This window comes from Mustela lutreola, chromosome 12 (assembly GCF_030435805.1).
Source record: "Mustela lutreola isolate mMusLut2 chromosome 12, mMusLut2.pri, whole genome shotgun sequence".
In the NCBI taxonomy this organism is placed as follows: Eukaryota; Metazoa; Chordata; class Mammalia; order Carnivora; family Mustelidae; genus Mustela; species Mustela lutreola.
The window spans coordinates 6,196,006-6,261,674 of NC_081301.1; the positions used below are offsets into that span (position 1 = coordinate 6,196,006).

The window sequence follows — 65,669 nt, forward strand, 5'->3', positions numbered from 1 at the left end:
GAACCTTAATTTTCTCTTTAAAGACTCTCTGTCCGCAGAGAGTCACATTCTGAGCTGCTGGGGGTTACGACTTCGCCATATGGATTGGGGGGGTACCCAGTGCTGTCCGTGATGCCTCTTTTGGTCTGGGTTCCCTGGAAGCAGGCTAAAGGAAGGGCCTGGGAGTTGGTTTGCAAGTGTATTCCCAGGAGCAAGAGTGAGGGGTGGGGGAGGCAGGGAGTGCGGCAGGAAGGTGCAGATACAAACGTACATGATTGAGCTCGCCATTATGGAGTCTAGGTGGCCGGTCCCCCGGGACTATCTGAGATTCTTTACGAAGTATGTCTTGGGACCATGTGCCTGAAGAAGAGAGGGGGAGGCTTTTACCCCGTGGCTCTGTCCCCCCCCCCCCCCCCCATCAAGGGTTGGCCCCTAGAGTGTTGTAGCTGGGTGGCTGCTGAGTGGGTTCCTGGGCCAGGGAAGGGTGTCTCAGTTTGCCACAAGGGGTGTCCAGAAAGCCCCAGGGTGGATTAAGGGGTTTGAAGTCATGCAGGAGATGTTCTCTCTGCCCATTGTGGCACTCAGCTCAGACCCTGTCCTCCACGGGGTCCAGGCCGTCAGAGTCCCCTTCAAGTTGCTGGCTACCTGCAGACCCCCAAAGACGTTATGCAGACAATTTGCTGCATCTGGAGTCGCTTGCCCACGCCTGAACAGTGACTCCCTTCTTTGCCTGATGAACTCTGGGACAAGGACCCCAGAGCGGGGAGATGGAGTCACCGGCTCCGAGTGCCTGGAGATCTGCCCTGTTCCGGGCTTCCTGGTTTCCCCGCTTCCCTCTCACTCCCCCAGCCAAGGTAACCAGGACCTTTGATTCTTCAACCCAAAGCTGCAGGAGGAGAAGCTCTATTCCAACGGGGGCGGGGCAGCACTGGAAGGAACCGAGGGGGGCAATCCTGCGACCACAGCTGGTTCCTGGCACCATTCACCCCCTGTCGGTTCTGTGCCCAGCACCCCAAAACACTAGGGCACAGAGAGCCCAAGGAGCCTGCCTCGGCCACCACGGGGGCCTGAGTCCAGCCTTGACTCCCAATCCAGTGCTCCTCCCAACACACTCCAAGAGAAAACGTGGGGGTCATGGGGAGAGGAGGGGGCTGGGACAGGCGGACACCTAATGCCCACTCCCCTCCAGAGGGCCTCACATACAGCTGGTGCGAACTAAGTACGCGCTGGTTGACTGAGCTGAATGTCTGGGTGTCTGGGTGGGTGAGTGGGGGGACAGCCGACAAACTGGAGAGCCCGTACTGTTCCGAGTCCCAGCCAGCCAGCCCCACGCACCCCTCCTTGCTTGCTAGCAATCTCCCTTTCAATTCTGCGGAGTCACTGCTCTCAACTCCTTGCCGGGTCTGTGTGCCAGGAATTTGGAGGGAAGAAAGACTGACAGAGCCTCGGAGCCTCAAGCCGCCTGACCTCGTTGAAGATGAGAAAAGCAAGGCAGAGGGAGAGCCCTGCCGCACCCCCACTCCCCCAGCAGCCTTGGGTCCCCACCCCTGCCTGGCTCACCTACCCCTGTGGGCAAGAAGCCTTAGGACTTCTCTTGTCAGATTTTGATAACCTGTTTACCTTTGCCCGGCAGGCCGTGGGGGCAGGGGGTGGGTGGGGGGAGGATGTGGTCTGCAGATGGGGTTCCCTGAGCCCCAACCAGTCATTCTGAATCCTTCCGAAGAAGTTGTAGGTGTGCTAACGCGACCAGTGAAACTCCAGGGACAGGGCTCTGGAGCATTTCCTGACCTAGACTATGGGCTGCTCCCTGCACTACCACTCCCTCCCCTCCAGGAGTCTCTCTTCTCTCCCCTCCAGGGTCTGGAGACCGGGCCCAGTAGCCCACTTCTGTCCCCCACACATAAATGGCATAGGGCAGACCCCTACCCCTCTCTGAGCCTCCATAGCGCAGCTGTGACGGGTCAGCGACCCGAGTCCCTTCTGACCCCGACCGTCCTCGACTCCTTGGCCATCAGAACTCTGATCTTCCCTTCTCCCTCGGTGGGCAGCCCCTTTCTCTCTGGCCCCCCTCCGGCCTGCACTCTGGCTTCTCTCCGGCCCCCCTCCGAGGCCCCCCTCTGATTCCCCCGCTCACATATCCTGCTTTCTCCCTCCTCTTTCTCTCCCTCCTCCTGACCACCCTCCTCAGAGAATGCCAAGTCTGCAGGTTTCCCGCGACCTTGAGCAGCCAGCAGGTTGAGAGCAGAGCCGGGAGCTCAGAGCTTTGCAAAGGGGCCTCTCCCGCGGGAGCACTGCGCGCGCACTCCTCTCCCATCCCCTATCCTACCTGCCCTGCTCTATTTCTCCCCCACGGCATTTCCCAGCTTCTCACTGTTCCCTTAATCAGGTGTTTATCGGCCATCCCCTCATGAGAACGTCAGTATCACGGGGGCAGGGATTTTGGTCTGTCCCCAACGCCTACAACAGACCCGGCGCACAGTAGGTGTTCAGTGGGTAACGGATGCCGATCTCCTCCCCACTGGCTAGCCCCTGAGAGCCACCATTTACGGAGCGCCTTCTGGGGAGCCACCTCGCTGTCTCTGATCCACAGCTCTGTGTGCCCAGGACTCTGTCGGGCCCCTCTGGGAAGATGGGGAAACTGAGGCTCAGAGAAGAAGGGCCCAAAGGGAAGGACGAGTCCAAGGTCACCGTGGTAAGCGCGGGGGATGGATTCGAACCCACCCGTCCAGACCTCGGCGCCTGCGCGCTCAGACCTTCCTCTGAGCAGCGCGGGTTGGCATCGCCCCCCTGCTGGGGACGGCGGGGGGGGGGGGACCGAGGGGGCGGGGCAAGTCCTGCTCCGAGGCCTTCGGCCACGCCCCTACGCGTAGAGTGGAGAAACTGAGGCACACCCCCCCCCTCCACACCCCACCCACCTCCGGCTTCCTCTGATTCCCTGGAAGCCAAGGTACCAAACCCAAGTTGACAGTGAACGGGCCCACGCCCCCCTCCCTGGACCCTCCCCTACTCCCCCTCGCCCCGCCCCTCCCAGCCCCGGCCCGAGGCGGAGCTTAGCCCGCGCCCACCGGGAGCCGGGGAGGGAGAGAAAAATGAGTTTTCCTGCCGCCCGGTGGCGGTGTCAATTGATCGGGCGCGGGCGGGGGCCGCGCGCCGGGCTGGGGGCCTCGCTCGCAGCTGCCGGCGCACAATTATCGGGAAAAAACTGGGGCGGCTGCTGCGGTGAAATTAGTTATCGATCCCTCGGCGGGGCCGCGGGGCCGCGCTCTGCGCTGACGGCTGCACGCCCGGGCCGGGCCCGCTGGGCGGGGGCGGGGGGCGGCCCTCTCCCTTCTCTCCTGCCCCCCTAGCCCCCCACGACGGCCCTCCCCCCTCCCCCCGCCGCCCTGCTCTCCTCTCCCATTCATCCCGCCGCTGTATCGACTCACGCCGGTCCGCGCGGACAGGCGCCCCCTCCCACCGCCAGCGCCCCCCACCCCCATCACCCGACCACCCCGACCACGGGCCCTGCTCCGGGGGAACCCGCGAGCTGCCTCTGAGGAAGGATGGACGCGGGGGTGGGGGGTGTGGATGGGGCGGGGTGGCTCCTGCCGAGAGAGGGCAGCAGGTGCCTAGGGTGGGAGCCAGTTCTGCCCCTAGAAGACGGGCTTTGGGGCCCTGACCTCTCTGAGCCTCATCTATAAACCAAGGGAGGTTCCCACATCTTGCTTATCACGAGGGTACAGTGAGAGGGTTCAAGAGAAGTGCCTGTGCTTGGCCGCTTCCTGGGAGCGCGTTGGGGATTTATTTCGCCCTTATACCGCAAAGCCTCTAGGAGCTGTGTCATACCCCCATTTTATGGATGAGAAAACTAAGCTCAGAGAGGGGCGACGCTTTATCTATGGTCACACAGTGAGCTAGTGGCCCCAGGACTCTACAAAGCCAGCTCTCAGACGGGAGACTTCTCAGTGGTCTTCTCAGTGGGCTGCTGACATACCCCAGAGCCTGTGCTGGGGGTGTAGTCAACTCAGAACTAGGCTTGTGGGGGTGAGGAGGTTCTGAGTGTTAATCCTGACCCTCCACTCACCAGCGTGTGACCTTGGGCAAGGCCGGTCTCCGTCCCTCCCCAGGCCTCCTGCAAAGAGAGGCTTAGACCTTGTGCCCCCAAGGCTCCTTCGGGCTCACCCACCTTGCCTCTGCTACCTGTCCCCCTGCCTGCCTGCCATTGTCTCTTTCACCCCTCCACCTCTTGTGTGCCAGGAACTGTGCTGGACACAGTGGGCACCGCTGAAAGCATGACAGCCCCTGTCCCTGCTCTCTTGGAGCAAGATAGGTACTGAGCAAGTCATGACACAGCCACATATGGATACCTGGAGTCCAAAAGGCACTTGGTGGTCAGTCTGGGGAAGACCAGTGCGCTACTGGGCAGGGAAGAGGGTGAGGTTGGCAGGATCAGACCAGGGAGGGCTGTAGACCTACAAAGGAGGTGGGTTCCCAGTGAAGGGCTTAGAGCAGGGGAATGCCAGGGTCAAGTTCAGCCCCACAACTGGAAGCCTGACATTCAAAAATCCTGCATGGGAGTCCCGTTTCTGTTCTTGGTCTGTCTAAGCCTGTTTCCTCATCCGTAAGATGATAGTAATGATCTCCATTGCTGAAGGAGCTATGGGGTTTGGAGTGGGTTAGCCCTGTGATCGAGTGTTGCTTTCAAGCTGTGGGACCTTGAGCCGTATCAATAAGGGGCTCAAGGGAAGGATTGGGGCAGTATAGAAATTCGAGAGCTCTGTGCCCCCTTCCTTCTGGCTTTTCTGGCTCCCAAAATGGAGAGGTGGGCTCAAGATCTGGAGCAAGGTCTCCCGTCCAAGGGGAGGTGGTGGCCCCTCGGCTGGCCGGAGGGTGGGGGCTGGCTGGCAGTTCCCACCACTCATCCGTGTGGGACCCTGCTGGGACCCTGACTGATGGGAGGAGCTGAGGGTGAGGTGGCCTGGGGCAGAGGGGTCCTGAGTTGGGTGTTAGGACTGGGAGACTTGGTCAGGTCGCTGATCTTTCTGTGCCTCAGTGTCCCTTTGCTGGCTACAAGGAAAGACAAAGCTACAGAGAGACATGCTGGCCTGTGGCAACTGGGATTGCTTTAAGTCAAAACCAACTCTCATTGGCTTCTAGGGAGTGGGATATGTTCTATTTCTTGATTTGGATGCTGGCTATACAAGTGGGTTCACTTTGTAGATTCGTACAGCGGATCACCTAGGGTGTGCTTCCGTGAGTCCCAGGAGAATCAAGTCCTCACCCTGTGACCTGCCTATGGGTTCAGAGGGCACGCGGTTTGTATGTACTGGTGAGGGCCCTAGGGCCAGCTTCCCCGGGGCCTGAAGAGCACCCACTGCAGGTTCTTAGGTTCCCAGGACACCTCATGCTAGAGGGACCACCGAGAGAGGACAAACAGTAATGCCTAAGCATCCAAACCATCTTCCCCCGAGCCAGGTAAGAAAACTGAGGCTCAGGGGCACCTGGGTGGCTCAGTTAAGCATTTGCCTTCGGCTCAGTTCCTCTCCCGGGGTCCTGGGGATCAACCCCTGCATCAGGCTCCCTGCTCAGCAGGAAACATGCTTCTCCCTCTCCCTCTGCCCCTCCCTCCTCTCCCTCTCTCAAATAAATAAATAAAATCTTAAAAAAAAAAAAAAAAAAAAGAAAGAAAGAAAGAAAAAAGAAAAGAAAAGAAAACTGAGGCACAGAGAAAGCAGCAACCTCACCAGGTCCCCCAGTCCTTAGAGGCAAGATTTGAAAGGAGACCTGCCTCCCCCAGCCTCAAGGCCACGTGTTCTCTCTGTCTGCTCTCCCTCCTGCCCTATGTTTTGCCCCTCAGACAGCACCTGACTACATCAGTCCGTGTGTGGGTGAGTGGGTGAGTGTGAGTGGAAAGGAAGGGGGGAGGGGGGAGGAAGGTGAAATCGAGGAGTGACCTGGCCTTGAATACCCCCTCTCCTGCAGGCTCCTGGAAGCCTTGGCCAGTGTAGTGTGCAAATGTGCATGTGTGTGTGTGTGTCCGCAGGAATGTGGGAAAGGGCCTCATGGGAGGCTTTCATAGGCAGGCAGGAATGTAGGGAGACACGTGTATATCTGTGTATGTGTGTGAGTGTGTACTGCATCCGTGGGCATGACCATGCATGTGTGCACGGGTTGCCGAGTCTGCGTGCACATATGTGTAAGCGTGAGTACCTCCAAATACGCACGAATAACTGTGTTCCAGCCCCCAGGCACGTATGCGCTTCTGTGTGTGCACGCCTTCACACGTGTTCATATGTGCGCCTTGCATATTTGTTTCCGCACACATCTCTGTGTGGGGGAACTCTTTGTGAATGCTTAGACGCACTGGAACGGAGGCTTCCGTGGGTGGCTGGAGTGGCATGGGTGTGTGTGACATGGTGGTGTGTGCCTGTGTGTCTGATACAGGTCGGCATGCCCGGTGCATCGTGCGCGTTGGCATACAAGGTGGGCAGGTGCCTGTGCTGTGCCTATGCACCTTTGTGGCTTGTTCCCTCTGTGCTTGCGTACGATCGTGTGTAATTCCTCTGCATGCACACGTGCCCAGGAAGCTGCTGCCTGGTACATGGGCGAGGCTGCTCGCGCTGGCGGGCCTGGGTCTGTGTTTGCCTCTGCGCTCATTCTGAGCACACACCGGGGTCATCCCACACTCACCAAGGAGCCCAGCACACCGCCGGAGGAGGCGGGTGCTTTTTGATGTTACAGTAGAGCTGAAGAGGAGAGAGAGCAGGGCTGGCCTTGGCTGCTCCTTGCTGGGTAGAGGACACTGGAGAAGGAGGCAGAAGCCAGCCAGGACTGCCCAGCTGCCCTCTGCTCCTCCCTCAGGTTGGGCTGCGTAATGGAGCCTGTGAACTCCATGACCAGCAGGTGCCCACTTCCTCCCTCCCTCTCCCTCTGCAGCTCACCCTGATCCCTAACCTAAGTCTGTGATGTCCCTCCACCCACCACAGCTTGCCTCCCTGTGCGCACACACCTACCAGCCCGCCCCAGCTCGCTCAGCCCTTTTGTGGATCCTGCACGTTTGTCCCCTGGGGTCGCTACTCACCCTGGGTACAAGTCCTCATTCTCAGAAGACGTTGGGGCCTCCCAGGGGCCTCCTCTCCCTGCTTGGAGTATCCCTCCTCCAGGACACCATGAGGACCCCCTGGCCAACATGCTGGCCTTTCCTTTCCACTCTCCTGTCTTTCCCAGGAACTGCCACTTGTCCTGGCACTGTGGTCCACTCCGACCTGGCCACTGCTTGCATGTGAAGTTGGAAACTCAGTTATCCCCGCCTGCACCCCACCTCCTGCCCAGCTAGCCCTCTCTCTCCTGAGAAGTGCCTTCCGCTTGCCACCCTCTTCCAGACCCCTCTGTCCTACAGGTCACACCCCTCTCTGGGACTCCTCCTGTCTGTCACTTCCTGTGCAATATGGTGGGACAGTCCTGCCTTGGGCCAGCCCAGGACCTGGAGGAACCCAAGCCAGCCTCACCGCCCTTCACGTGTAGGTGATGGCATTGCTATGTTAGACCAATGTAGCATGGTGACCAATGCACCCAGACTCCACACGCCTTCGGTTTCCCTGTGCTCTCTCTGTGTGTCCCATCTGCCCAGCTGACTCTCCTGGCTTTGCCTCTTGATGACCTGGGGGTGTGTCCTGGGCTCTGCCTCTGACCCCCAGCCCTCCCTGGCGGTGTCCCCCTTGGCCATGGCCTCCCAGACTTCCATCTCCACTTTGCCTTCTCAACGCCAGACCCATTGTGTCTGCTGCCACTGAGTACCCACAGCCCACACGGGGCCTTCCCACCCAGGGAAGGAAGCTGGGGCATCACCCTTGCCCCATTCTTCCTCCTTACCCTCCACATCCATCCCGTCAATTACCAAGTGTCTGTGCTTGGGGTTCATTGAGCTTCTTGGATATATGTTTTATTAAGTTTGGGAAAATTTCAGCCACTCTTTTGTCCCATATGTTTTCTGTTCTCTTTCTCCCTTCCTCTGGAACTCTAGTTACCCATATATCAGGCTATTTGGAAAAGTTCTACAGCTCGCTGGTGCTCTTTCCATTAAAAATAATTTTTTTTTCTGCTTCATTTTGGATCATTTTCTTTTACTGCTATGTCTTCTAGCTCACTAATCTTTCCTTCTGTCTTGTCTAATCTGTCATGCATCCCATTCCGTGTACCTTTCTTTTTCAAAAAAAATTTTTAAAAATTTATTTATGACAGAGAGAGATAGCGAGAGAGGGAACACAAGCACGGGGGAGCTGGAGAGGGAGAAGCAGTTTCCCTGCTGAGCAGGGAGCCCGACATGGGGCTCGATCCCAGGATGCCAGGATCATGACCTGAGCCAAAAGCAGACGCCCAACAACTGAGCCACTCAGGTGCCCCATATGTATCTTTTATCTCTGACATTGTAAGTTTCAACTCTTCAAGGTCAATTTTTTTTTTAAAGTCTTCATGTCTCTACTTAACGTTTTGAAAATATAGAATACAGTTATAAAAACTTTTAGAATCGGCCTCTGCTAACTCTAACATCCTGTCAGTTTTGGGTCAGTTTCCACTTGATCAATTTCTTTTCTTTATGGGTCATGTTTTCCACCTTCTTTGTATGTCGTGATTCTCTCTCCCTTTCTTCTTTCCCTCCTTCCTTCCCTTCCTTCCTCTCTTTTTCTTCCTTTCTTTCTAAAGATTTTTATTTATTTATTTGACAGAGAGAGATCACAAGTAGGCAGAGAGGCAGGCAGAGAGAGGGCGAAGCAGGCTCCCTGCTGAGCAGAGAGCCCAATGCGGGGCTCGATCCCAGGACCCTGAGATCATGACCTGAGCTGAAGGCAGAAGCTTAACCCACTGAGCCACCCAGATGCCCCTTCTTCCTTTCTTTCTAACAGGCCTTTAATTCCTTTTATTTTTCTTGTATAAAACATGTGGTGACCACAGCTGGAGGCTGGATCCCCTGCACAGAGACTCTGGCATGCGCCTTTACAAGATGGTCAGTGAATCCCTGATAGGGAGACTTGGTGAACACAGTCTCTTTCCAGAGATTGGTGTGAGACAGCTGTAGGTCTTGGGAATGGCATCAAAAGTGGCCTTGGTGTAATTGCCCTGGGTGGCAGTGCAGTCCCTGGCTGAGGGGTAACTGTCCTCAATACCTGTCATCATCAGTAGCTTCTTGGGCACAGAGGCTGAGACAATGCCAGTGCCTCTAATGTTGGAGATGAGGCACACCAACACAGACCCACAGCGACTGGTCACCTTACATGGGACAGTGTGGGGTTTGCCAATCTTCTTCTGCCAGTATTCTTGCTGCACAAGATGGTGGAAAGCTTGGCCAGGAAGATGACCCCACAGGTGGCAGTGGCTACCTCCTTGCAGCACTTAATACCCAGGCCAATGTGTTCATTATAATCTCTAATGGCAACAAATGCCTTGAACACAGTCTGCTGGCCAGCACGTGTCTGCTTCTGCACCAACATAGTCTTCAAAACCTCATCCTTAAAGGATTCCCCCAGGAAAAACTCAGTGATCTCAGATTCCATGATGGTCAGGGAGAGGAGCTAGATCTCCAGAGACTTGATCTTTGTGACCTTGAGCCGGTGACCCAGCTTGGTGTTGGGGATCCACTCCTTGTCCTCAGCCGTGCCTCTGAGAGATCTGTGACCTTTCTGACCATGGCCTTGACTTTGGCCCTGGATATCACTGCTAAAGCCTCCATGGAAGCCACTGGCCTCCCATTCTGGGGTACCTGGGTCCTCCACACCCTCCTGGAGCACCAGCATCACCTGCCATTTGGTGTTTTCTCAGAGAAGGTGGTGTCTGGTAATTTTCTATTGGATACCAGACATCATAAATTTTGCATCTTTTCTATTCTTATAAATCTTCTTGAGCTTTGTTCTAGGAATCAGTTAGATTACTTGGGAACTAACACATCTTTCTGGGTCTCACTTTATGACTTGTTGGGTGGGTTTTAGCAACGCTCAGTCTGCGGCTGATTCTCCACCTTTGAGGCAAGACCCTCCTGAGTGCTCCACCCCCTACCCTGTGAATTGTGACTTTTCCAGTCTGGCTGGTGGGAACAGGCCTGTTCTTCCATCCTTTTAGATGGTTCCTTCTCAAAAGCCACTAGCTCATGTATTTTTCTTCTGAATTTTTTGGTTGTTTCAAGTGTGACAGTAAACCTGGCCTATTATTCCATCTTGGCCCAAAGTGATGGTCAGTCAACAAGTGTGGCAATTCACTTCCTAATCATTCTTGAATCTGTTGACTTCTCTGCCAGCCCCTGTCATGGCTCCAGACCCCATTACCTCCCACCTGGGGTGACACCCATAGTCACCCAGGGCTAGGTCTCTGCTCCCTTAAAATCCTTTTCCATGCAGCATAGTCTGAGCTGATCAATCTATCTTTCTTTCTTCCTTCCTTTCTTTTAAAAAGTATTTTATTTATTTATTTGACACAGAGAGACACAGCGAGAGAGGAAACAGAGCAAGGCGAGTGGAAGAGGGAGAAGCAGACTTCCCACTGAGAGAGAGCCTGATGCAGGACTCAATCCAAGGATCCTGTGATTATTATGATCTGAGCCAAAGGCAGATGCTTAGCAACTGAGCCACCAGGTGCCCCTGGAGCTGATCTTTCTCGATTTTAGTCTGACCGTGACCTGCCCCAGCTTCTAACCTGTTTGCTCCTCCTGTCTTTGGGTTGATTTCCAGCTCCTGCCTGTGGTTCATCAGGTCTTGGTACGGCCAACCAAACGGAACTGCCTGTATTTTCCCAGGGGGCCACTCTCTCTCTGCTGGGACTTTGCTCATGCCCTTCCTCCTACCAGGGGCTCCTGCCATCTTTCTTCTCTTCTACTTTTCCTCTAGGTCTCCGCATAGGTGACACCTGCCCCAGCAAGCCCTCTCACCTCTCAGGTAGGGGAAGGTGTTTCCGGCCTCTGCAAACCTGTCCCTTAGCACGAATTGCTTTGGACCACTGCTGCCTGGGGTGACTGTGTCCCCCAGGTTGGGCCTCCCTAGGGGTGAGACCTTGGCCCCTCCTGCTGAGCCCTGCCTGACATACCTGCTGAATGAAGGAATAAGTGAAGGAATGAATGGATGAATAGAATAGAAAAATGGCCAGAGAGGGAGGGAGGCCAAGACTATGGCTCAAGAGACTTGTATCTTCTTCCCACTCCTGCCCCAACTTGCTGAATCCAGGCCATCACCGGACCTAACGAAGAGGTCTCCAAGGTCTCATCCGGATCTGTCATGACACCCACATGTGTCCCCAGCATCGTGGAATGAGTTGTAGGCATGCTGAACCTATCCTCCTTGTATGACTGGTGGGGAAACTGAGGCCGAGGGATGGGGAGAGGTGGGGGACAGCTGGACCCTAGAGGACTCAGTGCATCAGAGACAAAGCCCAGCTCAAGATCTACGTGGCAGTTCTCAGTTCTGCCCTTCTGGGCTTTGGCAAAGAGTGTGGAGGAAAAGGACTCCCTGCTCCCTGTGTCCTGGTAGGGGGTGGCCTCATGGGCAGGGTGGGGCTCTCCAGGCTTGGGGCCAAGGACTTCTCTGTGCCTGGCACTTCCCCAGGATTCAGAGCACAACAATAGGGAAGAGGAGAAGGGTCACTCTGAAGCGGTCACATAACCAGACTAGGGGAAGACCTGGGGGGAGGCTCAAGGTCAGCCTGAGGTCAGGCCCTGTCCAACTTAATTATTCATTAACCAGGAAAGTCCAGGCACTGAGTTAATGGGCAGCACAAGGCCGCGGGGGAGGAAATTCCTCCCCGAGGGTGGGCAGCACCTGCAGGAGTAGGGCCTGTAAGGAGCAGTTGGTGGAGGGGCCCTTTATCCATCCATGTGTCCGTCCATCCATCCGGCCGCCACCACCCACCCGTCCTCACATTCACTCGCTTCTCTCTGTGCCCGTCGATGAGCAGAAGGCTGGAGTTCCAGCTGCCGCAAGGACAGAGCAGTGGCCACAAGGATTGCCCAGAGTGGTCAGTGTTGTGGCCAGGGCCTAGGAGAGCAGAGGAGATCCCCTGACTCAGCTCCGTGAAGTGGACTAAGCCTCCTGGAGAGGGTGAGACCGCGAAGGACCGGTCAGATGGCCCCGCAGATCCCCTGTGGCTGGGCCTCACGCAGCAGGTGTGGTGCGCTGTGGGGGGCCTGTCAGCACCTGGGCCCCACCCCGCCCCAACCTCTGTCACAGTCCCCGCTGCCAGGGATGACGCTGACGTCTGAGCCCATCTCTACCCTGGCTGCTTTTCATAGACAGGCTAGGCTGGGGATGTCCTCCAATGGGCTGGCCACCCTGCTGTCCCCCCCACCCCCTCCCAGCGCCTGGCCCAAGGGCAGTCCTCGGGCATCCCATGGACCACGGGATGAGGAGGGGCTGAGGCAGGCCTGAAGTGCAAGCTGAGAGGGGAGAGAAGGGTCCCCTCTTGGGTTCCAGTGGGTGCACCCGGGGGCGGGGGGCGTCCCGTCCAAGGGAAGGAGGCTCCAGGGATGGAGAGGTTCCCGCAGTCATCTGGTGGTCCCGGCCCTGCGCTTGGGGGAGTCATGTGCTAGGACAGATGGCAATGGGGGAGTGTGTGAGGGGGGGGTTCCCCTGTGGGAAGGCAAGAAGGGCGGTGGGAGGCTGAGGAGGGGGTTGGAAGGAGGGGGGCTCTCAGGGTGAGAGGGGAGGGCAGGGAGGAGAGGCCGGAAGAGAGGGGGAAACAGACTGCGCATGGAAGATGGGACATGGTCCCCCGAGGCTGGGACAGCTGCAGGGGGGTGGTGGGAAGGGCAGGGTGTCTCCTGGGAAAGTGGTGGAAGGGACATGCAGGGGGCTCCGTGGTGGGCAGCACCGACCCCGGAGCTCTCTGGGGCCGGGTGCCGCTGCACTGGGGGCCTGTTTGCGTCATCTTGTGTGTAGGTCACCGTGTCACCACTCTCGGGCTTCCCGGTGGCAGGCTCCTCCCAAGGGCCCCTGTCCTCTCCCCAGGGGGGAGGGTGTGTCCGGCTTCCTCCTCCGTTTGCCAGAAGTCTGAAGGAGGAGCGGGGCTGGAGATCACTGAGGCCGATCGGCTCCCCGGTGTTCTTGCTGGAAGGTGGAACCCCAGAGGCCACAGCCTCGGCCCAGCGCCACTGCGCTCTGGGAGCCCCGGGAAAGGCCTGGATGAAGGCGCCTGTTCTTACTGAAATTAAACAAAACCCACACCACACCGGGGTCGGTTCACAGCCCCTGTCTCAGCCTGTCCGGGCAGGAGAATGGAATCCATGCAAGCCGGCCTCCAACGGCCGGCGGGAGGGAGGAGGGAACAGGCGCGGGTCCCCAGAGGGTGTCAGGTAATGGCACCCCATGACTTCAGTCACCTACTGCAGGAGGCCCCCGGTGCCTCCTCCGGGCGCGTGGGCCCTGAGGGCCGCGCCCCACCTTAGGGTTCCCAGCAAGTTGGGGAAAAGGCGCTGGGTCTCCCGCTCCGGCCCCACGGTGGGGCCGGAGCGGAGCTTCGGGGGGGCGGCCAGTCGGGGCAGGAGGGTCCGGAGGATGGGTGGGGGGCTTAGGGTGTCGGCCGGTGCCACGCCCGTCGGTTCGAGACTGCTTGGGTTGGCGGCTTAGGGCCGATCCCCCCTCCCCCCCAACTCCCTACAAACTCGGGCGCGGAGGAGAGGGCATGTTTGTTCAGCGCTGGGGCTGGACCGGGGTTGGGGGGGTAGTTGGGGGGGCAGGAAGCAGAATTTCAAAGCGGCTTCACCCTTTGTTACCCCTTCCCGGCCCCGCCCCCACACCCCAGGCTGCATTCCAGAACCAGAGGGGGTCCTGCCCCGGGAGAAATCCGCTTAACCGGAGGCTCGGGTTACAGCCTAGCTGCTCGGTGCGTGGGGGGAGGCGGGGGTGGGGGGAGTCGACCCTTCCCTGCCCGACATTCCGGATGGCGGGTCTCCCGGTCCACCCCATCCCCACCCAGAGACCCCCCAACCCCCACTTTGCGGGCCTCAGTCCCCAGGAGGGAGGGGGAGGAGCTGGAAAGGGGCGGGGCTGGGGGGCAGGACGGACCCCCGCACGGACCCCCGCCTGCTCACGTAGAGGACCCGGAGGTGGGGTTCGGGTCGTATTTGCAGTAAGGGAGCTCCCCAACTCTTGGTTTCCGCCCTGGATCTGACCTCAGACAAAGCTTGCTGGGCGCCTCCGGGTTTGTTTGAGGTGGGCCGGGCTGAGGTGGGATTCTTTCTTTCCAGTGAAGGCAACCTGGGCTCTATCTTATTTTCAGGACCTGCTCAAGGGGCCCTTTCCATGCGATCCAGTCCTCTAGTTTTGTTGTACAGCTTCACCAAGTCTTGCATCTGTGTGACCGCCGCCCTGAACAGGATCTTGAACAGGACCAGTGCTCCAGAAAGTTCCCTGGTGTCCGCCGCTCCCCAGGCCTGACCCCACCCCAGGCGGAACCACTAGTCTGCCCTCCCTCACGTAGATGGTCTGGCCCTGACACCAAAGTCCTGGAAATGTGTGCTTCTGCCGGCGGGGCTCCCCTTCCTCAGCCTGGTATTTTGGGGAATCCACCACTTCATTGCAAGACGTCCTTTCTCATTGCTCAGTTTATTTCATGGTTTGTCCCTTCTGTGCCTGTCCATGCCAGTCCCTTCTGGTCCCGGGCTCTGAGGAAATGAAGCTGCTCTGGTCTTCTGGCAGAGAGGGAAGAACTTGATGGGACACTTGTTTACTCTTTGATTCCTGACTAGGCGCATACAGAGACACAGGGCCTTTGCACATGCTCTTCCTGCTCCTGGGATGCTCTGCCGCTTGTCCTTGGTGCAGTGGTTTTTTTTTTTTTTTTTTTTTTTAAGATTTTATTAATATATTTCAGAGAGCGAGCACATGAGCAGGGTGAGGGGCAGAGGGAGAAGTGGACTCGATCCTGACGTGGGGCTTGATCTCAGGACTCCAGGATCATGACTTGAACTGAAGGCAGATGCTTAACTGACTGAGCCCCCCAGGTGCATCTCTATGGTGGGTTTTTTTATGACCCTTCAAGTCTCAGCTTCACTGTCACCTTCCCAGAGAGGCCCTGGCCCACCACTGGGTCTACTTAAGCTGCAGCACCCTTCTTTCTTTGGTTTTGTTGGCTTCGTGGTGCTTATTGCCATCTGCAATCGTCTTAGCCCTGTACTTGCTTCTTGGGTGTGAGGCCCTTACTGGAAGTTTCCTGCTCTGTGAAGGCAGGCACTTCTGCCTCGCATATCCCAGTGCCCAGCACGGCTTGGAGTGGTGATCAAACAGTTGTAGGTGCGTCTGTAGGGTGCTGGGGACCCTGCTGGGCTCAGAAGGGCAGCCTCCCCTGGGGAGGTTTCCTGCAGCCGTGACCCTTGGCCCAGGAGGCATGCCAAAGAGGGGTGGGAGCCAGGGAAGGGTAGGAGACCTGTGGGCCACCTTCATACCTTTCTTATCGTTTGGCTAATGGTTTGCCAGCAGCATTGCGCTTCTAGAAGAGGGGAGAGTGGGGTGGAGTCTGGTCTTGCCCCTTACTGCTGCCTCAGCCTGAGCTGCCCAGCATTCAACCGTTCAATTTTTTTATTTTATTTTTTAGATTTTATTTATTTATTTGACAGAGACAGAGATCACAAGTAGGCAGAGAGGCAGGCAGAGAGAGAGGGGGAAGCAGGCTCCCCGCAGAGCAGAGAGCCCAATGCAAGGCTCGATCCCAGGACCCTGAGATCCTGACCTGAGCAGAAGGCGGAGGCTTCACCCACTGAGCCACCCAGGCGCCCCTCAACTGTTTTATAATCACAGGTGAAGAGAAACTCCCTGCGAAAACGAGAGGTTTGGAACTCGCAGCTGTAGACGATGGGGAGCCATTGAGGGTGTGTGAGGAGGGGAGTGATATGGAGGTAGCCAGCAGTGGCAGCTGAGCCTGGGTTGGTAGAAAGAAGGGCTGAACTTGACCTGTTTGCCATCAGTCTACCACAGGCTGGGAAACTGCAGTCTCGTGTGTGCAAGGTTGCTTTATGCCTGGGAACAGAGTGGGGGAAGACCCACAAGTCCAGTGCAGCCAGTTGGGGTAGGGGCTGGGCTAACAGTGGGGAGCAGCACACCCCACTCCCCCACTGGGGAGTACGCATCCCCACAAAAGACATTAGTGCTCAAAGCAAACACTTGGACTTTGGCCTTCCGACAGGATAGGGGGACCCCCACTCCTGAGCTCTGCCCTGTGGGCCCAAGGATGCAGGCCGATAGCTCTGAGGGTAAAGAAGTTCAGTGACATTGGTGGGTCTTTCCAGTGTTTACTGAGCCTTTGTGGGTGTCAGGAATAATAACCAAGTGGGGACACCTGGTGGTCAGGATAGGCCTGGGCCTGCCCTGAGGGGGCTCACAGCCTGGGGAAGCTGCAGTTAGGTCTGGGCCAGGCTGGACAGAGAACTGGTGGGCCGCACAGGACTGGGTCCTCATGGCCCCAAAGAGACTGCCAGGAGCTGAAGTTAATTCTCACCAGTGTTTTCCTGGTGTAGCTTATGCCTGGATCATCTTTCTGTTCTAATGCAGTTGCTTCTCACACTTTGCTGTGCAACCATCAGGAAGAGTTTGCCTAAAATGCAGAGTCTCCGGCCCCATGTCCGGTGCCTTTGTGGATGGGACCCAGTCACCCACATTTTAATTACCACCTTGTCTCCATGTCTCAGGTCTCCTGTAACGAATGACCACAAACTGGGTGACTTAAAACAACAGAGATGTATTTTTCCACCGCTCCAAAGGCCACAGCCCAGGCTGAGTCGCACGGGGCAAATAGCAAGGTATTGGGAGGGCTGGGTCCTTCTGGAGGCTCCAGGGGAGGATCTGTTGCTTGTCACTTGCAGCTTCTGGTGGCTGCTGGTATTCCTTGGCACATGGCCACTTAACTCTAGCCTCTGCCTGTTTTCGCCTCCCCTTCTCTTCTGTGCAAATCTCCCTCTGCTTCCTCTTATAAGGACACCGTGATTACACTCAGGGCCTGTCCAAACAAGCCAGGATAATCTTCCCATGGCGAGATCCTTAATTTAATCCTGCCTTCCATGTCCCTTTTGCCTTGTAAGGGAGCATTCACAGGTTCCAGCCATTTTGATCTGGATGTCTTCAGGGAAAATTTTTTGGCTCATGCCTATTCCCCTAGCAGTTCTAGTGTAGCGGGTCCTGAGAGTCCCCTGAAAACCCTGGGCTGAAGGTTTGCTTATTTAACTGATGGCCTCAGCTGAAGGTTTGTTTATTTAACTGATGGCTGCTCACTCTCACAATTCTCTTGGAGTTTAGGGAATGGAGCACCATTCAGCATTTATTTAACAAACCCTCTTGGAGCTCCCACTCCATGCCCAGCCCTGTGCTGGATGCCTTGGTCATTCAGGTGAGGTTGACTCAGCCCCTCGTGCTCTGAGTTTGGGAGAGAGAGAGAGAGAGAGAGAGAGAGAGATAGATCTGACTCCTGCCGCCATCCCCATTCCCCCGCATCTCCCCAGTACGTGACAGCACTCTTCTGGAACTGCCCCAGCTCAAGGGTGGAGCTTGTTTTCTGCAAGCCAGATCCTCAACAGTAGCTTGGTTCAGGAGTTCTGTTCTATGCCGACTACTGCCCAGCATCTCCTGAGACCGGTGCTGGCACATTCAGAAGGGAAGGACTTTGGACCAACGGCTGCAGGATGCCTTCTCTCCCTCCTGTTGGACTCCAGCAGGTGGCCTCCACTGTGCCTTGAGGATTAAGCTTTTGCTGCAGAAGGGATAACAGCCCCCCCCCCCCCCCTGCCTGCCAACCCTGGGCTGCCCGTTATGTTTCGTTCTGGTGTCCTTACTGATCATGCCAGCCTGAGTCAGGATGCTCACCATTGGCAACCAGAAGCATCCGCCAGTTGCCAGCCAGTTGTCCGACTGGTCTGCCCTGTGTGACCTTGAGACTGCTCTGATCCTGGCCACCCTCTGCTCCTCACCAGCTCTCACCTGCCTATTTGCCATTTCCCAGATGCCCCTTCCCCTGCTACTCCCTTTGCTTGAGTCCTCCATTTCTTTGTTCTACAAGGTTCTGCTCAGTGGTGCTTCCTCTATCAAGTCTTCTCAACCTCCCAGGCTGGAAAAAGCACAGTGATAGGGCTCACCAACAGAGCGTAGCCCTCCCTGGGGCCCGGAGCTGACCAAGGCCTTTACAACGTGCTGGTATCCTTCCTGTACTACAGCCAAGAGACCTGAGGTCTGCCCGACTCCAGGCCCACACCGGAAACGGACCACCAACTGACCCTGGCTTTCCTCTTTCTCCCAGGCTCAGCATTTGGTTCCCCATCCTTGAGCAGCCTGTGTCCCTCATCCTCCTGCACCCCAGCCCAGGAGCTCGGTGGGGGCTGAGGACAGGAGCTCACCTCTCCAAGGGTAAACCTGCAGAGAGTACCCACCCCCACCAGGGCTGTACACTGACAGACAGACAGACACAAGGTGGCAGGGGAGGTGAGCCAGGAGGGAGCATCGGCCGGTGTTGCCACAGACCCTTTAGCAGAAGATCGAGGCAACCCCTCATTGCCATTCCTGAGTTGCCCAGCAGCAAGGAAAAAATCTGGTCTAATTTTTGCCAAGTTATAAAACCACCATCTCTCAAGCAACACTTTATTCAATCCGGCGACAGCTAAGATCAAATTGAGCGCTTTCTGGGTTTGGAGCCCTCCGCTCCATTCTATGTCCTTGACCTCCCTGGACTACAACCTCTTGAGAGGCATGCCTTTATAATCCTCCTTGCACAGAGGAGGAAACTGAGGCTCAGAAACGGTGAGTGAATCACTCAAAGTCACTTTGCTTGGAAGAGGCAGACACAGGATTAACTCAGGTCTTTGCCCAGGCCTAGTGGAGTGACCCCAGGCTAGAAGGAATCTTACTTTTCTAAGCCTCAGCTTCCTAGTCTGTAAAATGGGCACATAGCAGTGGTGAGAATGGCGGAAACTTTTCACAGACTGTTCCTCTGGGCGATTCTTTTCCAGCTTTTCAGGGGACAGGCTCCTTCTCTGATCCTTTATGTCTCAGTTTGAATGCCCCCGCCTCAGGGATGCCCTCTCTGACTACCTCCACCTGAAAGAGCTAGCACCCCACCTCCTGCCTTGCTCACTGGTTGCTGCCCCCCTTCCTCTTTTCATTGTCTGGCTTATTTTATCCCCAGGCCTTGTCACAGGCTATGACATTCATTAATTTATTTGTCTGTCTGTTGTCTCTTTTCTCCGGCAGACTGTGAACTCCATGAGGGCAACAGGCTCCCGGGTGGCGTATCTCCAGCATCTCGTGGGGTGCCTGGCGAGAGGAGGGGCTCCTAACACACCTGTTGTAGGGGCAAAGGAGTCATGAAACACGATGCATGGGGGCACCTGGGTGGCTCAGTGGGTTAAAGCCTCTACCTTTGGCTCAGGTCATGATTCTAGGGTCCTGGGATTGAGCCCCACATTGGGCTCTCTGCTCAGCAGGGAGCCTGCTTCCCTTCCTTTCTCTGCCTGCCTCTCTGACTACCTGTGATCTCCGTCTGTCAAATAAATAAATAAAATCTTAAAAAAAAAAAAAAGAAAAAAAAGAAAGACGATGCATGTAAAATGCTCAGCACAGGGCCTGCTGCCCAGCAACCTCTACGGAAGTGCTAGCCAGTCTTTACTACAAAACACAGACACATTTCCAGCCTGTTTACAATAACACAGTGAACCTTGGGTTGGTCACTCTCTGGGTGCCACTGCCCTGGAGAGAGCACAGGGTAGGCAGAAGTCACGGAGCACCCCCTCCCCCAAGTATGCCTTGAGCACTGTCAGTCGCCCTTGTGGGAACAGAATGGGGAAGGGCCTTGCTGTTGTGGAATGTGCTGGGAGTGGGGAGGCGGGGCTGCAGGCTGGGTAGGTGTCTGAAGAACCTGTGAAGTCCTCAGAGACTCCCTTGTCCCAGCCCAGATTGGGTTCACCTGTCCTTCCTGCCCAGCTCTCCTCAGTTCCTTCGAAGTCCCAAAGTGCCTGTAATGACATTTATTTATAGTTTGTCCCTGGAGGCTCATCCTGGAGTTCATGGCTGGCTGCATCTCTAGGACTTAGCATGCGCTGGGCACATAGTAAGTCTCAATAAAAATCGGTTTGATAGATTAATTGAAAGATGCGTGGGAAGCAACTCTCGGGTTGTGACTTTTAATCTTTCTGAATCTCCAACTTCTTTGAAAAACCCGTGAAACCTTTGGGTCCCTCCCCCCAGCAACGCACACAAAGTGGAACGTGTCATTTGAAGGATTTCTTGGACCCCTCCAACCCAAGGTCACCCATAAAGCTCAGTTTAACATCACTCTGGGGGAGGGGAGGTCCCTGAGCTCCCAGGGAGCCGGTGGGGGATGAGGGTAGGTACCAAGAGGCCCAGTGGGGCTCGCACACGACAGGCTGGCGAGGAGGGGTGTGAAGGGACCTCTTTTCTGGTACTTTCTGCTCTCCGGAAGGAAAGGCAGCGAGCCAGAGGCGATCTGGCGGGAGGGGGAGAGCGCGGGGCACGCAGGCCCGGGAGGAGAGGTAAAAGGGGAGAAGATGCGAGAACCGGAGAGGAGAAGGGGGCGTGATGGAGAGGCTCCCGGCGGCGCAGGGACGCGCGGGCGAGCAGGGGGGACGCGGGGCGGGGGGCACAAAGAGCGAGCGCGCAGCGAGCGGGCGCGGAGGCGCCGGGAGGGAGAGGGGCCGAGGCCGGCCGGCCGCCCGGGCTGCCTGATTTTCTGTCAGCCGCGGCTGATTAACGGGCCGCCTTCCAGCTCCGAGCGCGCCGCCCCGCGTTCCTGGCAACGGCGCGCGCGGCTTCCTGGCGGAGGCGGGGCCTGCGGAAAGGTTACATTTGCACAAAGTGCCGCGGCGCAGGCGGCCGGGAGGGGCTGCGGGGCGGGGGTGGGGGTCGTGGGGAGCGCGGAGCCGGGAGCGCGGCGCGGGGCGGCCGGGGAGCCGGGCCCGGGGAGAGAAAAGGCTGCGGCGCTCGGCGCTGTCTGGGTAATGGAAACATTCCTCTGGGGGCCGGGCAGAAAAATATCAGGTTGCAGGGCGGCGGCACACGCGGCTCCTCCGAGGGGAGCCTCCTGCCGCCGTCCGCCGCGGGCCGGCCTGGCCGAGGGGTGCCCCCGGTGCGTGCGCCCCAGCCCGTGCGCCCTAGTCCCTGCGCCCCAGCCCGTGCGCCCCAGCGAGAGCCGCTCTGATCCTCGCGCCCCAGCCTGTGCTCTTAGGGGGCGTCGCCTCGCTTTCGCATCTCCCCTTCCCTCCCTCAGAAGGCAGCTGAGAGGGCCTCGTTTCCCCCCAGTTGTAGCGTCCGGGCCTCCCCTCCGACTGTCCCCGTCGCCCCCGCGAGGGCCCGGCGTATGGCTGGCACCGGGTCCTGCCGCCGTCAGGGCTGGCTAGATAGGTCGCATTGGCTCTCGCTGGGAAGGCGGGCTGCCACTGGCATCTGTCCCCGCCTTCCCTCGTGCCTCGCCGCTTCTGCTCAGCTATCTCGAAGGACTGGGCTGTTGCCTCCAGCATTACGTGGTGTAAACAGTGTCCCTCTGCTACCCGCCCCCCTCCGCCGCCTCCCGCCCCCGCATTGCGTCATTCCCCTGCTCCCAGACCATCTGCGGCTCCCTATTACCGCCCCTACGTTGGAGTTTACACCCTTGGGTCTTGCCCAGCACCGGGGGTGGGGTGTGATGTCAAAACCCTCCAGCACCTGCAGTCTCCCCTGTCTCGTTGGAGCTGGGAGTTGAAGGGCTTCTGACAGACCCCCATCTACTCTGAGTTTTTCTCTCCCTGTCTCCCTCTCTCCTTCTGTCTCCGATGTCTCTGTCTCTCTCACATTGAACTGATTTGGCCAGTAGGCGCTGTATTCATGCGGGGCCTTGCACTGGCCCCGGGGGAAGCCCGGGCTGAACCGGAAGCAGCCCCTGCCCTCCAGGAACGTGGGGAGACTGCCCAGGGAACTCAGGTTAAGAGCTGGACCTGGGGGTCTGGTAGATTTGGGTTTCTGCTCGTCCATTTCCTGGCTGTGTGTGTCCTTGAGCAAATGACTGAGCCTCCGTTTGTCCAGCTGTCAAACAGGGATGGGAGAGCAGCAAGGGCCACTCATGGGGGCTGGCTGGCAGATTTAAAGGGACAGCCTCAGAAGCTCTTGGCAAGGAGCACAATGGCCCTCACTCGGCGGAATAGTTTATTACTCTTAGGACTATAAAGAAGGCCACAAGTAACCAGAGCCTCGTGCACGGTGAGAATGTCAACAGAAGAACCCTGAGCATTAGGGCTCAGAAGGCAGGCTGTATAGGATAGGGCTGGTGGGTGGATCCTGGCACTCCAGGTGTGAACATGTCTAAAGATCCCAAGCCTGACTTCCCTAAGGCACCGCCCACACTTGGATCAGTCAAGGTCAAGGTTGCAGTTCTTTAATTGGGCCTGGGGAAGCTTGGTTCCTTGGCTGGGTAGGGAGTTGGCAGGAGGGCTGTAACCCTGGAGGGCACCGCCCTCCGCCTAGCTGGGGCAGCTTGTCTCTGAAGGATCAAAGCAGCAGGTAGGATCTGCTAGTTCTTCTCTCACCTGGCTTCTGTGAGCCCAGGGGTGACAGGCCAGGGGAAGGGGCAGACCACAGAGGGAGGCAGGTTCCCTCCAGAGATTAATCACGCCCTCCCAGAAGCTTTGGGCCCATGGGGTCCTGGGCCTCTCCAAAAATGATCCAAGGGCAAATGGGAAAGGGGGTGGGGTCGAGAACATTCTGAACTCACTGTGCCTTGGTGTCACTCCTATGGCCTCAAGAACTGGTTTGCCATCCAAAGGGGTTCTGGGTCTGTTTCTGAGCTGGTGACTTGCTCCAGGTCAGAGTGGTGGCCTTGACCCCCCCACCCTCAAGTTCTCGGCCAACCACAAAGTGACAGTCAGCAATGAGTGATCACTTGGCACCTGACATGAGGCGGCAGGTATGGTCTCCCAGCAATCTGAGGATGTGAGGATCTGTTCAGCTATTTCTTACCAAAGAGGAGGCTGAAGGTCAGAGATCTTAGGTGCTTGTCATGGGTGTAGCTGGAACCCGAAGCCGGCCTTGCTGGACACCACAGTCTGAACTCAGTTTTAACTAAGTGCCCTGAGCCACTTCCACTGGTGGACCCAAGAAACCACCAGCAAGGAGTGAAAATCCCAGTCTAGCCAATAGGCTGCCTCAGGCAATGTACCCATTTTACAGATAAGCCCGCTGGGGCTCTGCTTTGGAGACTCGCCCAAGGCCCTGTTGCTAAGGAGTGGAGTCCATAAGAAAAAGGGAATCTTAGCCTATGGGAGCTGGAAGGGGTCTTGGAGCTCTTCTAATCCAAAACTCATTTTCCAGACAGGGAAACGGTGGCTCAAAGAGGACCCAGGTCTGCCCACACATTGAAGCATCATCTTGGGCTACACGCCCTCCGCAAGGAAGCAATGACCCTGAACCTGTGAGTTTCATGGAGCATTTGAGAGGAAATGGAAGGTGGACTGGAGAGAACAATGAAATCAAAGGGACCAGGCTCTCCTCCAGGGGCCCAAGAGAGAACTCCCTTGATTCTCTGGCCAAAATTTCATGCTGGAATTCTCCAAGGGAGGGAGGATGGAGAGTGTGGGGGAGGGGAAGAATGCAGCCTGAATGAGCCAAGGTCACAGCCGTTCTTGGAGGTCTTCCCAAGTCCCAGAGCTGGCTTGCCCTCCCTGGCCCAATGGAGAGTGTAGTGGGGGCAGGGCAGAGGAATGGAGGGGCTCTGGGGCCCTTGGGAATGAGGGCTTCCGTTGGTTTCCCTGCTCGGAGTCCCTTGAAAACCTGGAGAGGAGAATCTTTGCGCACCGTTTCTCCTTCTCCTCCAGCAACCTACAGGTGCTTGGCAGTGCCCCCCTCAAAGCTCCTCACTTTTGCACCTAAAAAATCTGGGTGCTGCTTACCTCTCTAGGTCCTCGGATCCTGGGAGGCCAACAGTGTGTAATGCTAACAGTGAGTGATCGGGAACGTCACATTCTGATTAAGTGAGTCAAACATCCTGGCCTACTTCGCTTTACCGAGATATATATACACGGCTCGGGCTGGTGCAGGCAGCCCTGTGCAGGGACTGGGGTGCGACTGGGGGTAAGGGGGACCTGTGCTAGCCCTCATGGAGCTCTCGGTGCAAGTTTCACATCTCAGCCAGAAGAGTCAAATGCTAGAGTCTATGAGTGCCTTATTCACACCGAGTGTGATTTTTCTGAAAGGAGGAAGGAGGAAAGAATGGGTGTGGAGAGAGGTGGGGTCACACCAGGACACTAATTTTCATGTACACTTTCAGCGAATTTAATCTTCTTGGATCTAGCACCCCTATGAATACAAATGTCTTAAAATACCACTAACAGAATAATAACACTTGTCCCTTTCAGCGGGCCGTTCACCCAAGCATCTCCAATGCTCTGTGAACATTAATTAATTAAGCCCAGATTAAATAGTTATCATTGACTGAAAATATATTTACTGCACACAGGCAACCAGCTACCGGGTTACTGATGTGACTTAACCCCCGTTGTCACTGCGCTTGAAATATACAACCCGAGGGCATTAGAAACGGGTGTGTTCACACCCTGACGGTGCGGAGACTGCTGGGTCCATCGATTCTAAGCAGTCTGAATGGGCCTCAGATCTTGTCCATTCTCTGCGCTACTGCTTCCTTCCAGGGGTTTCCTTCCATGCTAGGAGCTGACTCAGGCTGATCACGCCTGCCAGACTCTTCCAGAAGAAAGGTTCTAGGTCCCAGTAGCCTGGTTACTGTTCCCACCATGTAAGTTTTACCTGTTCCTTTATTATGTATTTATTTATTTATTTATGAGAGAGAGAGAGAGAGAGGAGCGAGCTTGGGGAGGGGAAGAAGGAGAGGGAGAGAATCCCAAGCAGGCTGCCTGTGCAGAGCAGAGCTGGGTGCAGGGTTGGATCCCAAGTCCCTGAGCTCACGACCTCATGGGCGGGATGCTTAACCGACTGAGCCACCCAGGTGCCCCAAGGCTTCTATTTCTTGAAATTTACCATGACACTAGGGCACCTCCATTTGGATTACACCAATGACAGAAAGCCAGATCAATTTGCTTAGGAAAAAAGGAGAACTTATGAACTCGTGTGAGAAACCAGACAGCAGCAAGGGTAGGAGTAGAGTGGACCTCAGTGAGGACTGGGTCAAGCCAGATCTCTGGCTACTCTTGCCCTCCTGCTTTTGCCTGTGCACAGGGGGTTTGGGGGGAGGTGGAGAGGGGTGATTTTTAAAACACTGATTTATTTTCTTTCATGGCCATTGACTTATTTTTTTTTTTTAAGATTTTATTTATTTATTTGACAGAGAGAGATCACAAGTAGGCAGAGAGGCAGGCAGAGAGAGAGAGAGAGGAGGAAGCAGGCTCCCTGCCGAGCAGAGAGCCCGATGCGGGACTCGATCCCAGGACCCTGAGATCATGACCTGAGCCGAAGGCAGCAGCTTAACCCACTGAGCCACCCAGGCGCCCAGTTTTTTTTTTTTTTTTGAGTAAACTTGGATCATCTATATATTTTTAGAAATTCTCTATTTCATATATTTTCATATATAGCAACATAAGGTTGCTCATGGTATTCTCTTATGAGTCTTAAAACTTCAACCATATCTGTATAGTTCTACCTTCCTTTCATTCTTAATATTAGGTATTTGTGCCTTTCTTCTTTTCCTTGATTAATCCTGCTAGATGGTTGTCCATTTTATTGTCTTTTCAAAGAACCAGCTTCTGGCTTTGTTGATCATTTTTGTGATTGTTGATGTCCTTTTCATTTATGCTTTTATCTTTACTGTTTATTTCCTTCCAGTTCTTTCTTTCTTTCCTTTTTTTTCTTTTTATTTTTTTACGCTTCTCTAGTTAGTTGAAAGCTTTACTCCTGTATGTTTAAGTCGCTCCTGTTTTAGAGTAAATGCACTTAAGACTATATATTTCTCTATAAATGTCAGTTTAGGTCCAATCTCCAAATTTAATTTTGCTTTTATCTTTTTATCCTCAGTACCACATATTTCATAATTCCCATTGTGATTTCTGTTGATGTCTTTGAGGGGGTCAGCTTCAGATTCTGAACTGAGAGATAAGGTAAGGGTAGGGGGCAGGGGAGAAACACCTCTCTCTCTCTTTTTTTAAAAAACCATTAAAGATGGGGCTCCTGGATGACTCAGTCAGTGGGGCAGATCACCTTGATCTCAGAATTTTTTTTTTAAGATTGTATTTATTTGACAGAGTACACAAGTAGGCAGAGAGGCAGGCAGAGAGAGAGAGAGAGGAAGGGAAGCAGGCTCCCCACTGAGCAGAGACCCTGATGCGGGGCTGGACCCCAGGATCCTGAGATCATGACCTGAGCCACCCAGGTGCCCCTTGATCTCCGGATCTTGAGTTCAAGCCCCACCCCACCTTGGCCATGGGGCCTACTAAAAAAAAGCAAAACAAAAACCTGTTAAAGATAAGGTTGGAGGATGAGGGTATGTGTGACAGCTAAATGGGTGTCCCAACACTGAAAATGGGGATTTGGTGGCCTTCACACCGAGTCACTGTGATGCTGTGCCTGCCCGCCCCCGGCCCCCAGGAAGAGAGAATGACCGAGGCCTGCAGGCAGGTCCTTCAGAGAAGGGCCCCTGGAGCAACCCGCTTTATCTTCCCCACACTGACCAATCAGCTGTCATTTCCTCCTCTGGGCAGGGAGTCTCAGAGTGTTACACTCATTCAGCTCCGTCCACACAGGAGGAAAGGTCAGGACAGGAAAGAAACGTTCCTGCAACCGTTTCACGACGAACCTATGAGATCGCTGGGAGTGTGCTTTTCAGTTTTCAAAGATACAGATGTTGTTGTTTTAAATCCGCCTACCCTGTTGTTGCTGACTTGTAATTTTGCCGCATTGTGGATAGAGAATGGGGTCTGCTTTACATCCGCTCCAAAATTCCTTTCCGCTTTCATGATGACCCAACACAAGTCCGTATTTAGAAATGTGCACGTTGTGCCTGACAGTCAGGTGGTGTGGGAGTCTGCTGGGGGCGGGGGTCGGAGCTCTCACACACTGGAGGGCTCCAAAGGCAGAGAGTCACTGGCTCTCAGATCGGGAGGCTGGAAGTCCAAGATCAAGGTGTCTGCAGGTATGGTTTCTTCGGAGGCCGATGTCCTGGACTTCTGGCTGTGTCTTCACATCCTCTCTCCCGCATCCCCGGTGTCTCTCTCTGTGTCCAGATTTCCTCTGCTCATAAGGACACCGACCGGACTGGAAGAGCAACCCTCCCTCCACAAAGGTTTCATCTTAACTCACTCACTTTTTAAAAAAAGATTTTATTTATTTGACAGAAAGAAACAGAGTGAGAGAGGCAACACAAGCAAGGGGAGCAGAAGTGGGAGAAGCAGGCTTCCCGCTGAGCAGGGAGCCCGGTGTGGGGCTCAGTCCCAGGGTCCTGGGACCATGACCTGAGCGGAAGGCAGACGCTTAGTGACTGAGCCACCCAGGTGCCCCAGCTCAGTCACTTCTGTAAAGCCTCTGCCTCCAAGTCCAGTTACATTCTCAGGTACTAGGGGTTAGGACTTCAACATAAGATTGGGGGGTGGGGTGGGAGACACGATTCAGCCCCAGACATGTGCATTCTTGGTTGGGAGAGACGCACAGACCCATGCAGGCTACTGTATGGACGCATCCGTCGGACTTGTTAATTCTGTCGTTCACATCTTTCATAGATGTGTAAATTTTCTCTGCCTGCTCTGTTAGTTTCTGGGGAGTGCCCAAATGCCCATTTCTTTTGTGGATTTCTCCACTTTTCAAAGCAAATCTTCTAGCTTTTGCTTTACTTATTTTCAGGCTGTGTAGTGAGGTCTAGAAAACATAATTCATGTTGCATCTTTTTTGTCGGGTTGTTGCTTCAGTCATTCTATAGGGTCCCTCCTTATCTCTTATCGTTAGTTGGCCTTAGGTGTATGTTGCCTGATATTAATATTTACTATATCAGCTTTTCTTTTTATGCACATATGCCTGGTGTGTCTTTTCTCTTTGTTTTATTTTCCACCTTTCTCTTTTCTTTTGCTTTAGAGGGTGTCTCCTAACCAGCATAATATTGCATTCTGTTTTGTTTGTTTTGATCCAGTATGACAGTCTCTGTCTTTTAAGAGACAAATGAAATCAATTTACATTTATAATGATTGTTGATATATTTAGACTTACTTCTACCATTTTATTCTGTTGTCCTATATACCCCATCTTCTAAAATTATGTCTTTTGTTCTGTCGTCTGTTAAATCTCTACTCTCCTTTTTTCTTTGATAGTTTGGAAAGTACAGATGTGTTTCTGTTGTTTCACTTGTTGCTCTTAAAATTTTTGTTTGTTTTTAGGATTTTATTTTATTTTTTAAAATTTTAAATAATTTTTACCTCCTTTTCTCAAATATTTTATTTATTTAATGAGAGAGCAAGAGCACGTGAGCCTGAGTGGGGGGAAGAGGCAGAGTGAGAGAGAGAAACAGGCTACCTACCGAGCAGGAACCCCAATGTGGGTCTCCATCTCACGACCCCAGAAACATGACCTGGGCCAAAGGCAGATGCTTAACCCACTGAGCCACCAGATGCCCCTATATATTTATTTTATTATTATTATTTTAAGATTTTATTTATTTATTTGACACAGAGAGAGAGAGATCACAAGTAGGCAGAGAGGCAGGCAGAGAAAGAGGAAGAAGCAGGCTCCTTGCTGAGCAGAAAGCCCTATGTGGGGCTCGATCCCAGGACCCTGAGATCATGACCTGAGCCAAAGGCAGAGGCTTAACCTGAGCCACCCACGTGCCCCCCTATATATTTATTTTTAAAATATTTTATTTTTAGTAATCTCTACACCCAGTGTGGGGCTTGAACTCACAATCCTGAGGTCAAGAGTCACATGCTGTACTGACTGAGCCAGCCAGATACCCCAACTTGCCCTTAAATTTTTAATATTGATACCTAGACATTTCTTTTCTTAATAATGTCTAAAGCAGCGCTGTCCAATGGGAAAATAATGTGAGTCACACATATTATTTTAAATTTTTCAGTAACCATATTAAAAAGCAAAAAGAGGGGCACCTGGGTGTCTCAGTCGGTTAAACCTCTAACTCTTGATTTTGGCTCAGGTCATGATTTCAGGGTTCGTGGGATTGAGCCCTGCCTAGGGCTCTTGTGCTAGGTGTGGAACTTGCTTGAAGTTCTCTCTCTCCCTCTCCTTCTGCCTCTCACCAATACCCCGTTCGTGTGTACGCATGCACAGGGGTACACTCCTGGGCTCTCTCTTAAAAAAAAAAAAAAAAAAGCATAAAGTGAAGGTGGAAATAATTTTAGTAATATGTTTAATTTAACATTATACATCAAAAACAGTATTTCAAAATGTGATCGGTATAGCATTATTAATGAAACATGTTGTATTTTCAGTGCTAAATCTTGAAATGTAGTATGTATGTTACATGTAACAGCCCATCTCAGCTGGGACCGTGTGCATTTCAAGTGCTCAGTAGCCACGTGTGGCTGGTGGCTGCCGGGTTGGACACTGCATGTCTAAGATATCCAGCTCCTCTGTTCTCCTCCTGGAGAAGACAGCCCTAGAGCCTCCCTTCGGTGTGTGCCGAAAGCCTCTTCCCCTCTGCCTTGTTATTTTGTTCTTTTAAAATATCAGTTTTATTGATATATAATTTACATATAATACTCATGCAATTTTGATGCGTTTTTTTTTTAATACATTATTTTTTTAAATAATTTTATTTATTTATTTGACAGAGAGAGATTACAAGCAGGCAGAGAGGAAGGTAGAGAGAGAGAGAGGAGGAAGCAGGCTCCCCGCTGAGAAGAGAGCCCGATGCGGGACTCGATCCCAGGACCCTGAGATCATGACCTGAGCCGGAGGCAGCGGCTTAACCCACTGAGCCACCCAGGCGCCCTTGATGCGTTTTGAGACACGGTTATACCCGGGAAAGCGCCACAGGAGGGAAGATCCGGAACCAGTGATTTTTGCTCTCACTCTGGATTAGGTTTGCCTTCCCCCAAAACTCACATAATCGGACTCACGCGGTATGTGCTGTTTGTATCTGGCTTCTTTCCCTCACCCTGACGTTCTCGAGACTCAGCCAGGTTAAGGCACGTGGCAGTGGCTTGTTACTTTGCTCCTTGTGTTGCAGAGTGGTGTCCCACGGTGTGGGCGTGCCTGTCTCGCATTCGCTCGTTGGAGGCCATTGGGGTTCTTTCCATCTAGGTTGGGGCTGTCCATGAATCAGGCTGCTGTGAACACTTGCGTCTGAGTCTTTGGGTGGACGCAGGTTTTCATTTCTCTTGGATAAATAAACACCCGAAAGTGGACTGGCTGTGTTGTAGGGTAGTTCTGTTTAACTTGGTGAGAAACTGCCAAATGGTTTCCCCAAGGGTTACGTCCCTTTCTGTATTGTCAGAGAATTTTAACTCTTCCGTATCCTCTCTGATGCTTGGTATAGTCAGTCTTTTTATTTTTTGTTTATTTATGTATTTATTTTTATTTTTATTTTTATTTTTTAAAGATCTTATCTGGGGCACCTGGGTGGCTCAGTGAGTTAAGCCTCTGCCTTCAGCTCAGGTCATGATCTCAGGGTCCTGGGATCGAGCCCCACATCGGGCTCTCTGCTCAGCAGGAAGCCTGCTTCCCCCTCTTTCTCTGCCTGCCTCTCTGCCTACTTGTGATCTCTCTCTCTGTCAAATAAATAAATAAAAAATTTTTAAAAACAAACAAACATAACAACAACAAAAAGATTTCATCTATTTATTAGAGAGAGAGAGTGATTACAAGTTGTGGGGAGACAGAGGGAGAGGGAGAAGCAGACTCCCTGCTGAGCAGGGAGCCTGAGGAGGGACTCGATCCCAGGACCCTGAGATCATGACCTGAGCCAAAGACAGACCCTTCACCGATGGAGCCACCCAGGCGCCCCTGGTCAGCCTTCTTTAAAATTTAGCCTCTCCAGTAGGTGTGAATTGCTAGTTCATTGTGGTTTTAAATTTACCTTTCCCTGATGGCTAGGGAAGTTGAGCATTTTTTCATGCGGATGAAAAAATGTACATATTGTCCTATTGGATGAAAGAATACACATGGAGAAATCCGCATATCTTCTTCTGTGAAATATCTGTTCACATCTATTTTTTATTTTATTTTATTTATTTATTTGAGAGAGAGAAGCACAGCGAGAGAGGGAACACAAGCAGGGGGAGTGGGAGAGGGAGAAGCAGGCTTCCCTGCTGAGCAGAGAGCCCAATGCGGGGCTCGATCCCAGGACCCTGGCATCATGACCTGAGCTGAAGGCAGAGGCTTAACGACTGAGCCACCCAGGCGCTCCTCTGTTCACATCTTTTGATTGAGTTATTCGCCTTTTTTCTTACTGAGCACAGATAGCGGTTCCTTAAGTACTTCAGATCCCAGGCTGGTCCAGTGTTTATGTTGTGAATATTTCCCCCCCAGTCTGGGGCTTGTCTCTTTGTTTTCTCGGGGGTGTCTTTGAAGAGTGAAAGTTTAAAAATTTTCTCACTTCCTGCGTATGCTTTCATGTTTTTAAGAAGTCTGCAGTCCCCAAGATGGCGAAGATTTTTCTCCTATATTTTTGTCTAACCGTTTCCTTGTTTTGCCTTTTAAATTTAGACCTATGACCCATTTCGACTTAGATTTTGCGTAAGGTGTGAGGTGGGAGTGGAGACTCCTTATTTTTCCAGGTGGACATCCTGTGATTCATACCAGGTGCTGAAAGGTGTCTTCCCTGTTGTCTTATGCTGACGCCTTCGCTGATATCGATCAACAGTGTGTGGGGGTCTGTTTCTGGAATCCCTGTTCTGCTCCAGTGACCTCTTTGTCTGACCTGAGGCCAACATCCCATTGACCCGATTATGTATGTAGCATCTTCATAAGCCTTGAAATAAATTCTTTGGTATTTTTATCGGGAATTTCTTTCTTTCTCTTTTTAAAAGATTGTATTGATTTGAGAGAGAGTAAGAGAGAGAGCATGAGCTGTGGGGAGGGGCAGAGGGAGAGGGAAAAGAAGACTCCCCCTCCCCTCCCAAGCAGTGATCCCGACATGGGGCTCGATCCCAGGACCCCGAGATCATGACCTGAGCTGAAGGCAGATACTTAACCCACTGAGCTACCTGGGTGCCTCTATTATCTGAAATTTCAATGCCACCTTTTTAGGTTATTATTATTATTATTATCATTATTATTATTATTTATTCATGAGAGAGATAGAGTGGGCACAACAAGCAGGAGGGGCAGAGGGAAAGGGAGAGAGAATCTCAAGCAGGCTCCACACTGAGTGCCGAGCCTGATGCAGGGCTTGGTCCACCACCCTGAGATCATGATCTATCTGCTAAATCGGACTTGACAGAGCTCCGCTTGCCAGCCTAGTCCTTAACGCTGCCCCTTGCTCTGTCTTCCATCTTTGTGGAAGTGTCACTCTTTACTTGCTGTGTCCCAGATGGACTCTTTTGAGTTTAGATGGACGTTTCATTCTCTTGCAGACACTTGACAGTGAGTGAGTTGTGTGTGTCAGTTTCAAATTGTGCACCTCATCCCTTCAAAGCAACTTATTGGGACGCCCAGGTGGCTCACTCGGGTAAGCGTCTGCCTTTAGCTCAGGTCATGATCTCAGGGTCTGGGATTGAGTCCCACATCAGGGTCCCCACTCAGAGGAGAACCTGCTTCTCCCTGTGCCTGCCACTCCCCCTGTTTGTGCACACACTCTGTCTCTGACAAATAAATAAATAAAATCTTAACAAAACAAAACAACTTATTGCAGGCTTTTTTTGGGGGGGGGCTGGAAATATTTAGTTCCTTCTTGATTTAATTATATTTTTTAATGTAAAAAAAGTTTAGTTAGGATTAGATGGCTTTTCTAGGCAATGGTTGTGGTGGAAGTTGCCGGTTGTCCCCCCATATCCATTCTCTCTATTTGCAATGTGATAGAATTCATCTCAGGGTGAAGGAATACATTTCTCAGCCTCTCTTGGAAGTAGCTGTGGGCTATGGGATGCAAAGAGGAATGGCAGGTGTGCAATTTATAGATTATGGTCTTAAAGGGAAACCACTTTGACCAGGAAGTAGACACAATGGTCAGCAATCTTGAATTCTGGATACAGGAGCACCACAGGGATTATGCAGAAGCAAAGCAGAAAGAGCCTGGGTCCCTGACACCTTGAAGCTGGGATGTGAGCTACTCCCATCCATACTGTTACTTAGGGAGAGAGAAAATTCTCTTGGTGAGCCACTAGTATCTTAGATCTTGGTCGGATCAGCCAACCCTGTATCCTAATACAGTAAATAGATTTACTAATATCGTTGACAATCTTATTTGTTCCCTGTTGTTTTCTGATACTCTTTCCCTTTTGGTATATATTTCTTCTAGCAGAGAACATCCCTTAGGCATTTTTTTCACCAAGAGTTTGACGGATGAAAAATTCTGGGATTTTGGAAGTTGGAGTTGTTTTCGTTTTCATTCTTTAGTGACAGTTTAGCTAGGTATATTACTCTAAGTTCATAATTAATTTTCCTCAATACACTGAAGGTATTATTCTACTCTTTTCTTGCCTCTTTTGTGGCTGAGATTTCTCCTACTGGCTTATATATCATTTCTTTTTTGGATAACCTCTTTTCCCTCTTAGGCCTGCTTTTAATATTTTCTCTTCATCTTTGATATTCTGAATTACAAGGTATCTTGGTGGAATTTTTATTTTTATTTATGTAGCATGGCCTTTGTTGGTCTTTATTTGGGGAGGGGAAATCTCTCTCTGTATCTCATTGAGGGTTTTCGCTGTATGTTGAGCTGTTATGTCAGTAGTTATCACGTTGTTATGCCCTTTTGTTCTTGATTCGTATCTGCTTATTTATATGTTTTATTTATTTATTTATTTATTTATTTCAGTTTTTCCTCTCCTTATTTCGTTGAGGATTTTAAGCATGTTTATTTCAAAGCATTTCTTAAAGGGCTCCACCATTTGAGTTCTTTTTAAAGTTCTATTTATTTAAGTAATCTTTACACCCAACGTGGGACTTGAACCCACAAGCCCATGATCGAGAGTCATATGTTCTGACTGAGCCAGCCAGGTGCCCTCCCGTTTGAATTTTGACAGTAGTGAGTTTGTTACCTGTTGCGTTGATCTGACTCTTAAGGTACTCTACCCCCCACCCCCTTAATGCTCTCTGGCATTCATGCCTTTATGTAACCCCCTCTCTTTGAGTGTAGCCAGTACCTGTGTCTTACTTCTAGTCAATGGAATATGGCAAAAGTGATGGAGTGTTACTGTTGTGATTATGTTGTTAGAGAAGACTCTGTCTTGCTAGTAGCTTTGCTGTAGAGATTGTGCCTGCTGGACTGACGAAACATGTGGTTTTGTTGGGAAAGGAAGAGTAGGCAAGAACTGTGGCAAGGAATTATAGGAAGTCTGTGGATGGCCTATAGAAACTGAAGGTGGCCTCCAGACAACAGCCAGCAAGAAGCCAGGGCCCTTAGTCCTACAACTGCCAAGAAATGAATATTCCAACAACCTGAGTGAATTTGGAAGTGGATTCTTCCCCAGTTGAGCCTCGGATGAGAACACAGCCTGGGATGCCTGGGTGGCTCAGGTGGTTAAGCCACTGCCTTTGGCTCAGGTCATGATCCTGGAGTTCCGGGATCGAGTCTAGTACCAGGCTCCCAGCCCCGTGGGCAGTCTGCTTCTCCCTCTGACCTTCTCCCCTCTCATGCTCTCTCTCAAATAAATAAAATCTTAAAAAAAAGAAAAAAGAAAAAAGAACACAGCCTAATTGACACTTTGCAGCCATGTGAGACCCTAAACGTGGGAAAAAGTTATGCTCTGCCTAGACTTTGGACCCATATATACTGTGTGTTGATGTTAAACATGTTATTTCATCCCATTAGATTTGTAACCATTTGTTAGAAGACTAGAGGACTGATGACACATGGCCCTATATTTGATCTATAGCTTCAGAAATTCTGCCTTCAGTGAGGCTCTTGGAACTTACGAACACTGTATGGGATAATCCACCAAAATGTGAACAGTAGTTACACATGGGTGGGAGAATATAGGTTATTTTTATTCTCTTCTATGCATTTTGGTATTTACCACATTTTAAAATGTGACATCTATATGAAATAACCAAAACTGTTTAAACATTTTATTAAAGACTAACAACATACTCATAGAAAATAGCACAAATCTTATGTTCAGTTTAATGATTTTTTTTACAAAGTGAACATATTTTCTGTAATTGCAATCCAGGACAAGAATTAGAATATTAGTAGCATCCCAGAAGACTTTTCTCTTGTTTCCCAGTTAGTAACTCCAAAAAGATAATTATTAGTCTAACTTTTATTACCATTACCTTTTTTAGAAAGGATTTTATTTATTTATTTGATAGCCAGAGATCTGTAGGCAGAGAGAGAAGGGAAAGCAGGCTCCCTGCTGAGCAGAGAGCCCGCTCTATCCCAAGACCCTGAGATCATGAACTGAGCCGAAGGCAGAGGCTTAACCCACTGAGCTACCCAGGTGCCCCTACCATTACCTTTTATAAGTGATATTCAGTATATTCATTTGTGTCTGACTTCTCTCTTTCTCTTTCTCTCTCTCTGTAAAGTAGGCTCCATGCTCTTGAACTCAGGACCCCAAAGTTAGTCATATGCCCTACTTACTGAGCTAGCCATGTGCCCATGTGTCTGACTTCTCTTATTCAACATTATGTTTGTGAAATTCATAATGTCTTTCATAACAATAGTTTGATCATTGTTTTTTTTTTAAGATTTTATTTATTTATTTGACAGAGAGACAGAGCAAGAGAGAGAACACAAGCAGGACGAGTGGGAGACAGAGAAGCAGGCTTCCTGCTGAGCAGGGAGCCCAATGCAGGGCTCGATCCCAGGACCCTGGGTTCATGACCTGAGCCAAAGGCAGACACCTAACAACTGAACCACCCAGGCACTCCTAATTTGATCAATCTTAACATTGGTTCATATTTCAATGCATGAATATACCACAAATTGGCTATATATTCTACTGTTGATGAAAGTTTGGGACTTCCAATAAAGCAAGAAAAATAAATTTAAAGTATAACAATTGGAAATAAAGAACAAACTGTCACTATCCATAGACGTGGTACTGATAGAAGATCCATACAAATTAGTAAATAAATGATTAGAATTAATAAGTGAATTTAACAATGTTCCTGGATGAAATGTCCACACTAACTACAGTAGCCTTATAGAAGATCTTGAAAACTAGTGTGAGTTCTGAAACTTTGTTCTTTTTTGATGTTGTTTTTGTTATTTGAGTTCCTTTGCCTTTTCATGTAAATTTAAGAATGAACTTGTTGGCTTTTACCAAAAAGCCCATAAATATTTTATTTGGAATTATATTGAATCTATACATCAATTTGGTGATAACAGCTTAACAAAACTGAGGCCTCCAATCCATGAACACAGTATAGCTCTCCATTTATTGAGATGTTTTAAAATTTCTTTCATTAGTATTCAGCATACAGATATATCCAAGTATTTCATTTTTTCCAGGGCTATTTCTTTTTCTTTCTTTCTTTCTTTCTTTCTTTTTTAAAAACATTTATTTATTTATTTATTTATTTATTTATTTGAGGCAAGGAGGGGCAAAAGGAGAGAGAGTCTTAAGCGAACTCTGCACTGAATATGGAGACTGATGTGGGGTTCAAGCTCATGACTGAGATTATGGCCTGAGCTGAAACCAAGAGTCAGATGCTCAACCAACTGTGCTACCTAGACACCCTTCCAATACTATTTCTTAAATCCCATTTCCAATTATTAATTATGAGTATATAAGAATACACTTTTTAATATACTGGCTTATGTAATTTTGCTAAACGTATTAGTTCTATGGGATTTTTTACTTGGGCAATTATTTATGTGCGAATAGAAGCAGATTTCTTTCTTTCTTTCCAAGCTATATGTCTTGTTTTCTTGTCTTACTGCACTGGCTGTTGAATAAGAGTAGTGAGGGGAGACATTATTGTTCTTGACCTTAAAGAGAAAACATCTAGTCTTTCCCAATTAAGCATGATGTGTGAATAACCCAACACCAAATCCTAACCAAAGGTCTGGTTTCTGGGGCCTCAGTAAACAGAACTCAGGTGGAAGTCAAGTGCCACTGATGCTTGAGGGAATACAACCCATGGAAAGCTGGAGCAAGAGAAAAGGAAGGGAGAGAGACCCAGTATGAAGGTACACAAATGTGCTGGCCACTTGTTGATGCTAATCACAACTGATTGATCTTGTGGCACTGTCTTGCACACACCTGTGAGCTGAGTGGATCCCATGGCAGTTCAAGCACCAGCAGCCTCAGGGAAGACAATGGGGTCAAGAGGTATAAATGCTAGCAGGAGTTGATTTTTTTTTTTAAGATTTTTAAAATTTATTTGACAGACAGAGATGACAAGTAGGCAGAGAGAGGAGGAAGCAGGCTCCCTGCTGAGCAGAGAGCCTGATGTGGGGCTCTATCCCAGGACCCTGGGATCATGACCCGAGCCAAAGGCAGAGGCTTTAACCCACTGAGCGACCAGGCGCCCCTGGAGTTGATTTTTTAAAAGTATTCTATTTATTTATTTATTTACTTATTTATTTATTTATTTATAGAATGTGAGAAGGAGTGGGTGGGTGGCAAGAGAGGCAGAAGAAGAGAGAGAATCTTTTTTTTTTTTTTTTTTTTTTTTGACAGAGAAAGAGAGATCACAAGTAGGCAGAGAGGCAGGCAGAGAGAGAAAGGGAAGGAAGCAGGCTCCCTGCGGAGCAGAGACCCTGACGTGGGGCTTGATCCCAGGACCCTGGGATCATGACCTTAGCTGAAGGCAGAGGCTTTAACCCACTGAGCCACCCAGGTACCCCATTTCTGAAAATGTTTTTATTCTACCGTCACTATTAATTGATAGTTTATCTGGGTATAGAACTTAAAGTTTGAAATACATTTTTCTCAGGATTTTAAAGGCATTAGCTCCATTTTGGTCTAATTTCAGTGGCGCTGTAAGAAGCGTAATGCCATTCTGATTCTTGATGCTTTGTGTAAAACCTAACTTTTCACTCTCTAAGAGCTTATATGATTTTTCATTTATTCTTAGTGATCTGAAATTGTACAACGATGTGTCTCAGTGTGCAAATATTTTAATCCACTTGGTTGGATACTTAGTGGGCATTTTCCATCTGGAAACTCATGTCATTTAATTCAGAGACATTTACTTTAATGACTTATTTGATGATTACCATTCTCTTCTATTTCCTCTGTTCTTTCTGGGACTCCTCTTATTTGGATGTTTGATCTCCCAGGCTGATTCTCTAATTTTCATGTCTTTTCTCTCCTTTGTGCTTTTCCTCTGCTTTCTGGGTTATTACCTCATCTGCAAACTTTTCTTCCAATCCTTTCACTAAGCTTTTCATTTATTCTACCAAAGAGATATTTTTTTGTTCTTAAAATGTTCTTTTTTAATAACATACTGGACTTGTTTCATGTGTGCTATATGTCTCATGTCTTTGATGATACTGGTGATTTGTTTTTTTTTTTTTTTTCATTTTTCTTCTCCTAGTCATCATCATCTGTGTTCCCTCCAAAGTTGCTTTTTATCTATTTGTTGTTGTTTGGCTCCGGGTTAGGAGCTTCTCTTCTGGGCCTGGTGATCCTTATCTTCTGCACACAGAGGTTGCTCAGAAACTCAGAGCTGAGGTTTGGTTTGCCCACCAAAAACTCCACAGGAGGGACGCCTGGGTGGCTTAGTCAGTAAGCATGTGCCCTTGGCTCAGGTCATGATCCCGGGTTCCTGGGATCGAGTCCAGCATCACACTCCCTGCTTAGCAGGAAGCCTGCTTCTCCTTCTCCCACTGCTCCTGCTTGTGTTCCCTCTCTCACTGTCTCTCTCTCTGTCAAATAATTAAATAAAATCTTAAAAAAAAAAAAATCCACCGCTGAGTGATCTGATATTGGGAAACTTCAGATGTCTGTGTCTTTAGGTCTTTCCTCCTGGGCTTCTCAGAAATTTCAGTCTCCTGCCCAGAGGTTCATACTAAGCCTGTTTGCCAGTTGGGACTATGGAGACTTGACGTGAAGACTTTCATTCATTCCCCCATTTTTGGTGAGAAGCCCCTGGCCCTAGCTGGGTCTGCTTTTTTCCAGTACAGAGTCCCTTGGTTTTACCCACTCTGGGGAATAAATCATCTGTCTTCTCTTGTGATTGTTGGGGTCTAGTAAGGGCGGTCAGCTTGGGGGATGGGCTCTGGGTTACTAACTGCTCTGTAAACTCTCTTTCAACAAAACCCCTGCTCTTTCCCCCCTGGTGCCAGAAGTACCTGGTACTGGATTCCTGAGCTTCTGAGGAGTTCTAGACTTTCCTCACTGCTGCCTCAGGACTCAGTTCTTCGCATCCATTAAGTTGGTTCCCATTCATCGATCTCTTTTCCAATTTCAAAATTACCCCATTTTCTTCGCCACTGCAGCATTTGAAGAATTCCTTTTCTGCCATTTTAAAGGAGTTTCAGGAGGGAGCAGCGATACATGCCTGTGTTTGATCTGCTTTCTCTAACCAGAAACCCTGGCTCTTTTTTCATTATATTTAATTCTTTTTGATATTTCTCAGAACTTCTTAGTCATTTTAATCACAGCTGTTTTGTAGTCTCTTTCCTGGACGGATCTATCGTGTGAGGTTGTGGCAGATTTGGGGTTGGGGGAAGAGAGGGTGTCCAAACCTCCTGTTGGTTTTATCATTGACTTTGTCTTATTACTGCCATGGTTTTGTAATTTTTTCTTTGTGAGCTCATCTGCAGGGACCTTTGTCTGTGCGTTGAGCTTGGGTTGACGTTCAAGGCCCTCTGGTGAGTGTTCACATTTGTCTCTGCCTCGTGCACAGGGCATCTCCAGCCAGGGATCCCTGTGGGTGTTAAGTTCTTGCCTTCTGGGTCTCCGGAACACACTGGGAAGGGTAAATTTAAATTCCTGCCCCCTGGAGGCTAAGTCTCTGGTTCCACATTCCCAGTCTGTGTCCTACCCTAAGTCCAGGCTGTGGCAGAGAGTTTCTTGGTAATTTGTGTGAGCGGAGAGTTGTTTTTTTGGTTTGTTTTTAATCCTCATCTACCTTTTCATCGAGAGTATAAGTCTGAAGAGGCTGGCTTGGAGGTGGGTCTCATTTACAACTCTCTGCTCTGTGGAGCCCAAAGTCTTATTTCCTGTCCCCATGAGGACTGTAAAATCCAGTCCCCAGGCTGCTGAGACCCACAGCCCTGCACCCCTCCCCCCACCCCCCACCTTCATACCTCCCCCCTGTGCAGCCCAGCAGCCAGCCGAGCCCTCCTGATTTCTGCTCTGGTTTTCAGCTACGTCTTTGTTTTTATCCCTGGGGAGCTCACTTCCTTTCTTGCAGGCTCAGCCATGCATTTAGAAGGATGTTTGTTAGATTTTAACCACCATCTCCAAGTCGTATTTTGTAGCAGGAGGGTTTTCTGCTGTGTAACTCACATTTCTACCAGAAAGGGAGGCCTGTGGTTTTCGTTTGTTTCCAACCTCTTTTGCATCTCTGACTACCCACAGCAGAGCATCACGAGAGGCCCGCGAATGCCGAGTAAAAGAAATGCCATTGCTGCATTTTCAGCTAATTGGTGATTTTGCCAAAGGCCCCAGCAAAACCGAGTCAGGGTTCCGGAGGCCGTCCTGCTGTTTGGAGCAGGAGTCTCAGAGAACATTCGAGACCTAGCCTGGGCTGGGACCAGCCTACTGTGGGTACCATCCGATGTCCAGCCAGACTGCGGGCATCCCTCCCTCTCACCCTTCTCAGACCTTGCTGATTGCCTCCTACACCGGCTGTGCTGTGTCCGCTGGCTTGTGGACGGGCCTGCTAGACCAGACTTACCCTCTCCGGGCCCCAGGCCCTGTTGTTTTCTCTCTGTGTCTCCAGCATCCTCACGGTCACAGCACAAACATGCGAGGCGTTTGGTAAATGTGTATCTGATGTGTGAAGGAGCCAGCCAGCGTTCCCCCACAACCAGCCCCGAATGGCAGCCTCGGATTTCACAAAATTAAGGCCGCTGTTACAGCCCCATCACTCAACCTAACCTCAGCCACCCTTCTGCCTGGCAGACACCAGCCCTGCCCCGCAGGAGCGGAACTCTCCTCTGGCATTTTAATAGGGAGGTGGCAGGTCATTTGGGAACAAATGGACTCTAATTAGCCCTCCCAAGAGCTGAGCTGCCCTGTCTGGGCTGTGGGAGGCATGGAGCGGGGGTGGGGGGGGTACTTGGTCACCGACTCCTTCTCCAACTCTCCCCTCCTCTCCTGGTGGACTGGGGTTCCAATGTTCCAAGTTTGGAGAGAGATCTTTTTGCAAAAGGAAAGCTGAGTATGTGTTTCCCCAAACCTGTGGGGTCCTTTCATAGATGGATGAAATGGTTGCAGCCGCCACTCACTGTGTTTACGTAGCGCATTCCCTCTGAGATCTCTCTCTGGTGAGGACACACTCTGGCGGGACTTGCCCAAAGTTACACCAGGCCGGGGCTTGCCTGCGCTGTCTAGGGGAGCATCCGCTAGCCACCTAATCGCCACTGAGCGAATACTTGAAATGTGGCTGGTCTGAATTTCGATGTGCCTTGAGTGTTAAACCATGCCAGATTTCCAAGACTTCGAAGTATGAAAAAAAAAATCCCGGTAATAATTGTAATATTTGTGACATGTCACAATCATAATATTTTGGATATATTAGGTTAAATACAAATATTATTGGGATGAATGCCACCAGTTTTTTAAAATTTCGTTTTAATGAAGCTGCCCCCAAATTTTAAATTACCTATGTGGTTTGCATTCATGACTCAAGTCCTATTTCTTTTCTTTTCTTTCTTTCTTTCTTTTTTTTTTTTTTTTTTTAAAGATTTTAGTTATTTGACAGAGAAGGACACAGCAAGAGAGGGAACACAAGCAGGGGGAGTGGGAGAGGGAGAAGCAGGCTTCCTGCTGAGCAAGGAGCCAGATGTGGGGCTTGGTCCCAAGACCCCGGATCGTGACCTGAGCTGAAGGCAGACGCCTAATGACTGAGTCACCCAGGCGCCTCTTGAGTCCTATTTCTTTTGGCTGTGAGCAGTGCAGAGGGAGGCCTTGTCTGCTGTATCCTGCACAGAGCAGGAGGCCAAGAATTCTATGCTGAACGAATGAATGAATGAGTACTTGTTCAACACACTTGGCATTGGTTTATAAATGAAATCGTTTGCTTTGGCCGTGAAGGCGAGCTGCCCTCCGTCTATTTTCTACCTTTGCATGAGTAGCCTTTCCATGAGATTGCACAGCCATGGGTGTGACCAGATTTGGGGAACTGACCCTGTCCTAATTTGGGGTCCCTTGAGAGCAGAGCCTGAGTGACGTAACCCCAGGAGGCAGGAAAGCAGGGCTGGGCTTGGAGGAGGATCAACGTGGGTATCCTGCCCAGCTGCAGGCAAAGGAGAAACATATGCAGCCAGGAACCCTGGCAGCATACGGAATGCCTTCCAGAATAGTCACCCAGAGGATGGGAGGTGGGAACATCTGTCCAATGGCTCCTGCCCTCCATGGCAAGAGGCTGCTAAGGGTACCTTTACTCTCTCACACTTCTTTTTTTTTTTTTTTTTTTTTTTTTTTTTTTTTTTTTAAGATTTTATTTATTTATTTGAGAGAGACAGAGTGAGAGCCTGAGCTGAGAGAGGGAGAAGCAGACTCCCTGCTGAGCAGTGAGCCCGACACGGGGCTCCATCCCAGGACCCTGAAACCATACCTGGAGGTGAAGGCAGAGGCTTAACGGACTGAGCCACCCAGGCGCCCCCTCTCCCACACTTCTGAGCTGTGCTGGTGGCTTCAGGAGGCTTTGGAAAAATACCTTAGGCCGAAAAGCATCTGCTTGAGGTGGCACGCTCGTCAGCACGGGTCAGGACTGTCCACCACATTGCACCAAAGAAAATTCATAATTGCTGCAACAGTAGACAAAGATCAGTGGCTGAACATCCGGGAGGGGCGTAGAATGGGCTTCGGATTATGGGCGGTTTTTGGAAAGCCAGGAGACACCTTGTTTGTTTGTTCATAACGCACTCGTGCATTCATTCAGTTGTCAACCAATACTTCTTGTACACCACCTCTAGGTGAGGTCTGGGCTCCCCCCAGAAAGGATGACAGAAGGAAAGAGAGGAGTAGAGATGTCCTTACGTCAGCCATGTGGAACCTTTTCTAATTCACAAATTAGGGAAATCACTTGCAAATGTTAATCCCTTCATCTTCACTGCCAACAGGGAACTGAGGCTGGATTGTTGGGTGACAGCACCCAGAGCCTCTGAAGAGGGCTCAGCCTCTTCTTGGTTCAAGCAGGACTTAGAAATTAACTCCCCCATGGGGTGCATGGGTGGCTCAGTCGGTTAAGTATCCGACTCATGATTTCGGCTTAGGTCATGAGATCAAGCCCCATGTCTCCCAAGCTCAGTGGGGAGTCTGCTTGGGATTCACTCTCTCTCCCTCTCTGCTTCTCCCCCTCCCATTTGCATTCTCTTTCTCTCTCAAATAAATAAATAGAATCTTTTTTTTTTTTTTTTTATTCGACAGAGAGAGATGACAAGCAGGCAGAGAGGCAGGCAGAGAGAGAGGAGGAAGCAGGCTCTCCGCCGAGCAGAGAGCCCGACGCAGGGCTCGATCCCAGGACCCTGAGATCATGACCCGAGCCGAAGGCGGCGGCTTAACCCACTGAGCCACCCAGGCGCCCCAATAAATAGAATCTTAAAACAACAACACAAAGGAATGATCTCCCCCACCCATCGTGCCTTCCTGCATTGGCTCAGCCTGGGGCCCCTGAGTGGCTGCTAGGTGCCAGGCTCTGCCCCAGGCTGGGGGCGTGGTGGAGAGCTAGAGGGAGCCCCTGGGCTCCGGAGCTCACAGTCTAAAGGGAGCAAGGGTGCCACCCTTGCAGAGAATCAGGAGGTAGGATCCAAGCCCTGAGGGGCAGAGGGAGGGGCTGCATCCTGCTAGGTCTTGGAAAGCATTCGGGAGGAAGTGCAACCAGATATTCACCCCAAGGCCTCTGGGCCCCAGATGTGAGCTTCTGGCACAGACTGGTCCTGGCTGAACCCCATAACTGGCTGTTTGGCAAAGGACATTGGCAAACCCAAGCTGACTCTGGGCCATTTGCATATCATTTGCATCAATCTGCATATGCGGTGACACAGCCTGGTCTCTTATGCATTTAAATTGCAAGTTATTTGTCTCTCTTTGAAAGCTCTCATTTTTTTTTTTCCCAAGGGGGGCTGGCTCCATTTCCCCTCCTTGCCCTTATAAAGACTGTGGAGGTTGCCCAGCACAATGGAAGGCTGTCGATTTGGGGTGGAATATGTGCATTTTATTCTGACCTTCCAAGTACTTGGTCATTTTCAAGGGCCCCGTGACAACCTGGTGCAGAAGAGAGGGGAGGGTATGTGCATCCTGGGCTACCCTCAGGGAAACTGAGGCAGAGGGAGTTTGGGCTCGGTTGCTTGGTTTGCTTTGGTTTATCTGTTTGTTGTAAGTGAGGTGCCCAACCTCCCTTGGCCTGCTGGAGGGAAGTCTGTGACTAGGGATCTGATCCCGTGTCAAGAGGGAGCTCAGAGGTCATGTCTTAGTGGAGGAAGTTCAGAGAGGGCCAGAGACTTGCCCAAGCCACAGAACTGATCCAGAACGCAGCCTTGGCTCGGCAGCTCAGCATGAAGACAGTGGGCCCTGCTGCCAAGGCACCTGTTTGGGCCTCTGTGTCAGCAGCTTGTGCTGCATCAGAGGACATCCCCTTAAATACCAAGTATATTGATTTCTACTTGGGTTGCAGTTTAAGCCTGGTGAGTGCATGTCACCACTGATGAGTGTGTGTCACCCTGCCCAGCATATCCCGTTCAATCAGGACCTGACTTAGCCCAGACATGAGCTAGCAGGGGTCCTCACTGGTGCCCTAAATGGGGACTTTCTCTGATGCAGAAGGTGTGGTTCATTCCATCCCAGATAGTGCAGGTCTCCCCATACACCCTTGACATTGACTGTGAAGACCAAACTTGAGGACATCACCTTGTATCTTAAAAATCTATCAACAGAATAGGGTGGGAACTTATTCAAGGCAATATTGGGTCGAGCTGACTCTCAAGTCATTTGGGGATCTTTACTTATAAAAACCAAATCATGTAATTCACTGGTAATAATAGCTCCCATTTGTGGAATACTTGATCATGTGCAGGCCTGGTGCTGGGCTTTCCCTTCCGTTATTTCCATTCCTCATCCTGTAAGATGGAGACTCTTATTCTTGTTACACAGGCGAGGCCACTGAAGCTCAGTGAGATAAAGGACTTTGTCCAGCGAAGTATCAGGGTCGAGGCTCAATGTCAGGGCTAGCTGGCTCCAGACCACAACAAAACAGGCTGTGCTTCCCACTAAACCATATCGCTTCCAATGTCAAGTCTAAAACTAGACCTAACATGAGCGCTAAGTTATAAGTCTTAGCATAATGTAGTGATTTACAAAGCACAGACTTGATGATAGTAGATGAGAATCTTATATCAGATTAACTTGCTGCTGGTAATAATGATAGAATCTGGATAAATATATAAAACAGATTTGTTTGTAACTACTGGAGAGTGACCAGAAGCAGGCAGAAACTGGAAGAGATATGACCCTTGAAACAAAGAAACCATACTGATGAGAGACATATTTATCTGGCTTTTCCCCTGAAGACATTCTCTGGTTGATGCAGTGCATAGGGGAATTGAACATAAGCAGAAATCAGAAACTGAATTAGCTGAAGAGTAAGAAATTGGAGTTTGGAACCTCTAGAGAAGCTGGAAATTGAGAGAGAAACATCCCAGAAAAGAGAGTCACAGAGGGAGAAAACTCCCCTAAATCCTTGGCTGACTCTGGCATGGGTCCTGACTCCAAGGAGAAAACACAGCTGGAAGACTGAAAATGCTGAGCAGAGATTTCTGCAGCTACTTGGCATTGAGGAAACAGATTTTCTAGTTCAAATTTCATCAAGTTGGAGTATTTTGTAAAACACACAGGCTTTTCAGTGAGAACCTGGGAGACAATAACTTAGAAGTGTTAATGAAGTCTGTCCTGATGAAGCCTGACACCAAGCCTCCACAAGACCAAGGAGAAGGGCCAAAAATTTGATAGAACAATATGCAGAATTCTTCAGAGGAAGATAACACAACCCAGAGCCTCTACATTGTATCACACAATGTCCAGCATAAAATTAAAAATTACTAGATATGGAATGAGACAGGATAATGTGACACATAGACAAAAAAAATTTTTAAGTCAGTAGATACAGATCAAAGACAACACAGATGTTGGAATTACTAAGTAAACTTTATCTTTTTTTAAATTTAAAGATGTATTTATTTATTTGAGAGAGTCGACGAGAGCACGCAAGCAGGAGGGGCAGGGAGAGGGAAAGAAAATCCCAAGCAGACTCTGTGCTGGGTGGAGCCCAACATGGGGCTCAATCCCACAACCCAGAGATCACAGCCTGAGCTGAAACCAAGAGAAGACAGACACTCAACCAACTACACCACCCAGTTGCACCCCAGTAAACAAACTTTTAAATCATTATAATACATTGGTTAAAGAGTCTATGGGGAAAGGCAATTATAATGGATGAAGACATGAGAAATTTTAGGAGTACATTAGTTTCCTAGGGCTTCCAGAATAAAGTACCTCAAACTGAGTGTCTTAAAACAGAAATTTATTTTCTCACAGATCCAGAGGCTAGAAGTCTGAAATCCAGATGTTGATGGGGTTAGTTTCTTCTGAGGGCCCTGAGTAACAATCTGTTCCATGCCTATCTCCTAGCTTCTGGTAATGGCTGGCAATCATTGATGCTGCTCCTTGGCTTATATGTGAATCACTCCAATCTCTACTCCCTCTTCACAAGGTATTTTCTCTGTCTCTTTCTCCCACCCTTCCTTCCTTCCTTCCTTCCTTCTTTCCTTCCTTCCTTCCTTCCTTCCTTCCTTCCTTCCTTTCTTTCTTTCTTTTTTCTTTCTTTCTTTTTTTTTTTTAAAAAGATTTTATTTAATTGAGAGAGAGAGAGAGCGTGAGCAAGGGACAGAGGGGAAGAGGAAGAAGGAGATGCAGACTCCCACTGAGCAGAGAGCCCAATATGGGGCTCAATCCCAGTAACCTAAGATCATAACCTGAGCCGAAAACAGATGCTTAAATGACTGAGCCACCCAAGTGTCCTTCTTTCCTCTTCTTACAAGGACACTAGTCATACTGGATTGAGGACCCACCTTACTCCAGTGTGACGTTATCTTAACTAATTACATCTGTAATGACCCTATTTCCAAATAAGGTCACATTATGAGGTTCTGGGGGTTAGGACTTCAGCATATCTTTTGGGGGGAGAGCATATTTCAAACAATAACAAAGGAGATAAGGAAACTTTCTAAAAAAAAAAAAAAAAAGAATCAGATCAAGGGATGCCTGGGTGGCTCAATGGGTTAAAGCCTCTGCCTTCGGCTCAGGTCATAATCCCAGGGTCCTGGGATCTAGTCCTGCATCGGGCTCTCTGCTCATCAGGGATCCTGCTTCCCCTCCCCGCCCCGCCTACCTCTCTGCCTACTTGTGATCTCTGTCTGTCAAATAAATAAATAAAATCTTAAAAAAAAAAAAAAGAATCAGATCAAATTCTAAACTGTTACACCAATATCTCAGAAGTCAAACATTTATTCGATGGGATTAAAAGCCATCTAAGCATCCACTGGATGGGATTAGACCCAACAAAAAGGACCAGTAAATTTATATTTTTAAAAGATTTATTTAAAAAAATTTATTTATTTTGAGAGCAAGAGGAAGAGAGTATGGGGTGGAGAGAAAGAGGGAGAGAGAGAATCTTGAGCAGACTCCCTGCTGAGCACAGAGTCCAACTTGGGGGCTCAATGTCATGGTCCTGAGGTCATGACTGAGCTGAAACTAGGAGTCAAGTGCTTAACCAGCTGAGCCACCCAGGCGCCCCAAGGACAAGTAAATTTAAAGACAGATCAATAGGGGCACCTGGGTGGCTCAGTCAGTTAAGTGCCTGCCTTTGGCTCAGATCATGGTCTCAAGAGTCCCGGGAAGGAGCCCCACATCCAGCTCCCTGCTCAGCAGGGAGTCTACTTCTCCCTCTCCCTCTACCTCACCCCCTGCTCATAAGCTTTCTCACTCAAGTAAATAAATCTTTAAAGACAAATCAATGGAAATAAACCACACTGAAGCACAAAGAGAAAAATAGTTAACAAAAAATGAACAGAACCTCCATAACCTGTAGGATGGGATTGAGAAGTCTTAACACACATGTAACTGGGGTCCCAGGGGAAGAAAGAGAGATAGTAGGGCAGGAAAATAATATGTGATGAAAAAATATTGGCTGAGAATGTTCCATGTTTGAAAAAATGGTCAAGGATGTTCACTAAGCCGTAATCATGATAACTACAAAGAAGACCATGCTTAGGCACATCGTGGTCAGACTGCTGACCACAATCAAGAGAGAATCTGGGAAGCAGCTGAAAAAAATAAAAAGAAAAGAAAAAAACTAACAACAACAACAAAAAAAACCAAGAAAATTATGCACAGAAGAACAATGATGCAAGAGACAACAGACTTCTCATAAAAATAATGTAAGTCAGAAGACAATGGAGCAAATGGTGAAAGGAAAATGGTGAAAGGAAAACCTGTTAATTCAGAACGCTATGAGTGAAATGTTTTTCCAAATGGAAAAAGATTTAAATTCTTGGTTAAATAAAAGCAGAGAATTTGTTGCCAGGAGACCCATATGATAAGAAATGACAGGGCCGCCTGGGTGGTTCAGTGGTTAAGTGTGGACTGGGTCTCAGCTCAGGTCTTGATCTCAGAGTTGTGAGTTCAAATCCCTTGTTGAAGAAAAAGAAATGCCAAAGAAAGGTTTTAAGGTTTTTTTTTTTTTAAGTAATTTATTTACTTACTTACATATATATGTATGTATTTATTTATTTATTCATTTATTTTTTAGAGGTGGAGGGGCAGAGGGAGAGAGAGAATCTTAAGAAGGTTCCATGCCCAGCATGAAGTCCTACCTGGGGCTCAATCCCACAACCCTGAGATCATGACCTGAGCCGAAATCAAGAGTTAGACGCTTAACCGACTGAGCCATCCAGGTGCCCTGGTTTTAGGTTTCAGGGAAATGACTTACCAGATAGAATTTCAGATTGATGGGGTAATGGCATGGGTAATGAGAGGTGAGTGGATACAGAAGACAAGTTTTCTTTTCTGAACTTCTTTAAAAATGATGGACTCTTTAAAGCAAAAATATCAGTGCGGTCTGGGATTTATAACACACAAAAGCAAAATATATGACCACAATAATACAAAAGACAAGAGAGGCTAAAATAAAATTCTACTTCTGTAAAGTTCTTACAGAATATATGAAGTGGTGTTTTATTACTGGAAGGTGAATGGTGATAATTGAAGAATATGTATTGGAACCCCTCCTAGAGCAACCGAAGATATAAAGAGGGGTAGCTAAAAGGTAAACGGACAAAATGGAGTATTTATAAATACTCGATTAGCCCAACGGAAGGCAGTGAAGGAGGCAAGAAGAAGAGCGGGGACGAATAGATAATAAACAGCGGGGTGGTAGACATACACCCAGTTCCAACATGAAGCACATTTAATGTAAAAGGACCAGCCTCTCCAACCAAAAGGTAGATACTCTCAGACTTGATTTTAAAAATAGTCTTATCTGGGTTCGGGGTCTGTGCGTGGGAGAATTAAATGAGGTTGTGCGTCAATGCTCTGTGTCCAGGGCTGGGCCCGCAGTGGGTGCTTCTTAACAATCCCATTTTCTGGGAAGCCTGTCCGTGAGCTTCCTGTGGGGAGGCCCCGGTTGGCCGTCTACACAGCATTCTACCCTGCTGAGCATTCAGCCCCCCGGCCTTTGTGGAGCATGAGCTTCCTGCAGACAGACGCAGCCCTTCTCAAGGGTGGCTGCAGTGGGTTATTTGTCTACTTTTCACGATCAGGGAATGGCCCTCCCTGTTTACCTGCTCTAAAGCAGCAGGGGAGGGGAGAGGAGGGGAAGGCACCAACAAATGGCTCCTCAAAGTCAGGGCTGGAGCTGAGCTGGCCTGAGGCTTGTAGGGGCTGGCAGCTTGTGCCAATGTGGATGATTCATGCTTCCCTGGAAACTGGGGCCAGGGGCTGCCTATCAACGTCCAGCACTGCAGGCAAGGCCTCTCCCCCAGAGGACCCCTGGCCTGTAAGCTCATCCCCTTTCTTACCCCTGGCTCCCACCAGTGCAGAACAGCAAGACAGTGTCATGGGGCTGGAGGAGGACGAGGAGCCTCAGGTTCTGTCTGCCCAGGGTGGGCTATACGCCTGGGTTACCTCTTGCTAGGTGGCTGTCTGTGTGGACAAGGAAAGGGGGACCAGGGGACCCCGGGTTGTATTTCTTAGGCCCTTCCCCTTGCCCCACATCTGGCCTCTCAGTTGAATTCAGAGTCCTGAGGAACCAAAGTGCTGTTTCTAGCAACTTCCCTACTGTCTAGTCCATTGGTTTTCTCCTCCTCCTAAATCCCTCGTCATTATCCCTCCTCCCCATGAGGGTCCTCTCCATCTCCTGATGCCTGATGCCAGGGACCAGTTCTACCTGTTTTTGTTGTTTATATAAAAGACATCTCTTGTACATAAGGTCGTGAACTTCCTTTATATCGTTGTGTATGGCGGTGGATCATCCATCTTGAAAGCTGGCTAGGTATCCATCCTATGAATAGTCAACACTTCTTGTATCCTACATTTTTCCTATAGCCGTGGGACAGCTGGGTTCATTCCATCAAGGGCTATCACCAATAGTGCTGCTGTGAATAGTCCACGTCCTTTGGTAGACAAAGGGAAGCACGTCTGTCAGGTCTCTGCCCGGGGGTGGACATGGTGGGTTGGAGGGCAGGGCATGCTCCTGACGCGCTTCCCATGGTGGTTTAACCAATTCACATTCCCACTGGGTGTGGGGGGGTTCCGGTTGCTCCACATGCCCACCAACATTCGATACTGTCAGTCTTCTTCACTTTAGCCAGGCCGGTACCGGAAGTGGTAGCCCACCGTGGTCCTGGGCTTTCCCTGGGGAGTCATGAAGCCGAGCGCCTCTCCCTGCCTTTGTTGGCCTTGGGATACTCTCTTGTGAAGTTCTTTCCTGCTGGTATTTCCTCCTCTGTTTTTCTCTTCAGTTGTCTGCCTAGTTTGACGGGACTCAAAAGGTCACTGTGTTCTGCCCCACAAACTCAGAAGCTGCTGTGGCCGGGCCATGTTCCCACTGTAGCCGAGGACAGGGTTTCAAACAAAAGGTATAATATGTCACATAAAATTAATCGGATTTGAATTGATTTTGTATTTGATCAATTTGTCTCGGTTTTATGGTTGTCCGAGAGCTACAAGGAATTTATGCCTTGTTTTATGTTGGCCCACGTTGAAGCAACACCATGGTGAAAATCATTCAAGGCAACAATGAGGGCCCATGAGCTCCCCATCTCCTCTTGGTAAACGGGAGGAGATTTTCAAAATGCAAGTCCAGTCTGGTAATTCCCCTTCATGTTGTATCTCAGAGGATCCCTTCTGTTGTCTGTCTGCACAGGGCCTCAGTTCCCACTGCCCCCTGTTTGGGAGCAGCCACTACCCGTGGCTACCCCCTTGGCTTAGCGTTAATTCCTTGCTCAGATCTCAGCTTAATTGTCACTTCTCAGGGAAGCCCTCACAATGGGCCTAAAGCACACCTTCCCCGACAAGCACCCTCCTTCTTGGTGTAACCTTAGCTGCAATTCTTGATTTATTCTAGACCGCAAATTCCACGAAGGCCAGGACAGTATTTTGTTCCCCACTTTTTTTCTTCCAGTGTCTGTGCCACTGTTTGGCAAAGAAAGAACTCCATGGCTGTCTGTTGAATGACTGAATGACCTGAGCTGTGTGACCCTCTGGCTCTGTTGATGCTGAAGAGCAGGGAGGGCCCAAGGTCACACACAGGAAGGACCAGAGGCAGGCGTGAGGCCAAGCTCTTCTCATTTAGGTACATAGAATGTGAAAGAAAGTCCTCCTTGGCCAGCATCATGGGCCCTGGGGTCCCTTAAGGATCATCTAGTCCAATTTCTTTGTGCTTTGAATGAGGAAGTTAAGTACCAAAGAGCGAGTAGGGATTGTCTAGAATTACTTGGCGAAGCGAGCTCGGCTAGGTCTAGGACCCACTTGCCTGATACTCAACATGCTTTGCACAGCCCCTAACTCTCCCGGAGGCAGGATACCGTGGGGGTGGGGGAGGAGTGGAGGTCACTGTTCTCACAATCCTGACTGAGAGCCTCTGAGCATGGCCGGGGTTCCCCGCCTGATGCAGACGGCGGACTGATGACAAAGGCCTTCCTTGTTCTCTTTCAGAGTCTAATCTAGAGTCTCATGGGGCAGTATTGAATTCCTGTCTATGGGAAGGTGGAAGAAGACAGGAACATTCTGGAATGAAGACTGGGGACGCTCAGAGTGAGGCAGGAAGAACAATTCACTGAGGAAAACTCCAGCTGCCTGGCAAATGCCCCCTGGTCCCTAGCCTGGCTGGGAGTACTGCTTGCAACAACTCCCTTAACCCTTTTGAGGCATAGACAGATGACGTTTTCTTTTTTTCCCAGAGGATTTCATTTATTTATTTGAGAGAGAGAGAGAGAGAAATCACAGAGGGAGAGGGAGAGGGAGAAGCAGACTCGCCACTGAGCAGGGAGCCCGATGTGGGATTCGATCCATGGACCTGGGGATCATGACCCGAGCCAAAGGCAGACGCTCAATGGACCAAGCCATCCAGGTACCCCAGCAGGAGACATCTTTTTTTTAAGATTATTTATTTATTTATTTGACACCAAGAGAGAGATCACAAGTAGACACAGAGAGAGGGGGAAGCAGGCTTCCTGCTGAGCAGAGAGCCCAATGTGGGGCTCGATCCCAGGACCCTGAGATCATGACCTGAGCTGAAGGCAGAGGCTTAACCCACTGAGCCACCCAGGCACCCAGGAGACATTTTATAATCGAAATTCTTATTGAGCTAAGTGTAGATTGAGATGCCATTGTGGGAAATAATGTTGAGAGAGCCCAGGCACCCTGCCCCCCATTTCCCCCCATAGAAAGGTCTGACAAAACCAGGGATGACATTACGGCGGGGATACGGTCACACCAACGCATCCCCACTCCCCCCGGCTTCTAGTCCTCCTCTTGGGCACATGTCCTGAGTTCTGTACAGTTTTGTCACAGGGCTCTGTGTCCTCCATCCCATCAGGACACAGAACATTTCCATCCCCCCAAGGCTCTCGGCTATTGTTCCCTTAGAACCACACCCCAGTTCAACCCCATCCAGCCGCCCCAATCTCTGACAATGTCTCATCTGTCCTACATTGTTAAAATGTGGCTATTTTCCAAAATGCAACCTAAACAGAATCGCAGAGTATGTAACTTTTGGGGACTGGCTTTTCCCCTCGGCAGATGCTGCTTTTGGAGCCGGCTCCCGTCTGTCCGTCCCTCTGCTGCCCGCCCAAGGGTAGGTCTTACTATTCCCATTGTACAGCTGAGCAAACTGAGCCCTTGAAACTTCAGAGCCAGTGCTCTTGATGGCCACAGAAGGGGTGGAGGGCACGGGGAGGTGGGCTGCAGGTTGGGGACACAATGCCTGCCCCTGGATGGCAGACCCTGCTGTTATCCAGCCTGTTCCCCCCTCTCCTCACCTGCCCTGCATGCGGGTGTCCACCTCTGTCCCCCCAGGCCCTCCCCAGGGCTGCCTCTTCCCTCCACAGAGAGGCGGGGACCGGGGCTGCTGGATCGCAATCCAGTCTGATGACTTGAGGCCCAGCTTGGCCCCTGAGAAGCTCTGTGACTCCAGCGGTCACCGCATCCTCTGAACCTCAGGTTCCCCCTCGGTGAGCCAGGGGGAGGGGCGGGATCGCACCCGGCAAACCCGCGAAGATGCAATGAGGGGACGTGTGAGGAGCAGTCAGCAAAGTGCCAGGCGCAGAGTGAGCCCCCCGGTGCACGGCGCGGAGAGCCGCCCGCAGCCCCATTTGGCAATGAATTATGTATGGCCTTCTGGCAGCCCTGCTCGCTGGGGCTGGCGTTCTCCAAGCTTCTCCTGGGCCTCTCTCTCCAGTGAGGGGCGCAGGCTCCCCCAGGTGGGCGGGTGGCTTTCTTTGTCTCTCCTGCAGCGGCCCCCGGGGCGGCTTCTGGTGCCCCATTCCTCAGGATGCCCATTTCACAGGCTGGAGAACCAAGGTCCGGGATCAGCTCAGGAACATCACAATATAATAATAATAATAATGATAATAGAAAGAACAGAAGCATCAGTAACGTCAGTAATGAGGATGGTACCAGCTCAGCCTTATTGAGCCTTTCTGATGTACCGGGTGCTCAAACAGACGGAAATGAGACTGGCAGGGCCCCCGCCGCCCCCACCCCTGCCCATGCGGTACTGTCCTAGGTGCTGCGGGCATAGCAGGCGGCAGAAAGGAGCCCTGCCCTCGAGGAGCTCAGACTCCACGGAGGGAGAGCAGGCTATTGATAAACGAGTTATTGACTAAGTTGTAGGTCAGGTGGTAGACGCTGAGAAGGAAGAGGAAGAAGAGTGCAAGGGGTGGCAGGAGAAGATGGGCATGGCCAGGGGGAGCCTCCCTGAGGAGGTGGCTTTCGAGCAGAGCCCACCTGGAAGTGAAACAGCCATCCTGGAAAGGAATATTCTGGAAAGGAGCAGCAAGTGCGAAGGGCGGGGGCGGGACACCTGTGTCTGGGGCGCTGCAGGCAGGCATGTATCGTGGGAGGCATCAAATTCTCAGGACCACCCTGGGAGCCTGGCACCATGGCCCCGGTGGCGAGACAAGGACCTGGGATTTGGCGAGGTGTCATCACCTTTGTTCGTGTGCTCTGCGGCAGACATGTGAATGTGTTTGATTACAGGGGTGGCCCCACACCTTGTTGGGGGGGCGTTAGGAAATGGGCGGTATCTGTGTCAGATCATCTTTCCAGCACTGGAAAAAGTCTGTGTTCTCAAACCATCTGCCCAGGGATTTGGGGTCAGAGACGATAGGCCGGTGCCACCCAGGTCTCTGCCATCAGTCCCCCCATAGCATCCCCCTCTCTGGTTTACATCCGCTGCCTGATCCTGTTTTCCTCTTCCACCATCCCGCGATCCCCGAGCATCACATCAACAGTGCACAGCACCGCGCCGTGGCTGCCTGCAGGCAGGAGGTCCTGTGTCCGCCTGTCCCCAGCTCCCTATTAGGCCCATGCTGTGCCCTTGGGGTCGGGTCTGGAGAAGCCATGACCCACGCCTGTGGCCGCGTCGCTCTGGGGCAGACCCAGTGGTGGCGAGTGCCAAGCTCATCAGTGGATGGGCCAGCGTCAGCTCCCCGTGGCCACGAGAGGTGTTCGGGCACAGGTTCAGTTACAAGGTCTGACATTACCGTCGATGGCCTGGATGAGGAATGAATGGCCAGCATCCTCTGTCCCTCTCCGGCTTGGGGGTGGGGGCAGGGAGCTGGTGGCAGCCCACGGGGAGGGAGTAGGTACGGAATCAAAATGACTCTACAGAAGGGAGGAGGGGCTGAAGAGGACAGAGCTGCCTGGACGGTAGGAAAACCCACTCAGCGGTGGCCTCCTTCCAGCCTCGCTGCCTTCAGGTTTGCCCTTCTGAGCCCTCCTGCGAAGGTTCCAGATTAATCTTCCCAATTCATCCTCTTCCGGAGCCACCAGACCTTCGCTGCTCCCTATCCCTTGCTTCCTTCCGCCGGTCATTCAGCGCATGGCTCTGTTGCCTTCGGGAGCGCGCCAGGCTACCCTCGCCTCCGGGCCCTTGCCCACGCTGCTTCTGGAAGAGCATTGACACACTCGGAGGCCAGTCCCCGACATTGGAGAAGGCCATCTTTGTACAACACGTCGGGCCCCTCCAAACCACCCAGCCTGCCCCCTACACCGTCCCCCTGCTTATCCCAGCCCTGCCTGCCTGCGTGGGATAAATGCCAGCTCCGGGCCAGCCTGGCAATCGAGGCCCCTCCTATCAGGTGGACTCCAGCCTCGTGGCTCCGCCCCCCCACCTCCCTCCTTGGCCCTCACTCCTGTTCAGCCTGACAAAGCTGCTCAGGGTTCCTGGGTCCTCTGAGATTACCCTGTGTTTCTCTCACTCTGGGACCTTCTTATGTGTGAGTCCCTCTCCCAAGAACACCTCTCTCTCCCTTCTAGGCCTAACTCTTACTCATCTTCCAGGGCAGTGTTGATTCCACCTTCTCCAGGAAGCCCTCTTGGATTTAGGCCCCTCCCCTGGACTCCCAGAGGCCCCATGGCCCTCGAGCATCATCATAATTCCAACTCGGGGCAGAAACTGACTAACTGGCCAGCCTCCTCTAGGCCATGGTCTGGTGAAGACAGAGCCCAACCTTGGCCTCTGCCCCAGGCTGGCCAGGGCTGTGTGCCCAGGAGGTGTTTGAGAAAGCCCAGAGAGAAGAAGTGAGAAATGGCACAGAAACTTCTACTCCATGTCGAGTTTTTTACATGCAGCGCAATGCCCATGGAAGGGTTCTGGGTTCCTAGGCCTCTCTGACATGGAGCTAGGTCACCACCTGGCCACACCCAGCAGCCCTCGGCCATGCTCTTTTAGTCTGCATAATGGACATAACCTTGGGTCCTGTCTAACATTGTCGTGAGGCTAAAGGAAACAATACGGGTAAAGTGCTGATCACAGCCCCAGGTATTCACTAAGCATTTAATATTTGTACTATTGTTAATTAATAGGGCTGGAGTCTGTGGGCTCCTCCACTTGCTGGCTCTGCGACCACGGGCAAATTACTTAAGCTTCTCTAGTTCTCAGTTTCCGCATCTGTAAAATGGGACAAATCACAGGCTCATTCCCTTTCTCTCTGTCTCTCATAGTGTATGAGATTAAATAACCTGTGGGAGGTTAAGTAAATGAATGTTTGTAGAGTTTGCTCAGTGGTTGGAGCAGGGAAAGGGCTGAGCAAACCCTGATTATCACTGTCTCGACAGCCCGAGGGCGTCCGTTCTGACACCATGAGGAGGAAAACCGTGAGGAAGCTGTTGGGGAAACCGTCCTGAGTTGCTGATCAGAGCTGGGGTGGGAACAGGCCTTAGGACTTGTGAAATGTGACTTCCCACTCCCTACACCTCCTGCAACCACCCCATCCCAGTCTGGTGGTCAGAGGTGCCACGACGTTCTTCCTTGTACCTACCCTAAATCCCTCCTATGCCGATTCCTACGGGTTCCCACCCAGGTCCCGAAGGAGAGATGAGTACAGGAGCAGGAGGGGTCCCAGAGCTGCCCGGCTCAGCCCCAAGTCCAGCAAGGGGAGTGGCCTCCTAGTCCGGGGGGCCTACAGCCTCCTCCAGAGTCTCCCAGCCAGAGCCAAAAGCAAAACCCGATTTGTCCCCCAGGATTGCAGGCCTTGAGGAAGGAAGGGGGTGAGTGTGTGCCTGCCCCAAGGTGGGATGGGGAGAGGGAGCCCGTGGAGGCCTGAGCAGGAGGGAGGCAGGAGTGGGGGGGGGGGGGCAGCCGGAGAGGGGAAGGGCGTGGAGCCGGGCAGTACTGCCTGGGAAAGGGAGCCTCGGGGAGGCCGGGGAGGCGCGGGAGAGGGAGGCCTCATACCAGACACTGTCTAGACGCAGCAATTATTGTCAGCTCCGAACACCCAGGCTCTGCCGGCTCAGCTGAAAGGGAGCTTAACAAAGAGCCAGGAGAGGAAGAAAGCGGGGAGAAAAGCGCCCGCGGAGCCGGCTCCTCGCCTGTCGGCCTCTTTCTCTGCCCGGCTACCCTCCTTTGTGCTCCACCACCGAGAAAGCACGGCTCAGAGATGCCCGACGGGGACACGCGGCTCCTCCTGGGCCCAGAGGGCCAGCCCAGGGTCACTGTGTGGCTTTTGGGGAGGGAGAGGACCGTGTCCTGGATGGGGGATGCATTTTACGCTTGTTTATTCGCCCCCAACCCCCCAGGGGAAGCAGGCAGGGAATGCAAACTCACATCTCCCCACCTTCCTGCTGTGCAGCACTAGACCAGGTCCTCACCACTCTGAACCCCAGGGTTCTCATCTGCTAAAGAGGAGTCCTACCACTGCCTGGTCCCGCTTGGGAGGTCTGCCGCCCATGCCCCTCATTACGCCGACACAGAGACTTCAGGGCTGCAAGTGACCGGGGCTACTTCTTTGCTAAGAGCCTGACCTCCGTTGCTTCTCTGCCATTGTCATTATTACCCCCACTTTGCAGATGAAAATACTGAGGCACACAGAAGCCAGAGCCCCTCGCCAGAGCTCACAGGCAGTCAGCAATGGGTTTGGATTCAGCTCTTTCCCTTCATCTTGATCATGACTTCAGGATGTCCCCCAACCTGGGGGAGGGGGTGCTAATGATGGGTGGCAGGGCTGATGGGAAAGCCACAGGCCCCGTGACCTAGGGTGTGCAGGGAGGGTCAGAGCGGCAGGTGGCCAAGCTCTGCCCCCAGGTGGGGCCTGGAATCAGGTTTTGGCTGAGCCACTCACCCCACAGGCTGAGCAGACTTGTCCTCCCATGAGAGAGGACAGACAGGGATCCGAGAGGGAAGTGGGTGCAGGTGATTCTATGATGCCACGAGGCCTCTTCGGCACCTACAGTAATTTTCCTCCAGCCAACAGCCCAGGAACCCCTTCTTGCTCCAGCCCTCAGAGGCTGGTCCTGGGTTCTAGAGTAACACAAGGGATCAAGGGGGTAGTGCTGGATTTCTAGCGGAGAGGGAGGTGGTCCTCATCCATCATCCCCTGGTTCTAGAGGGGCTGGATGTATCCCCTGGGTCTTGCCTCAAGTGGAGGGCAGGACACTCAGTGCAAGGGATACATGCTCACACGCTCACATCTGCAGGGAGCCCCAGACCTGCATCAGTCTGCATCACCCCCTCCTCCAGCCGAGCTGGACCCCTCCCTCTGCTCTGTGGAACTCCCCAAACATCTGGCCACTTCTGGGACAAGGGCCATGGTCTCGGGTCACACTGATCCTCTCTGAGGCTCTCAGGTCTGTGCCCCCAGACTCCATCCACACCCCCTCCACCGGTCACTCTTCACCTAGTTAGCCACTCCTGGTCCTCAGGGGACCCTCCTATCCCCCACCCTGCCCCCAGGGGAGATCAGGCCCCTGGGACCAACCATCCCAGCTCCTTGCGTGGTCCCTCGCACCCAGCCCACTGCCCTCTTGTTATTTAATGCGTTATCCCTAATGGCTAGTGCAGCCTCTGCTTTTGGGGGGTGGGGGACTGTGAGTCTTGTCTTGTTTGTCATTGTGTCCCAACACCCTCCCTGAGGCCTCTTGCTGGGCTTGATTTTCAGTCCGGCTCCACCCCAAGGCTGGAGAAAAGGAGCCCTAGATGCCTTCTGCCCTCTCCTCCAGAAACCTCTCCTTTTGGAGACATTGGGCTTTTCAGGGCAGCGCTCCTACCCCTCCCCCAGTGGTCACCGCACAGGCAAGGACTCGTCCCTCTGCTGCGCATCAGCTGGACGGCCCCCCAGGGCATGGCTGCGGTGGCCTCAGGCCCCCCACTCTCCCAGCCTGGTGCCTTGCACAGCCCTGGGTTGGTGATACCGCTCTCAGCTCAGCCGCGGGAAGGCCAGGATGGGCCGCCTGGGCTGGGGCCAGCAGGAGAGCCCCCCAGAGCCCCCTCTACATCCATTCCCCTCCCAGAGACCCCGGCCAGCTGGCCTCCTCCACTGGACGGGCCCTGCCCCTCCTTCCACTCCCCTCCAGCACCCCCTGCCAGCCCCTCTCCGTCCCTCCCCTCCCCGGCCCGGCTCTTCGGCTCCATCCTCTCCCCTCCCCCTCCCCATTCCCTTTCCCCAGCCTCTCCTCTCCTCTCCTCTCCTCTCTGCAATCCTCTCTTTTTTCTGAGTCCTTCTCCCTCGCCTCCTTCCTTTCTTCTTCCTGGGTTAAAAATAATCAACTTTCTGGGAAGCAGCAGCTCCTGCTGAGCCGCCCTCCCCACACTTGGGAGCCCCTGAGAATAGCTTTCTGCGGTTCTCAACTCCAGCCCCTCCTCTCCCCCACCGCCCCCTCCCCGCGAGCTGACTAATAAGCCCGGGCCGCGGCAGCAGTGCCCGCTCTGCTAGAAAGGCTTTAACCGCTTCGTGCCCGGACGGCCGACGGCGAAGGGCGCTCGGCGGGCGGGGGAAGGAGCTGGGTCGCCCCGCAGCCCTGCAGGTGGGCGGGGCCGCCTCCCAGCCCCAGGCTCTGAGCGGCAGGTAGCCGGCGCTCCATTAATACTGAACTTTGACCCCTGACAATGAACCCGCCAGGTCTAGCTGCTCGTGCCGCGAACTCGGGGCCCGGTGGCAGCGAAGGGACATGGGGACGGGGTGGGGTTGGGGAGGGTTGTCAGGCACGGATACCCAAGGTAGAGGGCGTAGCTGACTGGTCAGGGCCACGTGGAGGGTGTGACTGGGCCCTCGAGGCTCCCTCCGCTGGGCCCCGGGGACTTCTGGGCCAAGGGCTGGGAGGGGCTGAAAACTGCCTTGGAATCCAAGGACGTTCAGCTCTGGTTTAGCCTTTAGCCATCGCCGGCTCCCATCTTGCAAAATGGGAAACTGAGGCTCGGATGAGGCAAGTCCGTCTCCGGGTTTTTGCCGAAGACCTTAAGGGACCCAGCCCCCTCTCCATCCTCCGCCCCAGACCCTCGGCTCCAGCACCCGGGTGAACGCGGGTGTAAGGCTGGCGAGGGGACATCTGGGTCAAAGGTGAGGGGTAGGAGGGGAGAGAAGGAACGCGAGCAAGGCAAGGGCCCCGCCGGCCCCGCCCACTCCTCGCGGTCCCGGCATTACCTCATCGCGGCGCGCGCTCATTGGCTGGTTCGCCCGGAGGCCGGCCCAATGCGGCGGAGCCCGTTAACCCCTCCCGCCCCGCGAACTAGGCCCTGGCCTTGCCACGCTCTCCGCGGCCCCACGCGGCCTTCCGGCGCCCAAGGGCCACGGAGACCGGGGAAAGGTAACATGGGGCAGGCCCGGGCCCGAGGGCTCAGTGATTAGAGCGCAGGTCGGACAGCCAGGCCTGAGCCCCTGTCCCCATACAGGCTATGTGACCTTGGGCCACCGCCCCCACATCGCTGAACCTCCTCTGCTTGTTTTCTCAGCTGTGAAAAGGAGTGAATGATGTAACTCCTGCCTTTCCTGATTCCTTCCCCGAGTACTTGCCAAATGCTGGGCACACGTGGGCTCTGTGTTCCACATTGCCTCCTCACTGCATGAGGTACAGTTATGATTATGGGTTTTCAGAAGTGGAAACCAGCTCAGAGCAGCGAAGCCGCCTCCCAAGGTCACACAGCAAGAAAGATTTGAGAGGCAGAGCTGGGATTTGAGAGGCGCCTGGGTGGTTCAGTCGTTAAGCATCTGCCTTTGGCTCAGGTCATGGTATCTGGGTCCTGGAATCCAGCTCCACCTCGGGGCTCCCCGCTTGGTGGGAAGCCTGCTTCTCCCTCTCCCACTCCCCTGCTTACGTTCCTTCTCTCACTGCGTCTCTCTCTGTCAAATAAATAAATAAAATCTTAAAAAAAAAAAAAAAAAAAGAGCTGGGATTTGACCTCAAGTCGGTGTGTGTTCTGAGCTAGACTCCTACCCTCCACGAGATACTGCCTCTGCTGGGAGGGGCTGCTTCTAGGAACAGCTGCTTCTAGGAGCTTCTAGGACCTTCCTGGTCCTGTGGGAGGGTGAGGATTCACGTCCTAGCCAGTTACACCACCACACACCACGTGACCAAAACCCCAGCCCCCCAACTGGAAAACCAGGGCCTCCAGGGAGGGAAGGCTTCCTGGAGGAGGAAGGGCAGGAGGTGAGCTTTAGAAGGGTAAGGCAGACTAATGCAGAGGACTGGATGGAGCCCCATGGGGTCTGGAAGCTGGGAGGGAAGCCTGAAGGATCCCCAGGAGTCAACCTGCTGGTCAAGGTCAGCCATTGGATGCCTGCGCAGGGGCCAGGAAGGTTACTCTTCTCTGGGCAGTCCTGGGGGGCAGGAGTACAAGCAGAGGCCCACATACCTCAGGTCTAGGTATTTAGAAGTTATAAATCAAGGTAACAAACTGCTAAATAAAATATGTTCTATCCTCCTTCCTTGACAAATATGCCTTCCTGAGGACAAATACACCTGGAAGGCTGGGTTTGTAGTCAGAATTCTCAGACTCCTGGGGTTCCTGCAAGAAGTAACAGCATGGGGAGAGGCAGCCCTGGCCAGCAGCTGCCCACTGGGCCTGCCTTTTCTTTCAGGCTCTCCCTGCCCAGGTCTCGCCCTTTTCTGTGAGGCACGGACACTTCAGCCTGTGTACATAAATCTGTCCACAACCCTCTGCAAAGAGCCACCTCCTGGCCACTTCCAGAGATCAAGGGTGTCCAAATGGCCAACTCACACCATCCTCAGGAGGATGGACCCAGGACGTACACTGGGAGGCCACTGAGCAGGGAGTTTGGGGATCTCAGGTGCCCAGATCATGGATCTTGGTCACAAGGATTCCTTGCCCCATGAGAAAGGGCATATTGAGAGAAAGGCTAGGGATGCCATTCCCTAAAGCCTGGAACTCAAGCCACCAAGGTCCCTGGGTGCTGTTGCACTTGGAGTAGCCCAAGCTGGATGCAAGGTCGTTCCTCTTCCTTGAATTTAACTCCTGACCATCACTTCCAGCCATGCACTTGGACCCTGGCCAGATCCCAAGTCCATCCTGGATCCCTTGTCCCCAACCGCTAGCTCAGTGCTTACTCAGACCCAAGGAGCTCCCCATCCAAAGGAGTCAGATCCCTTCATCCTGACCCCACAGCCTCCCGGCCCCTGTCCAGGTGGGACTCCAGCTCTGTCTCTGCCCCCTCTCCCCCCGCCACGTGCCCTCTAGGTCAAGCCAATGGATCTTTCCAAAATGTAGGCCTGACCACTTCCTTCCCTTCTAACCATCCCTGGCTCTCCAGGCTCTCTGTTGTTCCCAGGCGCCTGATGTCTGACCCCCTCCACCACTCCTCCCCTCGCATGAAGTTCACCCTTGGTCCCGAGGTCCAGCCGTGCGGACCTTCTCTCCAGTCTGGGCAGCTTCATGTCCTTTCTGCCCCAGGTCTCCATGCATGTTATTCCCTCTGCCCAGGACTGTGCTTTGCGCTCCTCATCCTGCCAACCGCAGGTCTCAGGTTTTTCCGAGCTGGACTGTGAGCACCAGGAGAGGTCTTTGGTGCTGACAGAACCCGTTCCACTGAAGGTGCACTGGGCAGATGGGTCTGTACTAGACTAGAAACCGGAAACTGACAATGACAGATGACCGTTTGTGTCTATTGCATGCTTACTGAGTACCAGCCCGGTTTGTAAGCATGGTACGTGTGTTCATTCATTTATTTCTCACAGCTACCTCTGAAATAGGACTTACTATTCTCATTTTACAGAAGGAGGACACTGAGGCACCAAGAGTTCAGAGACTCAGGCTAACAGCATAGCAAGCAACCGACCCAGGTTTCAACCTGGGAAGTTGAGTTCCAAATCTAGCCCCCATCTAGTTCCTAAATCTAGTTCCCGTCTAGCCCCAGCTGGGTCAGTATGTTGCTGTGGGTCCCCAGGCCAGTGTCTCCCCCTCTCTGAGTGGAAGCTTTTCTATACGCACAGTATACAGAAAAGTTGCCAAAGTAGTGATCCTCGAGGTCCCTTCCAGTGTGACATCCTGGGGTCTCGGGACCCTTCCCAGGAAGTTCCTCCTGATGATCTGCCCGTTGTGAGTGTCCTTTCTCAGTCCCCCTCCCAGGTCTCATGGCCAAGGCTCTCTGAAGTCCTAAGGGCAATGCCCAGGAGCTGGGCAGATGGAGAACAGTTGGGTATGAATTAGGCAAGGTGGGTGCTGGACAAACCCGTTTCTGTGCTGACGAGACAAAAGCAGGGGGCAGGGGCGCCTGCGTGGCTCAGTGGGTTAAAGCCTCTGCCTTGGGCTCGGGCCATGATCCCAGGGTGGGATCCAGCCCCACATCAGGCTCTCTGCTCAGCGGCGAGCCTGCTTCCCTCCTCTCTCTCTGCCTGGCTCCCTGCCTACCTGTGACCTCTCTCTGTCAAATAAATAAATAAAATCTTAAAAAAAGAAAAAAAAAAAAGAAAGAAAAAGCAGGGGGCAGTCTAGTGGGTAGGAGGTCAGGCTTCAGGCTCAGAAGAGGGTAAATTCTGGCTTTTCCACACGCAGCAATCACATGGCCAGAGGCATGGACCTTCCCTCTCCCAGCCTCAGTTTCCTTATCTTTTGTGCCTCATCTGAGTTGCAGAAGCCTGGAGGGGGCTGTGGGAATGCCTCACAGCACCTGGCCCACATCTCGGGGGGGGGGGGGATCAGTATTTGGAGGCTGTGGTCAATTTTCCTTTTTTTAAAGAAAAGATTTTATTTCTTTATTTGAGAGAGGGGGAGGGAGAGAGACAGAGAGAGAGTACTGCAAGCTGAGGGGGAAAGCAGAGGGAGAGGGAGAAGCAGACTCCCCGCTGACCAGGGAGCCCCACATGGGGCTCGATCCCAGGACCCTGAGCTGAAATCAAGAGTCAGACGCTCAGCCCACTGAGCCCCCCAGGCGCCCCTCAGTTTCCCTTTTTTAACCAGGACATCCCAGCAGGCAGGAGTTGGGGCCCCGGGCTCCTCCCAGCCAACTGCCTTTGTGTTTCTAGAACTCCTCTCCATTTGAAACTTTCCACCCTGGAGAGGCAGGAGCCCCCCAGTACACAGCTGGGTAACCAAACTGTCCCTGGCAGTCTCGCCGTCCAGCCACCTGGCGCTGGGCCTCCATCTCACAGGGACTGCTTACACCCTCCAGAGCTGGGCTGTCAGGTACTGGGGCTCAGGCAGGGACTAGAGGCCTAGAGGGCCTAAGCAGGGCCATCAGGGGGGCAAGGGTGCTTGCAGCAGAGAGTCAAGCCTGGGTCCCCATGCCAAGAGTTTGGCACACATCATTTCGACGAGCCTTCACAACAGTCCTGCAGGATATGCACCCATGTTGTAGCGGACGTCATGCTATGGAGGCTCAGAGAGGGACAGTGACTTGCCCCAAATCACACAGCCAGAAAGAGGAGTCTGGACCTCTCTCATAATTACTCTGCTCCCTGCTTCAGACAAAGGTGTTCCGACTGCAAGCATGGACAAGGATGAGTGAACTAAGAAACCTTCTGGGAGAAACCCTGGGACACACACATGGGCCTAGGTATGGAAATGTTTGTAAAGGAGCGTGGGGGCCCCTCCCCTCCCCTCCCAGCACCGACCCCACTCCCGCTATTGCTGACTGTCCTGCTGCCATTTTTTTTTTCTTTTTTTTAAACTGGCATCTTGTGGCCCTCTGACTCTGCCTGCCGCTAAGGCCCGGAGAATCAGCTGTTTCGTCCCTCACCATACACCCAGCGCATGGAAGGTTCTGGTGAACACCTGTGAATGAAGGCCTTCAAGCAGCAGATGGCAGCTCCACCCTGCCCTTCTGTGGGGCTGGCCTGTCCCCTCCCCACCCTGGCCTCTGGGTCTCCATCTCTGCATACAGGGAGGGGGAGAGGTCCAATGAGCCGCTGGGATCCTGCTGGGCCAAGGGAGGGCCCCCAGGACCCCAGGAGCAGCAAAGATGAAGGGGGCATGTGTGCGTGTCGGACGACTCATCTTTGTCCATCTCCCAGAAATGCTTCCGCCTTGGCGAAAGCAGGTAACTCTGCTCCTTCCCCATGCCACTCATCTGCCCTCCCTGTT

General features: G+C 52.0%; 2 long non-coding RNA genes and 1 pseudogene across 9 annotated transcripts; 2 read left to right on the forward strand and 1 right to left on the reverse strand.

Moving 5' to 3' along the window:
• Window positions 1–8,875: 8,875 nt before the first annotated feature.
• Window positions 8,876–9,759, reverse strand: LOC131812983 (small ribosomal subunit protein uS5-like; annotated as a pseudogene).
• A 1,974-nt stretch (window positions 9,760–11,733) lies between these two features.
• Window positions 11,734–20,001, forward strand: LOC131812796 (uncharacterized). Of its 7 annotated transcripts, none has more exons than XR_009346482.1 (4): window positions 11,734–12,100; window positions 14,212–14,483; window positions 14,806–18,320; window positions 19,161–20,001. It is a non-coding gene; the product is annotated as an uncharacterized LOC131812796 (long non-coding RNA). The 7 variants fall into 7 exon arrangements; XR_009346484.1 differs by having other exon boundaries at window positions 14,806–16,726; window positions 17,977–20,001; XR_009346486.1 differs by having other exon boundaries at window positions 14,806–16,726; window positions 18,214–20,001.
• A 286-nt stretch (window positions 20,002–20,287) lies between these two features.
• On the forward strand, window positions 20,288–36,095 carry LOC131812798 (uncharacterized). 2 transcript variants are annotated; one of them, XR_009346489.1, is made up of 4 exons: window positions 20,288–20,458; window positions 23,265–23,364; window positions 23,851–23,923; window positions 35,728–36,095. It is a non-coding gene; the product is annotated as an uncharacterized LOC131812798 (long non-coding RNA). The 2 variants fall into 2 exon arrangements; XR_009346488.1 differs by lacking the exon at window positions 20,288–20,458 and adding an exon at window positions 20,830–20,920.
• Window positions 36,096–65,669: the final 29,574 nt, after the last annotated feature.